General features: G+C 37.0%; 1 non-coding gene across 1 annotated transcript; it reads right to left on the reverse strand.

Moving 5' to 3' along the window:
• Window positions 1-34,545: 34,545 nt before the first annotated feature.
• LOC111526555 lies at window positions 34,546-34,676 on the reverse strand. The gene has a single exon (XR_002726422.1). It is a non-coding gene; the product is annotated as a U8 small nucleolar RNA (small nucleolar RNA).
• Between the last annotated feature and the right edge of the window lie 37,413 nt (window positions 34,677-72,089).

Genomic DNA, 72,089 nt, shown 5'->3' on the forward strand with positions numbered 1-72,089 from the left:
AGATCACAAAACTAAAATAGGGTTAGGATTCATATCCAATTCTATTTCACTCCAGAGATTGGGCTATCAGTTGCTGCAATCTATAACTTTGCAAATATCCACTGTAACTGTAAATTCAGCCATGTTGAATCAGTAGATGAGAGAGTATCTACCTAAGCTTCTGACTAGAAACAGTGTTTTAGAGCATTGAGCATAGATAATCAAATAGCCACAACCATTTTGGTATCAGAACACGGTTCTCTTTTTGCCGTGGTCCATTATCATTTCTCTGTAGTACCTCTTGACCTATCACCATGATGCTCAAATGCCTGGATTGAGAAAGAAGAGTATTTAAGAAACCATCATCCAATCCAACAAGATCCATGGAATGTCTATCTCCAGGGGTTGCAGCTGTCTGGAGTGAGGCCAGGGATTTCCATCTCAATTACTTAAAAGTAATGATTCCTTTTATAGATGATACCTCTGGAAAGGAAGATCAAATACATGTTTGCTTGTTATATTCGCTGAAGCCTTGCCCCAAACAAAATTGTACAAAAGTAAGTTTATTTTTGTCACCTTCATTTTTTCAATGCCACCCTTTCAGTAGTGCTTCCTCCTCTGCTCAGGCTTCATACTCTCATTCTTCTCCTTTTTTCAAACCCTGATCTTATAAACTATCGAGACACATAAATGTGAATGAAAGCAGAAGGTATGAGTGCAGAGACTATCTGTGTTGACATGATTTTGTGTTGACATGATTTAATTAAGAATACAGACCAGCTATGTCAGCGTGAATTCATTATTTGTTCCAAGAAACTTTGCCTAGAAGAGATAAAGCTATAAAACAATGAAAAAAAAACAAAAACAAAAACAAAAACAAAAACACCTCACTGTTTGCTTCAGGAAATTTCTACAGAGTACTTATCAGAGACAAGAGTCTGCTCACCTGAGCAAACATTTTCTTATCATACCAAATTTACCAAGCCTTGTTTCAAGACCCTCACTTCACAGGGTCTACAAATTTTTAACTATCATAAATTTTGCCCAATTCAAATCAGTTCCTCGGTTTGAAAGACATACTTCAAACCATTTGAGTTCAGACCCCAAGGCACTTAAATTAAATCATGTCTGACTTCCTCCTTCTGAGTCACTGTTATGACTATTAAGGTAAGGGTCTTTCTAACTGCAGTGAGCTCTAATAAATTTAGCATTGCTTTATTAATAGGTTGCCTGGTGATTGGGGAGGAGTCCAATAGGCATTATACGTAAAATGTATTACCTACATTTCTCTAGGTCACAGCAGCCTGGGAATACAATGTTCAAGCACATAATAACATTTCTCTGATTAGTTACTGGAAAAGACAAGAGTCAAATATGCCCACTTAGTCATAATTGCAGAATCTCAGCTCCAAAACTACCAACCTATTTCTTTTTCATGTTTTGTTTTAAAAGCAAGGTCCTGCTCTGCAGCCCAGGCTGGAGTGTAGTGGCATCATCATATTTCACTACAGCCTTGACCTTCAGGACTCAAATGATCCTCCCATCTCAGCCTCCTGAGTAACTAGGACCACAGGCACATGCCTCCACATCCAGCTATTTTTTTTTTTTTTTTAAGATAGCGTCTGGCTCTATCACCTAGGCTGGGGTGCAGTGGCACCGTCTAGGTTCACCGCAACCTCCGCCTCCCAGGTTCAAGCAATTCTCATGCTTGAACTACAGGCATATGCCACCATGCCCAGCTAATTTTCTTTGTATTTTCAGTAGAGATAGGGTTTCACCATGTTGCCCAGGCTGGTTTTGAATTCCTGGACTCAAGCAATCCACCCGCCTTGGCCTCCCAAAGTGCTGATATTACAGGCATGAGCCACCACACCCCGCCCTAGCCAACCTTTTTTTAAAAGAATTGTGTAGAGATGAAGTCTAGCTTTGTTGGCCAGGCTAATATTGAACTCCTAGCTTCAAACAATCCTCCCACTTCAACCTCCCAAAGTGCTGAGGTTATAGGCGTGAGTCACATACCTGGCCAAAAACTACCAATGTATTCCTAAAAGACCCAAACTATGTCTCAAATGTACTCCTAACCCAATCTTCTCATTATCCATTCACTACTGAAGCTTCTACTACACTCAGATTTAAATAAAGGAAACAGCACTGTAATTGGAATCCAGTATTAAGCTTCTCCCTTGGCTGTGTAACTAATGGCATCCACTAATGTCACTGACCCTGCTGACCACCACTTATATCATTGCTGGTTTAGCATTCTGAGCTGACCACATATTCAAAGCTAGGCAAAGCCAGTGCTGCTCATGCCACTGCTTCCAGGGCTAAAGATGAGGAGAACTCATAGTGAGGACTGCTCATGAGGTTACCCTGTGTAAGTCATTGCCGGCTCCACATATGTGTAGGGCTAGTGGATGGCCACATATTACCATTATTGATGAGGAGTTAAACAAGGAGGGGAAAACGAGTAGAATATGAAGAATCAAACACATATTTTATTCATTTATTCCTTCTTTCATGCACTCAACAAATATTTTAGTGTCTTCTGGCTGTGACAAGAAGTAATTCATTAATGTTCTCAAAGTGTTAGTATCTATAGAGCGATTTTGGCATCCATTCATCATTCACCCCCATCTATACTGAGCACCTTCTGTGTCACAGACAACGCAACTCTGGGTATGAACAAGACAGACAGTCCTCACCTATCCCAAAAGAAGAGTAGGGAAATTGATAATGAAACAGTTGGAATATAGGATGACAAGTTCAGTGTAGGGGAAGTAGAGGGTGCTAGAAGAGCAAAAAGAAAATGAACCATTCCAGATTTAAAAACCAAGGAAGGCTCTTGGAGTAAGTAGTCTGTGAAGTCTCAGAAGCAAAGGAAAACATCATATATTCAGGGAATGAAAAGTTCAGGATGGCCAGAACGTATAATGTGAAATAGGAGAACAGGGGACATGTGAAGCTGAAGATGGGGAACAGATCATGGAAATTCATGTTGAGGATTTTGCAATTTATTCTCAGAGGGAAAAGAAGGCTACTTATGGCTTTAACCAGGAGTGTAAATTCTATCAAATTTTCAGAGTGGTTACTCTGGAAACATTGTGGGAAATGAGTTAGAAGGCAGCAAATAAGAATTAGGAAGCCCTACTAAGAAGCTATTAAAATAACTCAAGCAAGAAATTATGGTTTCCTGTACTAGTGTGTGGTAGCAGCAATGATGAGGGGAAAAGAACGTGGGACAGATCTGAGAGACAGGGAGGGGGAGGAAATAGAATTGATAGCCCATGATGATTGGCTGAAAGGGTAAAGGAAGTGGGAAGTCTTCACTCTCAACCGATGAGTCAGGTCACATCACTCCTCAGCTAAAAATCCTTCAGTGTCTCCCATCTCACTCAAAATGAAAGCCAAAGTCTTTACAGCGGGCTACAGGGACTGATGAAGCCTTCTCCAAACCCACCACCCCCACTTACCCCTACCCCATTGCCTCCTGCAAGCTCACTCCACCTCACCCACACCAATCTCCTGGTGGTACCCAAGCATTTCCGGCACGATCTTGCCTCAGAGCCTTGCCCTTGCTATTTATTCCATCCAGATAACAGTGTGGTTCATACTCTTGCCTTCTTCAAGTCTTGGTTTAAATATCACCTTTTCGCTGAGGCCTCTTCTGATCATACCACTAAAAATTTCAACCTCCATGACAATACTCCAAGTTTTCTTTTTAATGCTTATCACTCTTTGAATTATGATGTACAGTTTATTTATTTTGGTTATTAACTATCTCACACTACTTGGATGTAAGCTCTTGAATTGAGGCAGAGTTGTGTCTTGTTTTGTTCACTGTTGTATCCTCAGTTCTCAGCACAGTGGCTAGGATGTGGTAAGCATTCAATGTTTATTAAATGAATTAATGGGCCATCCCCATGTCTGTAGCCTGACCAACTAGTCAGATGGTGGTTCCAATCACTGAGATAGGAAAGATGAGTGGTAGGTAAGTTTCAAGTTCAGTTTAGGATCATTTGAGGAGTTCCCTTGCCAGTACCAAAACTAGTATTATCAGCATGACACTGGTATAAGTCTGTTTACACTCTGCTGATAAAGACATACTTAAGAGTGGGCAATTTACAAACAATAGAGGTTTAATTGGACTTACAGTTCCACATGGCTGAGGAGGCCTCACCGTCATGGCAGAAGGCAAGGAGGAGCAAGTCACATTTTACATGGATGGTGGCAGGCAAAAAGAGAGCTTGTGCAGGCAAACTCCCATTTTTAAAATCATCAGATCTTGTGAGACTCATTCACTACCACAAAAACAGCATAGAAAAGACCACCCCCATAATTCAACCATCTCCCACTGGGTTTCTCCCATGACACATGGGAATTGTGGGAGTTACAATTCAAGATGAGAATTGGGTGGGGACACAGCCAAACCATGTCAGTCTGCCTCTGACCCCTCCCAAATCTCATCATTTTCGTATTTCAAAACCAATCATGCCTTCCCAACAGTCTCCCAAAGGCCTTCCCAACAGTCTCCCAAAGTCTCAGCTCATTTCAGCATTAACCCAAAAGTCACTAAAAGACAATTTTTCAGGGTTGCAAAGCATGAGTCTCTTGACTGAAATGGCTCATTCAGTGCTCCACGCATGATATAAGGCTCACAGCAAGGCACATTAGTGTGAAAGTTCAGAACACCTGGTAAAACAGATGATCCTCAAAGCTTGATAGGAAAGTCAGAAAGTCACATAAAAAGGAAAAAGAAAGTCAAAATGGCATCTGAATTCTCACTAGCAACACTGCAAGTTAGAAAACAATAGAGCAAAGCCTTTAAAAATTGAAGTGAAAATAAATTTTAGTCTAAAATACAATACTCAGCTAATCAAGAATGTAGAATTTTTCAGGCATGCAATGATTCACAATATTTATCTCACTTGTGTGTCTCCTTTCCTATGATGCAACCAGAGTGTGTGCTTCAACAAGTTAAAGGGTAAATCAAGGACTAGGGAGACATGGCACTAGGAAGTAGTGGATCCAACACAGAAAAAGTGACAATGGTAGTTCTGGGATGACAATTGTGCAGCACGCCCAGAAAACTACCTGTCAGATTGTTGGGGCAGGAGGATGGATTGAGGTCTCTAGGAAAAAAAAAAAATTGAAATAGTTGATCATCCCATGTTTGATTATTTGGAAAATATTATCAACAAGCAGTTGAAATGTCTATCACATAGGTCATAGGTAATAAAAACTAAGCAAACTAAAAAAAACAATTATTAACTTTAGGAGAAAACAAAAAGTTATGTAAAAGAGGAAACATCATACACATAGTATAGTGTATCGTTCAGCAATGAACAATATTTATCTTAGCATACAAACATGAATGTTCACTTTCATTTAAATCAAAATTGCAAAAAAAGAATAGCTGACAGATTATATTGTGTATGAAAAATTTGAGAAATAAACCACATTAAATAAAGGAAAGTTTAAAAAATAATTGGATAGGGAAATTTTACATCATTTGGTGGTTCTGTATTTAAATATTCAATTGTAGTGTTTATTTGATAATTTCCTCTGTGTCTCTGTGAAAATCCTATTAAGTAGATCCTGGAAGTCATGTATTAATAATTTAAATTTGTTATCTAGTCTTTCCTTCCCACCTGTTTTTTTCTTTGTACTACTTTCTGCAACTTTATCTTCATACTCTTTATTAAATTTTTATTTTAAATTTTATTTAGTTAATTTAATAATCTTCATTGCATATTTTGTATACTAATATTTCCATTTTCAGGAGCTCTTTCTTCTTCTCTTTCACAGCATTTTTGAATATTTTTGAGATCATGAATTATAGTTCCTTGGATGTTCTCTACTCTTCTGTGTATTGTTTCTATTTCAGGTAATTTTATTTTTCATAATTTGGTTTCTCTTTTTCATTTGGAAATGTCAGCAAATTTCAAACATTAGCCTGCTTCACAATCCCCCGAAAGGCTTATTAAAACACAGATTACATAGTTGCATCCCCAGAGTTTCTGATTCAGTAGGTTGGGGTTGGCCAGAGAATTTGCATTTCTCACAAGTTCCCAGGGGATGCTGATGCTGCTCACCTAGACACTAAACTTTGAGGACTTAACTGTTTTAGGCACCATGGGGTTGTATACTTTGACAAGTAAAGGTGACTCATGCGTGCAAAGAGTAAAGACCTGTTTTGGGTTCTCTGTCCAGGCCCTTCCTCAGAAGAATCCCTAGACTATGGTTTTACCAGAATTTAGAGTTCTGTGGATTGGGCTCAGGATGGACTCAGTATGGACGGTAGCAATTTAAAAATTCTAAACATGTTGCACATCTTGGTAGAAAATTGTTGTGCAAATAAAACATATAATGTATACAATAATATAACATTCTTATAATTCCAAAATCTGTGCTTGCAAAATAGGTAGTTTTCATATAAAAGAGCAGAGAATAAATTACAAAGATGTTTCCAGTAAAAGCTTAGGATGTAGGATGTCACTGTGACTTTAGCTATGGTAATATAAAAGAATGGGAAAATTGCATAATACATCCTGATTATTCTTTATTAGCTATTGAAATCTTCCTGCTGATGAGTGGAAATTTGAGAATTGAGTTGCAGCCTCCCAAGTGACAATGACACTGAACAACCTGTAAATTATGTATTTTCAGCAGTAAAAGGGCAATAAGTATATTCTTTAAGAGTGTCCATCTCATAAAAGATATTATCATTTATGCTTTTCCCTTTTCATTGGTTCTAATTTGTCTTGCAAATCCTAGTCTGCAATGGTTAAAAATAAGACAAACAGCTCTGTCTAGTGGCAAATTTGATCACTGCAACCAAAGTCCAGAAGAGTTCTCAAATCAAATTCTTTTTAAAAATCTGTCTAAAACTTGGCAAGCAAACATGACAGGAGGTAGCTGTTTTAATCCCTGCTCAGGAGACACAATGAATAAACACTTAAAGCCATCAGTCATGTCATCTCCATTTGGGACTTGTCTCAGCAGTTAAGAGAGACAAGTGCAAAACCCAACTCAGTAATTTAATTTAAAGGGAAATACTTTGTGAAATTATGCTTTTCAGATAACTTTGTAAAATATAGGTGCAAATCTTAGCCTGTTCTTATCTTTACCCTCCTGTATTTTTCCCTTTCCTCCCTCCTGCCTTTAAGAGAAATCTGGAATTAAAGTTTAAGTCAGAATCTGTCATTTTTCATGTAGCAGAGATAAGCCACCGCATGGCAGCTGGGGTTCCCTGCCTTTGACAATTGTGTCCACAAAGCACTCCAGTATGTGAATAAAACACTGTGTGGAGAAAATGAAGTACAGCAGCTATTACCTCCCAATTCCACTATGAAGCACTCAGAAAATGGCAGTCTTTTTCTTGTGAGCACTGGTACATCAGGGCAAAAACTTACATTTTTCCATGCCTTTCCACTTTTATAAAATAATGTGAAACATCTTATAATAAATTTTAAAAAGGACAACTAAAATCAAGTTTTAAAAAAACCGGAGATGAGGAATCCAACTGGTCTAAAATCGGGTCCTGTGGTATTTCCAGATATATGGAATAGACAGGAGATTTGCTGAAGTGAATTATAACTGATTGGACAGGGAGAATAAAAATTTAGTTGCTTTTTTATACATGATAGTTACAAGATAATAGGCCTATGGTTATGCTCCAAAGTGAAATAATCAAAGGGTCAAAATATTACATGTGTTTGCTATTATAGTTGAGAGACGCCAATTAAAAATTATTATTGAATTAATATTGAAGACGCCAATTAAAAATTAACATATATTCAAGAAACATTTTGGTGTTAAATTATTTAGTTTCTGAAAATAAGTGCAACGACATGCTTGTTAGTTAAAAAAAAAAGTAGCAAAAAATATAAAGACGTTTTTAAAAAATCCCATAATGCAAGATCTATATATAGGTAAGCACGGCTAACATTGAGAGTATGTCCTTTAAGATTGTATTCCTATGGAGAAAGAAGCTATGTGCATTCTTAAGACATCAATTATTCTTTTTTATACATTAATATTACGCATATGTGTGAAGACTCATGGTGAACATAGAAAAAAAGCTGATTCAATATGAAATGCAGATAAGTTTTTAAAACAAAATTTAAAACAGATCATTCATTAAATGTTTCAAAAGGATGAATTTGCATAGACAATCCACATTGTGAGATCAAAAAGGTAAATTTAGAGACCTGAAAGATGTGAATGATACCAATGCTGTCAATTTCATGGTTATAATGAGGCACGAAGGGAAACAGATGTGTTCTCTCAAACTTTCCCTCAATGGCAACATTCTCCCTAAGTTTTTAAGTTATGTAATGATCACAATATAATATAAGCAACCAACTAAGAAATCTAAGAATCCTGAGTATGATTTAGTGTTATAATCATATAAAACCCACCACAAGACTAATGTGACACATATTTAATGATATGCATAATCACTGTAATATTACACGGCAATTTAGTATAAATGGCAAATGATTACTTAAATGACTGAAATTAGCATTACTTTCACACAGCCAAATTAAGCATTTCTAGGGTCCGCTGAGGAGAGAGATAACAAGACAGACTAAAAAGCAGCCACAAGACCCCGCCAAAGAAAACCAGGCAGCTGGGCTCCCCTGATGCTTGGGCGACAGCACAGTGCTGAGAAGCGGAAAGGAAAAAAATGTGGTAAGACTCCCACAAAGGTGCCAGGGGGGTACAGTTTGTGCCTCTCAATTCCTTTCTTTTGTTTTGTTCCATCTGGGGGTTTCTAGAATTCAAGACAATTTGATCTTCCCTACCTACCAGATAAGTGGTAGGACCCTACTACCACTAAACTCCTGGAGTTAAAGACAAGGAAGTCTTTGAAGTCACACAGAGAGGTTTGTCTGGTTTCAATCTCTGCCCACTACTGATCTCCACTCTCTAGGTTAGCCTCAACGAGAACAGATTTGACTACATACGTGACTTAAGGGAAACTCTTGCACTTACTGCTACTGTCACCTCCATCACCACCACCATGTAGAACCACTGTACAAGGTCTGAAATATCAGCCATTTCTTCCAGTTAATAAATAAGCAGCCCTGCAATTCTTGGCAGATGGATGTTAATATCTGATCAGAGAAAGAGCACAGGGTGTTTTTATTTCTGGGAAGAGGGGTTGCACAAGGAGGGAATAAAGATAGTATAAAAATTAAAGAAAGAAAAGACGAAAGTTCATCTTTCTCAAAAATTTACCCAGAGCTAACCCTGCCTATTAATTCATCAGAAAATAAAAAGAACATAATATTTGAAGGCTTTGAAAAGTTCGTATAGTTTTTGTACCACAGCTGTGTGAGCTTAGATAAGCTACTTAACCTCTCTGAGCCTTGGTTTCTTTATCTAAAAAAGCAAGTAAATGAATATACCTACTTAGTTCACAGAAATGTAAACTGATTAATTTACATCATGCTTCTTACATGCTTCCACCAAAGATCCCCACAGTGATTGAGAGGGCATCCATGCCTATGCAGATTCTGGGAGAAGGGCCAGTCATAAGAAATCCAACTCATGCAAAATATATTTGTACTTTCATACTTTAACTTCAATATTAACACATACATTATATTCTACTCTGTATATATGTGATTTAAAGAAAAACAAGTATTTCAGAATTCTTACCATCAAGTAAAATTGATGCTGTATGTTTACCTTCTGGTTTAGTGCAACTCTGGCCCACTCTCCAGTTTAAGAAGCCCAAATTTATGTAAAAGCACAAATGGAGTGCATTCTAGTGCACAACAGATGCTAGTAAGTATTCGTTTTCTCTTTCGTTTCCCTCATGTTGCCTCAGAAGCCAAAAGCAGATTTCATGTCACCTACAGGTTTCTCTCTCCCTCTTCCTGCCTGAAATGCACACTGGAGAGCAGAAAATAAACTAGCTGTTGGGAAGTCCTCAATCAGGGACAATTTTGATCCCCAGGGCACAGTTGGCAACGTTGAGACATTTTTCATTGTCACAACTAGGGAAGTGTGGCACAGGATACTGGCATCTACTGGATAGATGCCAGGGATGCTGCTAAATCTCCTATAACACACAGGCTAGGCTCCCACAACAAAGAATTATCCAGCCTGAAATGTCTATCATGCTGAAATTATGAAACCTTGAGCTATAAGTAACTGGCCCCAATGTGACCCTCTGCAGCAGAGACCCAAGCTAACTGATCTGTGCAGGAGTGCTTTATTCTTTGCCAGGCTGTAGGCACTCCCACGCTTCATGGACCTAAATTTAAACTTGAGCTAGTTGAAAACTAGTTCAAAGTCTTTACTAGATTCTGATTTTGTTCAGAAATGAAAAGCTTACTTTTCCAGGGAGTTCAAAACAGAATTCTGCCAAATAGTCAGTGGTATTCGTTTCTTTATACTATATTCCATATTCCCCTGCAGAATACTAAAAAAAAAAAAAAAAAACCATAAACTAACTTATTTACATTCTAAGGGCTAATTGTGACTTGTATTCTAACCTTATGCTTTCTGCAAAAGGTGTGAAAGATCAAAATACTCCATTTGATGCCGATGCTTGATCCAAGAAGATACACACACACACACACACACACACACAGACTCTTCAAGGGATTTAAATAATGCTCTTCACCCTCAGCCAGGAAGTGGGATGTGTCATTTCACAATGTGGTTGCTGAAGAATAAACTCCTAAATGTATCTGCCCTGCTCACTCTTCTCTTTCCTCAACCTGACATTCATGGCCTGCTTGTTGACATATATTTCATGCCAAATGGTGCTCAGAAGTCATAGCACCAGTGGGGACTGAGTTGAGAAGTGTTTCAGAAATAAGAATATCCTTGAGAGGGAAAGATGTGAAACTTAATAGGAGTTAGACAAGTTGTAATGGAAATTTAGCAAATAGATATTTACCTGTGAAAATGACAAAATGTATGTTAAATCACATAAATTATATCTTTATATACCAAAGAGCGCCGCCACCCAGATTCCATATGTGCCACAGTACAGATAGTTTTTTTAAAGCCTGGTCAACTTTTCCATATTTGGTTTCTTCTCATCTCTGAGCACAATAAACACTGAACTTAATGGTCACTACATGGAAACTAAGAAGGAAAACTCTTGGAACCTGATACAAGCCAAAAATGGCCAGAAAGCTTGAGAGTCAACCAGTGAAGTACTTGTGCTTTCCAAAGAGCTTTGTTCTGCTAGAAACTCTCAGTGACAAGAATGCCTAGTTTCATTTGACAGGGTTCAGAATCAAGCACTACCCTTAGACGTGGACAGGAGGCTGTCCTGCCCTAATGCCATGCTCTTGAGTGATCCCCCTCCAAGGGATGAGGAGCCAACAACACCAGAACTGCCCAGCTGCCCAAAGGCCACACTCTGGAGGCTCAGGACCTGTAATTCCTGTTCAAACAGCCCCAAACTTCCTCTGAGAGCTACATAAGCCTTTCCCAGGTTTGTTCTTTCTTTCCAACAGAGCACCTGGGCTTGAGGAGTGAGCAAAAGGCATTTGTACATGGTGTTTTTGAAAATGTATGGGGAATGGAGCTTGGGAATACACGCTAGGTAGGGTATACACTTTGTAAGTCAGGCCCTCATGGTGCAGCAAGGGATGGAAGAGAGGGCTGGGGGCAAGGTGAGAAGAACAGAGGTCAAGGCCCCAGGACCATGAATACTCAATTCTCTGAATACTGCCACAATCTGGCTAACTTCAAAAAGTTTAAGAGCCTGGACAAGGTGGCTCATCCCTGTAATACTAGCACTTTAGGAGGCCAGTGTGGGAGGATCCCCTAAGCCAAGGAGTTTGAGAACAGCCCTGGCAACATGGGGGGACCCCATCTCTCCAAAAATAAAAATTAGCTGGGCATAGTGGCACACACCTGTAGTCCCAGCTACTCAGGAGGCTGATGTGGGAGAATCACTTGAGCCAGGGAGGTGAAAGCTACAGTAAGCTATGATTGTGCCACTGCACTCCAGCCTTGGTGACAGAGGAAGACCGTGTGTCAAAAAGAAAAAATAAATAAGAATTCTAAATGTGAATCTGATTTTTTATGTCTTTAAGAAGGTGTTTTATCAAGACAGGTAAATAGAACATTTTATTTAACAGTCTGGTAGCTTAATTTATAACTTTTAAATATTTAACCATGAGAAATGTGGGCTTGCATTTGTTCTCTTACCCCATTTCTGAAAATAAAATAATGTGAGAATTGCTCCTCACCAAAGTCCTGCCTCCCATAATAGCTTTTGCCATATCGAGTTCACTGGAGGTGGTTTTGCTCTTAACTTCACTGTATCTTAACTATGTTTCCCCTGCCTCATGGAGTTTGGATGGCACCATGTATTCCAATTTGTTGGGCATTTTTTATCCACAATCTGCTCGCTGACAATCTGCTAACTAGACCTTTGTTTCTAGGTAGCTTATTGAACTGGATTTAACCTTGTATTTTTTATCCTTTCCTTATCCTTCTCACCCTCCTCTGTCCCAGGCAGGCACCCACATTCATGCTTTATTGCTCCCTCCCCTATAACTCCTTTTACAAAGTCTGACTCATTTCAGGCCCTTTATGTGTTCCTTCTGGCTTCATCTATCATGACTGCCTGCCAATTTCTCACAGTCTCTGCTCCTCCGCTCCGCATACTTTCTGGCTGCTTCTCAGTTCTCATTCTTCAGCAATTTCAATTGCTTAAACCCAATAAGCATTTGCCTTCTTCCTTTGCTTCTTGTATCTTTATGGGAGATAGGAAATTAATTGTTTATTCCCAATTTTGGTATTCTTCCTCTCAATTCCTCCCAGACATTGAGTCTCCACCCCACTGGGGGGTAAGAATAATAATAATTTTAAAAATTGCTTTTGTAAGAATGGAAAGGAAGCGATCCCATTCCTCCCCATCATAAAGGTCACGGCTGGCATTACTCTAACAAAGACAAGTTCAGAAGAGAAAAGCATGACAAACTTATGTGATCATAGTTTGATGTAACACAGGATTTATGCTTAGGTTGAATGGAGTAATGGCAGCCATGTAAAAATATGAGAGGACAAAACAGTTATAATCTAATGCCAAGAGACTTGAGTGCGGAAACTTAGCAAGTCCTGTCCAAAATTTTATTTGGACTCTCTGTGCAGCATTTTTTCCTCTTGGATATGGGGTAGGACCCCTTTGAAATGGGGTCTTAATTTCTTCAAAACCAGCTGTTACACAGAAAGGCAGTTTGCTGGGAGCTGAGAGTAATATTTTTAGGTTTTATGGTTGGCTTTGGGGAAAAAATGGCTCTGGTTTCTCTGACCTGCCTAGGGGAAGAGAGATTCTCATTTCTATGCCTTGCCTCCAGGGAGAATGAGGGCGAAGAGATGAGAAGACAGGAGAAGGTCAGAGACTTTGCTTCTAAGGCTGTTCCTTAGGCCTTTTGTTGGGGTGTTGTTTTCTGAGCCCCAGCACTTCTACTCCAACACTGACTAGATTGCAGCTGGCTTTTGAAGCTGGGAGAGTGCCATATCCACCAGTGACTTTCCAATCATTGCTTCGCTTTCATTTCTTCTCAATTTCTTTTTTCTCTTTTAATAAAATTTGCCAAGAAACTTTACAAAGTGACTAGAAATATACCAGAGTTAAAATCCTTTACCAAGACCACTTTATATATCTAAATATGAGTTACTAAGGTGGCTGAGAGGCTGTCTTGTGTTTATGTGTTTATGTGGCTTTGAGATTATGTATTTTATTTTATAAAATTAGTGATTATTTAGGTTGATAAAATGACATGAGACTTTTTGAAAATTTATCCTGGAGGCCAGGCATGGTGGCTCATGCCTATAATCCCAGCACTTTGGGAGTCTGAGGCAGGCAGATCACCTGGGGTCAGGAGTTCAAGACCAGCCTGGCTAACATGGTGAAACCCTGTCTCTACTAAAAATGCAAGAATTAGCTGGGCCTGGTGGCAGGCGCCTGTAATCCCACCTACTTGGGAGGCTGAGGTGGGAGAATCGCTTGAACCTGGGAGGCAGAGTTTGCAGTGAACAGAAATCACACCACTGAACTCCAGCCTGGGCGACAAGAGCGAAACTCCATCTCAACAAAAGAAAAAAGAAAAAAAAAAGAAAAGAAAAATTACCCTGGAATTGCAAGACTCACTATGCTGGAAAGAACCTTAGAGATTATCCAGCCCCAATCCCTTGTTTACTAGTAGAAAGACTTGGAACAGAAATTTAAGCAGTTCGCCAAATAATAAATTATAGCTATTATGTATAGCTTATGTGCTGAGGATCTCATCTAATACTTAAAGCAAGTAATTCCTATAGCAAATATACTATTTTATGGTAAAATTTTAGAAGTATTCCTATTAAAACCAGGAACAAGGCATGATGACTTTTATTACTGCCACTCTTTGACATTGTTCTAGAGGGCCAGGCCTAATAAAATAAGAAAAAGAGTATTTTATATATAAGGAACACTTAGAAATGTTTAGATAGCCACAAAGTAAAAGACTCACAGTATGAATCACATGAAAAAATATAACTTTTATGTTTAAAAAAGTGACAATGTAAACAAAGTTAAGAAACAAATGAAAAATGGGGAAAATATTTGGAGTCTACATGGAGAAACAAGATTAATATGTGCAGTATGTAAATCAGTTAAAAAGAAATAAATACCAAGAGAAAAATGAGACAAAATATATAAATAGAAGATGAAATTCAAAGGGTCAATAAATGTGAAGCATCACACTAGCATCAGATCGGAGGTAAATGAGAAAAAAAAATGTTAGTTGTATAAAGCCACCAAAATCGTACTGTAGTAAGTTTTGTATTAAATCTCCTGACAAGTCATCATCATGGCAGATGGGAGGCAGGAACAGATTGTAGCTCCGACTCAGACAGACACAGCAGCATGCAGAGGCTCACATCGTGAATTTTAGCTACAGATAAACTGCAAGCACAAACCAGCAATCCTAAGAGGACCTACAGACCCTCTGAAGGAAGCAGACTGCTCCTTCAGGACCCAGGAGACACCCCAAATACTGTGAGTGCCCCAACTGCAGAAGTGGGAAAGGGAGAGCCTCCTCTCCTGAACACACACCCCACTGGAGAAACTGAAAGTCTTTTTGCAGGGGAAGTTTCTGACCTTGCCTGGAGCTGAGTCAATTTAGAGAACCAAGCAAAATCCAGGGGTAGAGAAAGCAGCAGAAAGGCCCTGGGAGCTCACTGGGTCCCCAGGCAGGCCATTCCTGCCTGGCACCACAGGGTTCCAACCGGAGGGTGGCCAGAGGAGCCAGAAGGCAGGGGTGAACACCACAGGGAGAAGGAAATCTCCAGCTAACTTGGGAACAATTTGAACTGGGTGAGAAACCTCCTGGCCAGAACTCAGAGGAGGGCACAAATCCAGTGTGCAGACTCCACAGGCAGGGGAAGAACTAAGCCCTTTTCTTTTGCAGCTGGAAGGTGAGTAACCTGGGGTAAGTTCTCAAGCCCAGCTTGCCCAACACCTGGAAACAGACTTGGAGCTGTTAAGTGGGGCATAGTGGGAGTGAGACCAAACCAGCCCTTTGGTTTGCATGGGAGCTGGGTGAGGCCTGTGACTGCTGGCTTTCCCCCACTTCCCTGACAACCTGCATGACTCAGCAGAGGCAGCCATAATCCTCCTAGGTACACAACTTCATTGACCAGGAACCTCACCCCATCCCCCATAGCAGCCGCAGCAAGACCTGCCCAATCAAAGTCTGAGCTCAGACATCCCAGCCCTGCCTCCACCTGATAGTCCTTCCCTACCCACCCTGGTAGCTGGGACAAAGGACATAAAATCTTGGGCGTTCTAGGGCCCCGGCCACTGCTGGTTCCTCTTTATATACCAAAGCTGATGCTCTCTGGAAAGCACCATGGCACCATGTCCCAGCAGGAAGCCAACCAGAACAAAAATAGAGCATTAAACCACTAAAGTTAAGAACCCTCACAGAGTCCACTGCAACTCCCTGCCACTTCCACCAGAACAGGTGCTGGTATCCACAGCTAAGAGACCCATAGACAGTTCACATCACAGGACTCTGCACAGACAACCCCCAGTACCAGCCCAGAGCCTGGCAGACTTGCTGGGCAGCTAGACCCAGAAGAGAGACAACAATTGCTGCAGTTTGCTCACAGGAAGCCACATTGATAGGAAAAGGGGGAGAGTACTACATCAAGGGAACACCCCATGGGACAAAATAATCTGAACAATAGACTTCATCCCTAGACCTTCCCTCTGACAGAGCCTACCCATATGAGAAGGAACCAGGAAACCAACTCTGGTGATATGACAAAATAAGGCTCTTTAACACCCCCAAAAAATCACACTAGTTCACCAGCAATGGATCCAAACCAAGAAGAAAACACTTATTTACCCAAAAAAGAATTCAGGAGGTTAGTTATTAAGCTAATAAGGGAGGCACCAGAGAATGGCAAAGTCCAATGCAAGGAAATCTAAAATAACAATACAAGAAGTAAAGGGAGAAATATTCAAGCAAATAGTTTAAAGAAAAAATAATCAAAAATTCAGGAAACACTGGACACACTTATAGCAAGGCAAAAATGCTCTGGAAAGTCTCAGCAACAGAACCGAACAAGTAGAAGAAAGAAATTCAGAGCTTCAAATTAACCCAATCCAACAAAGACAAAGAAAAAAGAATTAAAAAATATGAACAAAACCTCCAAGAAGTCTGTGTTATGTTAAGCAAACAAACCCAAGAATAATTGGTGTTCCTGAGGAAGAAGAGAATTCTAAAAGCTTGGAAAACATATTTGGGGAATAATCGAGGAAAACTTCCTCAGCCTTGCTAGAGACCTAGACATCCAAATACAAGAGGCACAAAGGACACCTGGGAAATCTGTTGCAAAAAGACCATCGCCTAGACACATTGTCAACAGGTTATTGGAAGTTAAAGCAAAGGAAAGAATCTTAAGAGCTGTGAGACAGAAGCACCGGGTAACCTATAAAGGAAAACCTGTCAATTAACAGCAGATTTCTCAGCAGAAACCCTACAAACTAGCAAGGATTGGGGGCCCCTATCTTCAGCCTCCTCAACAAAACAATTATTTAGCCAAAAATTTTGTATCCAGCAAAACTAAGCATCATATATGAAGGAAAGGTACAGTCTTTTTCAGACAAACACTGAAAGAATTCACCACTACCAAGCCACCAATACAGGAACTGCTAAAAGGAGTTCTAATTTTTGAAACAAATCCTGGAAACACATCGAACCAGAACCTCTTTAAAGCATAAATCACATAGGACCTATAAAACAAAAATACAAGTTAAGTAGTAAAAACAAAAAAACAACCAAAGTACACATGCAACAAATAGCACGATGAATGCGATGGTACCTCACATCTCAGTACTAACATTGAATGTAAATAGCCTTAATGCTCCACTTAAAATGTACAGAACTGCAGAATGGATAAGAACTCATGAACCAACTATCTGCTGCCTTGAGGAGACTCACTTAACACATAAGGACTCACATAAACTTAAAGGGGTGGAAAAAGGCATTTCATGCAAATGGACACCAAAAGGGGGGCAGGAGTAGCTATTCTTATATCAGACAAAATAAATTTTAAAGTAACAGCAGTTAAAAGAGACAAAGAAGGACATTATATAATGATAAAAGGCTTTGCCCAACAGGAAAATATCACAGTCCTAAACAAATATGCACCTAACACTGGAGCTCCCAAATTTATAGAACAATTACTAAAAGACCTAAGAAATGAGATAAACAGCAACACAACAATAGTGGGGGACTTCAATACTGCACTGACAGATAATCAAGACAGAAAGTCTACAAAGAAATAATGAATTTAAACTATACCTTGGAACAAATGGACTTAACAGATGTATACAGAACATTTCATCCAACAACTGCAGCATACACATTTTATTCAGCTGCACATGGAACTTTCTCCAAAATAGACCATATGATAGGCCATAAAACGAGCCTCAATAAACATAAGAAAACTGAAATTATACCAAGCACTCTCTCAGATCACAGTGGAATAAACCTGGAAATCAACTCCAAAGGAACTTTCAAAACCATGCAAATATGTGGAAATCAAATAACCTGCTCCTGAATAAGCATTGGGTCAAAAGTAAAATCAAGATGGAAATTTAAAAATTCTTTGAACTGAACAGCAATAATGACACAACCTGTTAAAAACTCTGGGATGCAGCAAAGTTGGTGCTATGAGGAAGTTCATAGCACTAAATGCCTACATCAAAAAGACTCAAAGAACACAAACTGACATTCAAAGGTCACACTAAAGGAACTGAGAAACAATAACATACCAAACCCAAACCCAGCAGAAGAAAGGAAATAGCCAATATCACAGCAGAACTAAATGAAATTAAAACAAACAAACAAACAAAAAAGATAAATGAAACAAGATAAAGATAAAAAGATAAATGAAACTGGTTCTTTGAAAAGATAAATAAAATTGATAGACCATTAGCAAGATTAACCAAGAAAAGAAGAGAGAAAATCCAAATAACCTCATTAAGAAATGAAACAGGAGACATTACAACTGACACCACTGAAATACAAAAGACTATGAACACCTTTATGCACATAAACTAGAAAACCTAGAGGAGATGGATAAATTCTCAGAAAAATACAACCCTCCTAGCTTAAATCAGGAAGAATTAGATACCCTGAACAGACCAAAAACAAGCAGTAAGATTGAAATGGTAATTTAAAAGTTACCAACAAAAAAAATCCCAGGACAAGATGGATTCACAGCAGAATTCTACCAGACATTCAAAGAAGAATTGGTACCAATTCTATTGACACTATTCCACAAGACAGAGAAAGAAGGAACTCTCCCTGATTCATTCTATGAAGCCAGCATCACCCTAGTATCAAAACCAGGAAATGACATAACCAAAAATGAAAACTACAGACTGATATCCTTGATGAATATAGATGGTAAAATCCTCAACAAAATACTAGCTAACTGAATCCAACAACATATCAAAAAGATAATCCACCAAGATCAAGTTGGTTTCATACCAGGGATGCAGGGATGGTTTAACAAACACAAGTCAATAAATGTGATACACTATATAAACAGAATTAAAAACAAAAATTACAGAATCATCTCAATAAATGCAGAAAAAAAATTTGACAAAATCCACTATCCCATTATGATTAAAACTCTCAGCAAAATCGGCATACAAGGGACATACCTCAACATAATAAAAGTTATCTATGACAAACCCATAACCAACATAATACTGAATGGGGAAGAGTTGAAAGCATTCCTTCTGAGAACTGATCAAGACAAGGATGACCACTCTCACTGCTCCTCTTCAACATAGTACTGGAAGCCTTAGCCAGAGCAGTAGGACAAGAGAAAGAAATAAAGGGCATCCAAATTAGTAAAGAGGAAGTCAAACTGTCACTGTTTGCTGACAATATGATCATTTACCTCGAAAACCCTAAAGACTCCTCCAGAAAGCTTCTGGAAATGATAAAAGAATTCAGCAAAGTTTCTGGATATAAGATTAATTTACACAAATCAGTAGCTCTTCTATACACCAAGAGTGACCAAGCAAAGAATCAAGTCCAGAACTCAACACCTTTTACAATAGCTGTAAAAAATAAAAATACTTAGGAATATATCTAACCAAGGAGTCAAAAGACCTCTACAAGGAAAACTAAAAAACACTGCTGAAAGAAATAGACAACACAAGCAAATGGAAACACATCTCATGCTCATGGATGGGTAAAATCAATATTGTGAAAATGACCATACTGCCAAAAGCAATCTAAAAATTCAATGCAATCGCCATCAAAATACCACCATCATTCTTCACAGAACTAGAAAAAACAATTCTAAAATTCATATGGAACCAGAAAAGAGCCAGCCCACACAGCCAAACCATGACTAAGTGAAAAGAACAAATTTGGAGGCATCACACTACCCTGATTTCAAGCCATATGATAGGCCATCATCACCAAAACAGCACTGGTATAAAATAGGTATATAGACCAATGGAACAGAATAGAGAACCCAGAAATAAACCCAAATACTTACAGCCAACTGATCTTCAACAAAGCAAACAAAAACATAAAGTGGGGAACAGACACCCTTTTCAACAAATGGTGCTGGGATAATTGGCCACATGTAGGAGAATGAAACTGTATCCCCATCACTCATATTATACAAAAATCAACTCAAGATGCATTAAAGACTTAAATCTAAGACTTCAAACTATAAAAATTCTAGAAGATAACATTGGAAAAACCTTTCTAGATGTTGGCTTAGGCAAGGATTCTATGACCAAGAACCCAAAAGCAAATGCAATTTAAAAAAAGGTAAGTAGTTGGGACTTAATTAAACTAAAGGGCTTTTGCAAGACAAAAGGAACAGCCAGCCCCCCAGCCATGTGGAACTGTAAGCCCAATTTTTTTTTTTTTTTTTTTTTTTTTTTTTGAGACGGAGTCTTGCTCTGTAGCCTGGGCTGGAGTGCAGTGGCCGGATCTCGGCTCACTGCAAGCTCCGCCTCCCAGGTTTATGCCATTCTCCTGCCTCAGCCTCCGGTGTAGCTGGGACTAGAGGCGCCCGCCCCTCGCCCAGCTAGTTTTTTGTATTTTTTAGTGGAGACGGGGTTTCACCGTGTTAGCCAGGATGGTCTTGATCTCCTGACCTCGTGATCCACCCATCTTGGCCTCCCAAAGTGCTGGGATTACAGGTTTGAGCCACCGCGCCCGGCCTGTAAGCCCAATTAAACGTAGTTTTCTTCCCAGTCTCAGGTATGTCTTTATCAGCAGCATGAAAATTGACTAATACAGTAAATTGGTAATAGTAGAGTGGGGTGTTGCTGAAAAGATACCCAAAAATGTGGAAGCAAATTTGAAACTGGGTATCAGGCAGAGGTTGGAACCATTTGGGGGGCTCAGAAGACAAGAAAATGTGGGAAAGTTTGGAACCTCCTAGAGACTTGTTGAATGGCTTCGACAAAACTACTAATAGTGATATGAACAATAAGGTCCAAGCTGAGGTGGTCTCAGATGGAGATGAAGAACTTGTTGGGAAATGGAGCAAAGGCAACTCTTGTTATGTTTACCAGAGATCAGTGACATTTTGCCCCTGTCCTAGAGATTTGCAGAACTTTGAACTTGAGAGAGATGATTTAGGGTACCTGGTGGAAGAAATTTCTAAGCAGCAAATCATTCAAAGGTGACCTGGGTGCTGCTAAAAGCATTCCATTTTAAAAGGGAAACAGCATAAAAGTTCAGAAAATTTGCAGTTTGATGATGCAGTAGAAAAGAAAAACCCATTTTTTGAGGAGATATTCAAGCTGGCTGCAGAAATTTACATAAGTAACAAGGAGCCAAATGTCCTCAAGACAATGGGGAAAATGTCTCCAGAGCATGTCACAGGTCTTCCTGGCAGACTCCCCATCACAGACCCAGAGGCCTAGTAGTTAAAAATGGTTTCATAGGCCTGGCCCAGGGTCCCCATGCTGTGTGCAGCCTAGTGACTTGGTGCCCTACATCCCAGCCATTCCAGCCATTGCTTAAAGGGGCCAAGGTACAGATCAACCCATGGTTTCAGAAGGTGCAAGCTCCAAACCTTGGCAGCTTCCACACGGTGTTGGGTCTGTGGGTACACAGAAATCAAGAATTGAGGTTTGGGAACCTCCACCTAGATTTCAGAAGATGTATGGAAATCCCTGGATGCCCAGGCAAAAGTTTGCTACAGGGGTGGGACCCTCATGGAGAACATCTGCTAGGGCAGTACAGAAGAGAAATATGGGGTCAGAGTCCCTACACAGAGTCCCTATAGGGACACTGTCTAGTAAAGCTGTGAGAAGAGGGCCACCATCCTCCCAACCTCAGATCCACTGACAGCTTGCACCATGCAGCTGGAAAAGCCACAGAGGCAGGCTATATTCTGCAAAACCACAAAGGCAGAGCTGCCCAAGATTATGGGAACCTACTTCTTGCAACAGCATGACCTGGATATGAGACATGGAGTCAAAGGAGACTATTTTGGAGCTTTAGAATTTGACTGTTCCATTGGATTTTGGACTTACATGGGCCCCGTAGCCCCTTTGTTTTGGCCAATGTTTCCCATTTGGAATGGCTATATTTACCCAATGCCTGTATCCTCCTTGTATCTAGGAAGTAACTACCTTATTATTGATTTAAGAGGATCGTAGGAGGAAGGGACTTGCCTAGTCTCAAATGAGACTTCGGACTGTGGACTTTTGGGTTAATGCTGAAATGAGCTAAATGCTTTGTGGGGGACTGTTGGGAAGGCATGATTGGTTTTGAAATGTAAGGACATGAGATTTGGAAGGGCCAGGGGCATAATGATAGGATTTGGCTCTGTGTTCCCACCCAAATCTCATCTTGAATTGTACTCCCATAATTCTCATGTGTTGTGGGAGGCACCTGGTGGAAGATACTTTGAATCATGGGGACAGCTCCCCCATACTGTTCTTGTGGTAGTGAATAAGTCTCACGAGATCCAACGTTTTTATCAGGGGGTTCCATTTTTGCATCTTCCTCATTTTTTCTCTTGCCACCACCATGTAAGGAGTGACTTTCACCTCCTGCCATGATTCTAAGGCCGCCCCAGCCATGTGGAACTGTAAGTCCAATTAAACCTCTTTTTCTTCCCAGTCTCGGGTATGTCTTTATCGGTGGCATGAAAACAGACTAATACAGCCAACAAACATATGCAAAAATGCTCAGCATCACTAATGATCAGGGAAATGCAAATTAAAACCACAATGCAATACCACCTTATGCCTGCAAGACTGGCCATAATCGAAAAATAAATAAACAGTAGATGCTGGCATGGATATGGTGATCAGGGAACACTTCTATACTGCTGGTGGGAATGTAAACTAGTACAGCCACTATGGAAAACAGTGTGGAGATTCCTTAAAGAACTAAAAGTAGAACTACCATTTGATCTAGCAATCCCACTACTGGGTATCTACCCAGAGGAAAAGAAGTCATTTTATGAAAAAATAATTGCACACGCATGTTCATAGCAGCACAATTCACAATTGCAATGGAACCATTTCAAATGCCCATCAATCAATGAGTGGCTAAAGAAACCATGGTGTGTGTGTGTGTGTGTGTGTGTGTGTGTGTGTGTGTGTGTATGATGGAATACTACTCAGTCATAAAAAGGAATGAATTAACAGCGTTTGCAGTGACCTGGATAAGATTGGAGACTATTATTTTAAGTGAAGTAACTCAGGAATGGAAAATCAAACATCGTATGTTCTCACTGATATGTGGGAGCACAGGCACATGCAAAGGCATAAGAATGATACAATGGACTGTGGGGATTCGGGGGGAAGAGGGGGAGAGGGACAAGGGATAAAAGACTACAAATATGGTGCAGAGTACACTGCTCGGCTGATGGGTACACCAAAATTTCACAAATCACTGCTAAAGAACTTACTCATGTAACCAAATACCACCTGTACACCAATAACTTAGGGGAAAAAAATAAATTGACTTAAAACAAACATAAAAATTAAAATAAATAAATCTCCAATAGTCACAGCTTTTTAATACCAGACTCATGTCTCATTATCTATCTGCTTCTTTTGAGAACAATATTCCAGAAACTACAACTTCGGGTCTTTTTGTGATGTCATTAATCTGTACTTATTTTCTCTCTTACCCATGTGAGGTTTTTGGTGGGTTTTTGTTTGTTTGCCTTTTGTTTGTATATTTGTTTGTTTTTAACTTGGTGGCTGCTACCTTGAAGTTGCTGGGCTACTATGGGGAGACCAAATTCTCTATCTAATCTTTTCCCTGAAATTTTTTAGGTATCTGAGAGATTTTCAGGGTGTTGATTTCTGAAGGCTTTCTTAAATCTCTCTCTCGTCTATGATCTCAAAGCAGTTGGCTTCTCCATCACTGAAAGGTCCTGAACTCCCTCTATTCACTAAAATGCATTACTCATTTCACCTCTTTTCTTATATCTTGCTGAAAGTCACTCATAGCACCCAGTACACATAATGTTTTCTTTTCCAACTAATTCCTTATACTTGCTAGTCTTCTTTATTACCAAAAGTAGTAGTGTTAATATATATTTTACTCTGTATAACATAGATCACCATTTTCCTAGACTCCAGTAAAGTCTACCTGACACTGCAGCCAACAAAATATATTTCAGCTTTTGTTATGATAGCATCCCTCTTCCTATGCCAAATTTTGTATAATCAGAGTAGCAGTAAGTTTTGCTATCTTAAAAAATCAACCTTGTGACAAAATGTCCAATATGAATTGGACACTTTGTCCAATTTATAAAAAGTGAGAAAAGTGTTTTTCTCACTCACACAATGTCCAATATGAATTTTTTCAATCCTTAAGAGCAGCTGTCTCAGACCTAGCTCCTTGTGCTCCACCATCTGAATGCAGGACCTTGCTAATTGCTGTCACAGGTAAAAAGATGCCACTAGAAGTTATATTCTGATTCATCTATAGCTCAGACTAGAAATAACATAAGCATTTCTGCTCACAGCCAGGGGTAATATTGGTTTTATGGCTCCAGCAAGCTGCTTGGAGGCTGGAGAATATGGGAGAGCATGTGGCTATTCGTGAGTACTCCATGACTTTCCCAAACCTCATTTGTAACAAATGTTTTGTGATACCCTCTTAACTTGCTTGAAAGCGATAAGCACAGACAATTTCACCTGCCTACAGATATAATACCTGTATTAGTTTGCTAGGCCTGCCATAACAAAATACCACAGAGGTTGGCTTAAACAGCAGAAATTTATTTTCCCACAGTTCTGAAGAGGGGAAGTCCAAGATCAAGGTATCCGTTCACTTGGTTTCTCCTGAGGCCTTTCTTCTTGGCTTGCAGAAGGTCTCCCTCTCACTGTGTCTTCACATGGTCTTTTCTCTGTGTGCACATCCCTAGTGAGTCTTCCTCTTCTTAAGAGCCCATCAGTCATATTGGATTAGGGTTCTGCCCTGATGATGTCACCTAACCCCTCAGTTACCTCTTTAAAGGCCCTATCATATTGGGGGTTGTACTAGAGTTAGAACTTTAACATATGAATTTGAGGGGAAAACAAAATTCAGTCCACAAAAACATCAAAATAATCAGTATAATGTCCTAACTATAATATAAAAGGAAAATTTTTAAAAGTAAATTTATGATAAAATCACATATATCCCAATATATAATTTCTCAGACATCACTACACTGGAAGATATTTTGAAGCAGTCAGGTGATTGCATCTACTTATAATGAAAATGTTTAGATTCAAGAAAAGAAAGATGATCAGAAGCCAACCATTCAAAGTAGTTGGAAGAAGAAAAGAACAGCAACATGAATAGCACTAGAATAAAACCTGGTAAGATACATATTAATACACCAAAATTGTTTGTGTAAGATAAAGGAAAGAGGAAGATAACATTGAATAAAGTAAGGATAAAAGCCAAGATTAGTTATATGCTTTCAAAGTGGAAGAAATGAGTGAAAGTAGGATACCCTCACAAATAAGTTGGGCTGTACTTACAAGAGTAGTGTTAAAAGCTTCCTTTTGTTATGACATGAGATAGCACAAAAATATTATCATCTCTCCTGAAATCTCCCTACATGCTGAAGCAAGCATTTAGTCTCAAAATTTACAAAGACTCTAGAAATCATAGCTTTTAATAGATGAAAATAAAAGGTCAATTTAGAAAAAGGAATTTCAGTACAAAAGACTAAAGAGAACTAGTGTGCTAGGTCTTTGAAGACAGCATCAGAGTAATGTTGAAAAGTAACAGGATCCCAAAAGCAATAACTAATTTCATTATGCAATTTCCTATATATATATATATATATATATCATTGTGTCACTAAAAAAGATAAAAAATATTTGTGATGACTATAATGTGATATTTCATATTATTGATCAACACTATCTCCTCAAACGGAAGTCCTCATCCACCAGTTTCATAATAAGAAACTCTCTTAAGAAACAATAAAATTTAGCAAAATTCTCATTCTTCATATGATTTCGTTAAATAATATTCAATTTTAGGTTTATTCAAAAGAATCTCTTATTTTCTCCATTGTGAATAAACATCACAGATAACAAAATAGTCCAGATTTGTTATTATGGTAATTTAATACCATAATCACTGTTGCTGCCAGTGCAATGATTCTCTGAAATGGTGAATAATTCATGGTGAAGTTCCAAACAAAAAAAGTATAATCTTCACTGAATTAATATTGTAGTTTTCCTGGAAAATTCAGTATATAATAAAATCTTGTGAAAACTACATAGTATTAACTTGTAAAATAGGTTTGCCCTAAAATGATTTTAAATAGGTGCTTAACCCATATGAGTGTCTGCCTGGGACATTTGAAAGTCATTCAGGACATACAAGACTGTTGAACAGGACTGTCCTGCACATTCCTGGAAATTAACCATGCCTGGACCTTACCTGCTAAATATCAGAAGCTTCCCACCATAACCGTGACAACCCAAAATACTACCATCAATTTCCAAAACACCCCCTGGGGGGCAGTGTAGCCCTGTTGAGAACCACTGTTCATCTCTAATTGGATACTGTTTTTGAAATCTCTGGAATTTATCTCTTTCTCCTCCATTATTCTTGTCACAGAACACTCCTTTTCAGGAAAAAGTCCTGAAATCTCTCAGAAAGGAACTCACGTCTCAAGCCTCAATGCCTTCTAGCCTACTATATACTTATTTCAGACTTACTTTTCTAAAATATAAATCTAAACTTCTGGTCAAGATGGTATACGATTTCACATAGAAGACCACTTTTCCTCCTCTTGCCTTCACTCCAAAATAGCAAAGATGTAATACAAGAAAATATGCAAACATGTATTTATTCTCACACAAATGACTCCAGAGGGAGAAAATTAAAAAAAAAAAAAAAAAACCAGAGAAAAAAATACAGGGATACAAGCAGGATATAAGCAGTAGCTCTGAAATCCAAAACAGGCAGACAATTTTCACCTCTACTGTGATAACAAGGATTAAAGTCCCCAGTCATTCTGGGGAAAGAGAGCAGAGAGGCCCACTGAGTCAGGCCAGATTGTCCTGCCATGAGGGCTTCCCCAACCCATTAACCAAATTCAGTGCATCACCACTATTGGAGGCCTTCACAGAGTCATTGCCTAGAGTGGCCAAGAAAGAACAATAGGAACTGGACCAAATTTCTTATTACTGATCAGCACTAGCTCCTCAAACAAAAGTCCTGATTCACCAGTATAAAATTGTTTCTTAATGCGGAACCCTGATGAAACCCATGGAAGCAACAGACACCAAGAGTCAGGAAGATGACAGAAAGGTGGGGAAGGCGGGGAAGAAACTTCTGCATAAGATGAACTTGCAAACTAAAATTCCAGAACATAGTCAAGCATGGTGGCTGACATGTGTAATCCCAAAACTTGGGGAGGCCAAGGTGGGCAGATAGCTTGAGGCCAGGAGTTTGGGAGCAGCCTGGCCACAAGGTGAAAACCTGTCTCTTCTAAAAATACAAAAATTAGCTGAGTGTGGTGTTGTATACCTGTAATTCCAGCTACTCGGGTGGGTAAGTCATTAGAATCGCTTGAACTCAGGAGGCAGAGGTTGCAGTAAGCCAAGATCACACCATTTCACTCCAGCCTGGGCAACAGAGTGAGACTTTTCTCAAAAACGAACAAACAAAAAAAAATCAGAACACATAATAGAATAAGATGAAAGATGGCCAAAATAACTGTAAAACAGTCAAAAAATGGGAAGACCCAATTCCAAGCAGATAAACAATAATCTAAAAGTCTTCTAGAAAAATAAATGTCCTTAAAATTCTCGAAAGTTTTAAAAATTGAGTAACATCCCAAAAAGTCAAAATAAAAACTACATACAACTTAAGTAGCTATGCATCAACGACAGGAGAGATTTTGAAAAAGCCATGAGAAACAAGAAAAGGAAAAAGAGAGGATATGAATGGGAGGAGAAGCAGCCCTTAGTAATCCTAGGAATTAAAATTTTAATCATTATTACTAAAAAATTATAGATTATATAAATCCTAACCAAGGAGTATTAATGAATTGGAGGAGAATATAGAAAAATTAAATCAAAGCCAGCATAAAAATATGAAGTTTTTTAAATATGAAAAGGATTTAAAAGTCCTGGAAGATAGACTAAAACGTTCCAACATGATGCTAATCAGCATTCCAGACATGGACATCAGTGAGAATGAATAAGAAGTGACAGTTGAAAATACATTGCTGGTGATTTTCCTGAATTGCAGAAAAAGGTAATCCTCACATAAAGAACATACTAATTACTGAATAGTATAGTTAAAAGTAAATACACACCTGGACATGCCTGGTATCAGTACAGACAAGTAGAGCAGTGAAACAGATAGAAAGGGTTCCCAAGCAACCCCATTCCTACATGGGCACTCAGTATGTGATACAGGGAATGGTACAGATTTAGCCAATTGTTTTCAGCTTCAATAGTTTAGTGACAGTTGTATGAAAAGAAGAACTCTCACTTCATATTTCAATGCATTTATATTTAGGGATTTTTTGACAATTAAAAGAAAAGTGAAAATAAATTGCACTATTACTCCCCTAGAGTTTTCGTGTAATCCTCACTATGTGAGTCTCTAAAATGCCTTATGAAATAGCCATTCTAAAATTGTTCACACCAATATACCCTTTGGGCCATGTGAGGAAAACCATCCCATTTTTAAAGTAGTGATAAAATAGAGAGCATGATGCCTGGATACAACTGAGAGACTAACAGAAGAATATTTTATGGCGAACATGGTGAAACCCTGTCTCTACTCAAAAAAAAAAAAATCAGTCGGGCGTGGTGGCACGCACCTGTAATCCCAGCTACTGGGGGCGCTGAGGCAGAAGAATCGCTTGAACTCGAGAGGCGGATGCTGCAGTGAGCCAAGATCCCGCCATTGCACTCCAGCCTGGGCAGTGAAACTCTGTTGCAAAAAACAACAAAACAACAACAACAACAACAAAAAAAACAAAAACAGAAGATAAAATCCACGCTATGTTTTGTGGAAAGTTATTATAATTACTAAAAAAGACATAAAAAAGATAAAGGACAATCTACATGAGAAAACTTAAGTCCCAACTCAAATAGTGTGCTAAAAAAAAAATCAGGAGACCAATTTATGACGTTAAAGAGAAAAAAGTCACTATTATTGATTTTTTTTTTTTTTTTTTTTACAAACTGTAAATGAAATAGAACTGAAATGTTTCCGGCAACTCTAACAAAACTGGTTTTGAGTCTCTTATTTTTCTGCATTTTTAAACTTAAAATCAACTTTAAACATTATTATACAATGAAATACAGCATCAGCATAGTCATGGCGTATCTGTGGGCTAATGAAAGAAATTTCAAGCAGACCCTGTCTTAGGAGAAATTTCCCTACCTGGAGATGGGTGCTTGGTTTAGGTACTAGAACATAGGGTATCAGACTTTCCACAGACCAAGACATTTGAAAGAAACCAAATATTTCAGCCTAAAATATTTTTTGATGTATTTCAAGATGACTATTGAGAGGGCTGGAAATACAAGAATAGCTGAAAAGCTGTCTTTTGTGGGAGATTTGCATCTCTAGAGAAAGTCTGCATCGCTGCAGCCAGGCTCTACCTAAAGACCTTCCCTGTTTTGATCTGGGAAAGAGTAACTGAGGTCTGAAAGAAACATTTATTTTGTTTCAGGGCTGCTTCCTGTGAGATTTTGTCTGCATAACAAGACCACATTTGCTAGCCAGGCCTCCTTTCCTCTCCCTTCCACAACCTTTTTTTGCCATGACCCCAAACCCTATTTTTTTCTATAATCTTAAGGTGATGTAAAGGTGTCAACAATCTTCATTTTCTCTGAGATCTTATACTGAGATTTCATAAAGTCCTCCTGTACATGTTAATAAGTTTGTATGCCTTTTCCCCTATTAAACTTTCTTTTATGAGTTGATTTTCAGTGAACCTTTACAGAGTAAAGGAAAAGTTTTTCCCTGGTCCTGACACATTTTACAGGGAAGAGGAGAAATTAGACAAGCTTCTAGAAGATAGTGTGGGCCAGCCAAACAGGAAGAAACCTGGAAGAAATGCAATCACACTCACACAAAAAACATATTTGTTTCCAAAATTTACCTTCTTTCCCACAATCATAGCAGCAGTGGAGAGGAGTCTGGAACCACAGTTCTACATACTCTCACAGTGATTAGATTACTGGAACATAGTTGGAGTGAATATAACGACAAAGTTTAAAAATCAAAAACTGCAGCTCGGCCCCTTCCCAGCTCAAACATAGCTAAGATTTAAAAAAAGACAGCTGTACTAGATATTGGAAGTTGGGCTAGTCACAGATGAACTCAATCTAGTTAAAGCTGTGGCCCAATCTGGAACAACTCAACTATAAAAGGAATCTGAGCAATCACCTTGTCTGAGAGATGAAACGCCTCTATTGCTCTTCTCATCACAGTGTCTGGAACACAAACAGCCAATGGAAGCAGAACTACAGAAGACCGCATTACCGAGAACTTTAAAACAACTATTGTTAATATATTAAATAATAATATAGTAGGTAAAGAGTATTTAAAGAGAGAAGAATCACATAGACTTCTACAACCAAAAAAAAAAAAAAAATACTGCATTTTACATTTCAAAATATACTAGATAAGATTAACAGCAAATTGCACACACATAGTAGATAAAAAACTAAGTGAACTTGAAGACAGGCCAATCGAAATTACATAAACTGAAGAAAAAAATAAAATAGTTTATAAGGACAGAGTCATCTGCATTCTGTAAGATACATTTAAATAGTCTAACATGTATAATTAAAGTCACTGAAGAGAAAGGGAATAAAACAAAAATATTTGGAAGAAATTGTAGTATTTTGCACATTTGATGGGCAAGACCTCAAGTCACAGATGCAAGCCCAACAAATCCCAAACAAAATAAATAGTTTAACAGAAACCACATCTACAAGCATCATAGTCAAATTGCTAAATATGAAAGATAGAAGCACAGCTACAGAAGAAAGTCAGTGCATACACAAAACAATGGTAAGAATAATCGATGACTTTTCATAAGAAACAATGACAGAAGACAATAAAATGACATCTATAAAGTACTGGGGGAAAAACTATTTGCCTAAAATTCCATATCCATCAAAAATATATGTTAAAAATCAGGGTGAAATAAAAGTATTTGCAGATAAAGGAAAGCTAAAGTAATGTTTGCCAATACTTTCATTTTACAAGTACTTTAAAAAGTTATTTAATTTGAAGGGAAATTATGCTATATGAAAACTTGGAATTACAGGGGGAAGTGAAAAACAGCAGAAATAGTAAATATGAAGGCAAATTAAAAATACTCTAATTTTTTCAAAAATAATTGTTTTACTTTAAACGTAAAAACTACAAGACTGCATTGTGAGGTTCATAATATAGATGGAAGAGTTATATATAATAAAACAAAGGAGAGGAGGCGAAAATGCAGGTTCTTTGTGTGTGAAGTGATATAATATGAATTCAAGGTAAACTGTGTTAAAGCTATATATTGTAATACATCTTTATTGTAATGTAACCATTTATTATGGGTTCCTAGAGCAAGCATTAATACATTTAAAAGAAGTATAGCTAAAAAGCTAATAAAGGAAATAAAATGGAACTTTTAAAAGCATTAGACTACAAGTACTTTAAAAAGTATTTAAAAGTACTTTTATAGTGAGAGGTGACAGACGCTGGCAGCCCTCGCAGCCCTCGCTGGCTCTCTGCGCCTCCTCGGCCTGGGCGGCCAGAACCATTCTGGTGGCACTTGAGGAGTCCTTCAGCCCGCCGCTGCACTATGGAAGACCCTCTCTGAGCTGGCTGAGGCCAGAGCCTGGCCCCTCCGCTTGATGGGAGGTGTGGAAACGCCGGCGGGAACCGGGCCAGCGCGAGTTCCGGGTGGGCGTGGGCTCGGTGGGCCCCGCCCTCGGGGCCGGCCTGCGCCCACTGCCGGGCAGTGAGGGGCTTAGCACCTGGGCCAGCAGCTGCAGAGGGTGCACCGGGTCCCCCAGCAGTGCCTGCCCGCAGGCACTGCGCTCCAATTCTCGCCGGGCCTCAGCTGCTTCCCCGTGGGGTAGGGCGGGACCTGCAGCTTCCTGCGCGGGAGCCTCCCTAAGCGCCGCCCCCGGCGCCCCTGTGCCAGATCCCATCACTGGCCCAAGGGCTGAGGAGTGTGGTGGGGTGGAGTGGTACTGGTGGGCAGCTCCGCCTGCAGCCTGGGAGTGAGATCCACTAGGTAAGCCAACTGGGCTCCTGAGTCTAGTAGGTACTGGGAGAACCTTTATGTCTAGCTAGGGAGTGTAAATACACCAATCAGCACCCTGTGTCTAGCTCAAGGTTTGTAAATACACCAATCAGTACCGTATCTAGCTAACCTAGTGGGGACTTGTATAACTTTTCTGTCTAGCACTCTGTCTAGATAAAAGATTGTAAATGCACCAATCAGCACTCTTTGTGTCTAGCTCAGGGTTTGTAAATACACCAATCAGTACTCTGTATCTAGCTCAATGTTTGTAAATACACCAATCAGTACTCTGTATCTAGCTAACCTACTGGGAACTTGGAGAGCTTTTCTGTCTGGCACTCTGTGTCTTGCTAAAGGATTGTAAATGCACCCATCAGCATTCTGTGTCTAGCTCAGGGATTGTAAATGCACCAATCAGCACGCTGTCAAAATAGACCAACTGGCTCTCTGTAAAATAGACCAATCAGCTCTCTGCAAAATAGACCAATCAGCAGGATGTGGGTGGGGTCAGATAAGGGAATAAAAGCAGTCTGCCTCAGCCAGCTAGGGGCAACCTGCTAAGGTCATGTTCCATAACGTGGAAGCTTTGTTCTTTTGCTCTTTACAATAAACGTTGTTGTTGCTCACTCTTTGGGTCCACGCAGCCTTTAAGAGCTGTAACACTCACCAGGAAGGTCTGCAGCTTCACTCCTGAAGTCAGCAAGACCATGAACCCACCAGAAGGAAGAAACTGCGGACACATCTGAACATCTGAAGGGAACAAACTCCAGACACACCATCTTCAATAACTGTAACACTCAGCGCGAGGGTCCACGGCTTCATTCTTGAAGCCAGTGAGACCAAGAACCCGCCAATTCTGGACACAATAGTATTGAAAGTACTTTTAAAAGAAGTACACCTAACTTACTGAGGATAGCATTTATAATTTGTTTATAAAACTAATTATTATCAGTCTTCCATCACTGCTGTAACAAATTACCTCAAAAACATAAGTGTATTATTTTATAATTCTGTATGTTGACACAATTCTCACTGGGCTAAAATTAAGATGTTGGCAGGACTGCATTCCTCTCTGAAGTTTATGGGAGAATTTGTTTTATTTTTCCAGCTCCTAGAAACCACACATCATTTCTTGGCTCTTGAGCACCTTCCTTCATTTTCAAAGACAGCAACTCTCTGACCATTTTTCTGGTCATCACATTTATCTCTGACTGACTACAGCTAGAAAAGTTTCTCTGGTTTTAAGTGTTTATGTGACTAGATTGGACCGCCTTGATAATCTCCCCATATCAAGTCCTTAACCTTAATCACATCTACAAAAGTCTCTTTTCCTCATAAGGTAGCATATTCCTAGGTTCTAAGGATTAGGATTAGGATCTGCACATCTTTGGGAGCCATTATTCTGCCTACCACAATTGTCAAGGTAGTAGGACACAAATACAGCCTCAAGTCTAGAAATAGAACTAAGCCAATAGCTGGCTTGGTGATTGGATCTGCAATATGACCAAAATTATATCAGTGTAGAGGCACAAAAATACATTAAAACACTTGGTTCTCACTGGGAACGTGGAGGCTATGTGGAAACAAAAAAACACTTTAATTAGAGAGGAGCAAGCAGAGAAGGAGATAAAAGGGGGAAAGAAACTACCATTCAAAACGAGGCTAAAAATCAAAATACTAGGACCACAGCTAACGCTCAGAAAGACAACCAGAAAAAATACATAATCAGAATGTCAATTTACTGGAGATAAAATTAATTTTATTAAAAAAACTGACAAAGAATTTGTAATCAATATTTAGAGTATTTAAATTGACAAGTGAATCATGTCCATGAAAAAAGAATTAAAATCTAAGAAATTCAACTTGCAAAAATAAAAACATGTATTACTTAAAATAAGTAATTACATTTTTAAGAGACACAGAGGTGAAAGTGCGTCTAATGTAAATCTCATTGGAATATAAGAAAAGCGTGAAAGAAACAATACAGAAGTAATATTTAAAGAGATAATTATTCAAAAGAACAAAATCATAATAAAACTGTAATTGTCAAGGATGAAGAGTCCTAAAAGCTAAAATAAATAACCAATTACCTTTGAAATGAACACAAATTAAACTCACAATGAGCACTGAAATTGCATTACTAAACTAGATAAGGGCAATATAAGAAAAGAAAATTATAGAATAATTACACTCACGAACACAGATGCAAAAATTCTTTTAAAATATAGCAAACAATAAAATTTAGCACTGTGCTTTTATTTATTTATTTTTTTAAGAAGTGCCAGGTAAGAGCATTCGGAATATTGCAAGTCCTGATTACACAGAAACTTTAATCACTTATTATTTGAACCCCCATCATCATGTTCTGCCCTGTAAAAGGAGGAACATGTAAGGATTCTCCCACCTGATGATCAGCACAAAATGTTCTTAAAAGGACATCATAAACACAGGGTTCACCCAAGGAGTGCAAAAATGACGTGTCTTTAGGAAGTCTATTAAATTTAATATACCACATTAACAGAATAAAAGGGAAATAATATGTACAATTCTCAGTTATTCACATATAGCAACTCAATAACAAAAACTATTTGGTAAAATGTGATCTCACTATATTAAAACAAAAAACAAAGCAAACAAACAAAACTACTAGCAAACAAAGAAGGGACTGAAACTTTTCTAATCTGATGTATTATTGGGGCCCAGTCAATAAAATAGATCCCATACCAAGTTGTCCTGTTTCAGGAGTTTAACATAGGGAACTAGTTACAGAGGTGTAGAGAGAGCGCAAAGTCCTAAAAGGTGACAGACATTAATGAAGCAGGAAGCTATAACATTCCTAATGTGAGGTACAAAAGGAGGAGGTAATGTAGGTAGATGCCAAGACCTAAGGCTACCAGTCAAGGGCTGGATGTATATAAAGACTCTGGTGTGAATGAGCACCATGGAAAAAGGAACTGTCTCTAGGAGGAGATGGAACTACTGTCAGATACTACCTGAAGAAGCATCAAGAGTAGGAGAGAAACTTCCCGACTTCACTTTTTCTTCCACTCCAGTCTCCTAACAGTGCATTCTATTGGCCAAACGTAGCCTAACCCCAGTTGGGAGTGTCTGGGAGATGTAGTTTGCAAGAAAAAGGCAGAGATCTAAGAACAAAGAGAGTAATGAGCAACATAACTTGATAAAGGATATCTATTAACAAGCCAAACAAACTTTGAAGACATTTCTTTCACATTAGAAACAAGACAAGAATATATTCATCACGACTTCTATTCAACAGCCTATTGGAAGACCTAGAAAAACAAACGAAAAGATAGTAATAAGAGGAAAGGAATATAAAAAAACAACCCTTATATCCTGACAATGTAATTGTCCACACAGAAAATCTAGGATAATTCTTAATCCTACTATTCAAATTAATGACAGAGTTCAGAATATATAATAAAGTCAATGAATGAAATAAATTGCTGAATATATAACAAAGTCAATAAACAAAAATAGGCCTTCTGGGGGTATGGCTAATGGGTACCAAAATAATAGAAAGAGTAAATAAGACCTAGAATTCGCTAGCACAACAGGATGACTATACTAAATTGAATTGCTTTTCTTAAAATAACTAAAAGGACATTAATATAAATGCTTGAGGTGATGGATACCCATTTACCCTGATGTGATTATTACACATTGCATGCCTGCATCAAAATATCTCATGTAACCCATAAATATATATACCTATTATATACCCATTATATACCCACAAAAGATAAAATGTAAAAAAAAGCCATTCTATTACCATTAATAAGCAATTACAAAATGTAAAAGAAAAAGATACCATTCTCTATAGCAATACATCAAAGGGTACTTAAAAATAAAATTAACACAAACCATGCAAGAGTTTTATAGAGAACTTTAGAAGACATTATTGAAGATATGGTTAAAGGAATAGAGATACTGTATTTATGAATCTCAGGAATCAAGACCTTAAAAATGTCAAAAGTCCCCAAGTTAATATAAAAGTTTAATGTAATTCCAATCAAAATCCTAACAAGGTCTTCCATGCAATTTGATAAGTTTATCCTACAAAAATATGAAAGATCAAATGGGCAAAATTAATGAAGAAGAAATTAATGAATAAGGACTAAAGACCACATATGAAAACATTTATTTTAAGGTTTTGTCATTTAAGCTAGGAGAGCATTGGCAGAGATAAACTAGCAGACCAGGAACAGAATGGAATCCAGCAAATAGACACAAGAATATGTAGACTAGATATGTGATAGAAGTGGTATTGCCAATAATTCAGTAAATGGGGCTATGATAATTGGTTATCCAAAGGTAAAACATTAAATAATATGCCTATCCTATGCCGTACTCCAAAATAAATCCCAAGGAATTAAAGCCAAAATGTTAAAAACAATTTTTTAATGTTTAAAAGAGAATATAGAACATGTTTATAACCTTGTTATAAAACAGAATTTCTTAAACAATACAAATTACATAAACCACAAAAGAAAATATTAATAAAGTAGACTTTAATACAGCAAAGGTTAAAGTCTGAAAGAAGGTATTTGCAACATGTCACTGAAAAAGAACTAGTACCTAGAATAAATGCAAGAATTCCTGAAAATTAATAAGAATAATGTTAACAGCCAAATTTTAAAATAGGTATGGAATTGGAACATATTCAAGTCACAGAATAGGAAATCTAAATGGCTAACAAACATATGAGAAGGTAATCAAACTGACCAACAACCAGAAAAACACAAAAGAGTAACTTACCATTTCCCACCCATAAAATTAACGAAAACGTGGCAACCTGCCAATACCAAGGTTTGGCAAGTATGTTGAGAAGCAATCACAGAATTATAAAATTGATGCAAATATCTTGAGAAGCAACTTGTCAATATCTAATAAAGTTGATTTACATACCTTGCATAACAAACTACTCCAATAGCCAGTGATGTAAAGCAGTAATTATGCTCACAGCTCGGTTAGAAAATGGATGAATGTTACCATATATTCATATAAAGGCCTACTATGTGATACTTTAAATGAATGAGCTAAAGCCATATGTATCAACATAAACAAATATCTAACATGTATTTGAAGGGAAATAAGTTGCTAAAGAATGACATTTAATATAATACCATTTATATAAATTATAAAACCATGAAAAACAATGTTCCAGGTTGCTTAAGATAAAATACTTAACATGGTAAAAAGTCATGCACAAGAGAAATAAACACTAAATTCAGGATAAAAGTTACCTTTGAATAAGTAACAAAAACAATAAAAATAAAACTAAAGAAGGCCATACAGGGTATAGGGAATCTTAACTCTACAATGTTTAATTTCTTTCTTTATGATGTTTTTGAAGAAAAGATAGCTGAAGAAAACATGCCAATATCTTAAGATGTGTTAAAGCTTAGTTATATATGTATATCAGCTCATAATATTATTTTGTAAATTTGAAATATTTCTTAATTTTAAAAAAGAACTAAGGTATATAATTATACCCTACAACTAAAATGCTAAAAACTTATACATACTCAGGTAACAAGAACTTTACGCGAATATGAGAAGATGTAAGCAGAGCTATTGAGAGAATATTTTGCCGTTTTAATTTTCATTGCCGTTGTTACAATACATTTTTACGATAAATAGTTACATAAAAGATCTACAGAATTTATATGGGTAAACAGAAAAAAGTTAAAAGATCATTGGGGTTCACGGTTGTTTTGGTTTTTATCCTCCCCTAAAAATATTTAATCAAAATATAATACATTGTAGTAGATTTAGCTCAATCTTAGATAATACTTTATCTGATCAATTAATTTAAGTAACCAACATAGATTAGTCTAAGTAGAAGATAATCTTTTTAAAAAATATCTACAATATATTATATCCTTTTTTATTGGACTACCCATACTCTTTAGTCTATAATCTACAGATGCAGTCTTTTGTCCATAGAATATTAAATAAAATGCTAAATTTGAACCAAACATGGCAAGAGCATTTTCATGGCCCTGTGTGTTTATTATAATAGCCTGTCAGACAAGCAGATTAGCTGACACAAAAACACCACTTCCAGAAAAGTTATTTTGGGAAAGCCCATGGATATTCCAACGGTTTCAAATTCCACAGTAGTCCCTCTAGACAGTTAATCGGCACCATATTTTATGTCACCCCTTCAGGCATCTGTGCTAGAACCTGTATCAGCCAAAAGTCTATTTGCTTATATAAAAACCTAAGTAATAGTTTGAGGTCATGCTGGGAAAACTCAGAGCCAATAAATTCAGCCCCACTGTACTTATGTCATGGCCTGCAGATGATGGTGCTGGCCCGAGGTGCCCATTTACAGTCCAACTGTACAACAGACATATGAGAAAACACCGCAAAAGTTAAAAATACCCATTCTGTTACGTGTTTTCTTATGACCCAGTCACCGCACTTGGAAGCATCAACCATATTGTCAAGAGGAGACTGGCTTGGCTTGAGACAAGAACTGGGTGTGCCCAGCAGTGCAAGGATGCCACAAGATGGGAAGCCGTAGTTGACTTCAGAAAAATATGTGTCAGGAGTCAAGTAGAACCCCAGTCACAGAGTGAGGTTCAAGGGCACAGCTTAAAGCCCTAGTGAGACAGTAGACTGAGAAGAAAAAAGCCAGAACACAGAAGAAAAATAAATTTAGCACCAACCAGTTTGTAAGGCAGGACCTGGGGCACAGGGATCAAGTCATTCAGGTGTCAATTGTCAAATAGATCTTTACTGAGGACCACTCTGCGCCAGGGGCTCTGTTCTGGGTGCTGGGCACAAGGACCTACTTTTTTTTTTTTTTTAACCAGGGCCTAAGAATTACTATACTTTTATATGCAGGTAAGGTTATTGAAAGTCTACAAGGTACTGGCAACAGAGATTGTTACTGGTGAATTAAAGATAAGAATTAGGCATTAGTGAAAAAAATCAAGTATATTTTACCTTTGCAATCTTCAGTAATACTTCACTTTATTACTATGAGCTTATATTAGCTTAAGCGTAATTTATAAGTACGTCATTTCTTTAAAATAAATAAAGTGATTGCTACACAATCACATGTTCAGATGTGTGAACTAGGCCTAGAGACATGACATATATATAAATTTATATGTCAAATTAGTGCTAGAGCCAGTGGTAGAACTTGGACTCCGTTGTTCCAAGCAGTGTTTTGTTTTATGTTTTTGTGTTTGTTCTGTTTATCTTTACACCTTTTGATCAAGATATATACTGTAAATATAAATATATTCAACTGGATGTGGGCAGATTCCAGGAAACATTTTCTTAAATTTTGAGAATTAGGAGAGGAAACTATGTGATCTGTTATAAATTGCTTTTTAGGCATATTTTCGTAATGTTCTATTTTAAAGACCAAACACCTCTGTTGGTTTTAATAATCACATTTATGTCTGAATTCTATAAATAACTGCAAAATAATGGGAATAGCATTTAGCCAATATTGCAGAAACATATTATTTAAGATTTGGTAGAGCGCTTCCATTTTATAAGAACACAAACAACAACATCAAAGCCTCGCTCAAGAAAAATTTATTGAAACTTCTTCAAAACTTGTCTCTAAAATGTCAGAAACAAGTCTAATTTACCAAGTCCTGCTGTCCAGCTGGGACTTTGCACCATTTTTTCTTGTCATATTGTTCCTGGGCTACATCAGCCTTCACACTCTCCCTCTGTGTTTGCCACTAGATTTCCTCAGCTGATTTCAGTCAATAATGATTGCATGGAAGGAGCCCTGCCCACGTTCAGCTTTCAGGAATACTTATTGATTTGAGATTCTCATTTTTGCTTTTGCATTAAGTCCTCAGCCTTAATGTGTCTATGTTTTTATCTTCCATCTAATCTTATTTCTTGATGATTACATTTAGTCAGATAAAATTGTAATTTGATAGGCTGTATTTAAGATTCACAAATGTCATGACATTTTTCTTTCTGTTTTTCTTTTACTTAAGTTAGTCAAAATTAAGTGGGGGCAGTGTGCGGTGGCTCACACCTGTAATCCCAGCACTTTGGGAGGCCGAGTCGGGCAGATCACCTGAGGTCAGGAGTTCAAGAGCAGCCTGGCCAACATGGTGAAACCGTCTCTACTAAAAATACAAAAATTAGCTGAGTGTGGTAGCGCATACCTGTAATCCCAGCTATTCGGGAGGCTGAGGCACGAGAATCACTTGAACCTGGGAGGGGGAGGTTGCAGTGAGCGGAAATCACACCACTGCACTCCAGCCTGGGAGACAAAGCAAGACTCCGTCCACCCCACCCCACCACAAAAAAATAAATAAAGTGGGAATACTGGAAATGACTAAAATGTATGGAGTCCTAGATTCAATGCAGGCAATCAGGGGAACTCCTAGCAAGGGCATGAGATGACATCAAGTGAGCATGGCAAGAGGCCACAAGTGGGAAATCCAGCAAGTGGATAAGATTCAGTATTCAGAAGCAGGAAATAGAATAAGCAATGATCAAGAAAGGAAGACTATCAGAGAGGTCCAGTAGCAATCACACTAAAGATATAAAAGTACCATATAGGAAATAATGATTATGAATGTTCACTGCCTACCCGATGTCTATTTCCACTCCCTTTCTTTGCAAAAAGAAAAAAGAAAGAGAGAGAAGAAGGAAAAAAAGGAGGAGGGGAAGGAAGAAGAGAATTAGAAGGAGAAAGAAGGAAGAAAAAAGAAGAAAGGTAGGAAATAAATAAATGTTGTTTCAATAGTGATGTCCCACGTAAATGTTTTTATTTTTCAGCCTTTCTTATAGCATGACATGGTTGTGTGGCACTGACTGCCTGGAAAATTGCATTAAAGGCCCAAATTCTGCACTCTTCCTGCGGCTGTGTGGTTTGTCATGGAAATTTGCTGTGCTCTCCAACTCTGACTCTGAGTTCATCCATGTAATTTGTTTTGGCCAACAGAATGATCCTTGCCAATTCTAAGCCTTGACTTTCAAGAGGTTTCAAGAGGCTTTGCTTATGTATATTTGCTTAATCTTGCACCTCTGCTCTGCTGGGATAGTCTCCCAGTTCCAGGAAGAGGAAAAGAAAACGATGATGCAGAGCTGACACTTGAATAAAAGTGCCTCAACCAAACCCAGCTTCATCCAGCCTACAGCACAGTTTGCAGCTAATGTGCAAATGTTTAAGGGAGCTCAGCAGAACTCAGCAGACCCACTCCCATTAGCATGGCCCTGATTAGCTGAATCCCAGATCATGATGTATAAGTGTTTATTGTTGTATGTTACTGAAGTTTTGTAGTTGTTTGTTATGCATCAAACACTAACTAATATACTGATAAATAAGATGCATAGAAATCCGATAGCAGAGGAAGGAGAGATATTAAGAAAACCTTTGTTCACCAAAACACGAGTACTCCATTTACTCTTTCCCCATCTCTCTGCCTTAAATCAGACTTAATATCTGAAGATGCAACAGTCGTCTTGTGATCAAGTGTATATATATAAAGATGCTAAAGATGGTGAGGTAAAAAGACAGAAAAGCTCTGATCTCTGATGGCATTGTGATGCAATGTACAAGTCCTGGTTTATCTAATTCTGGATTAGGTATGAGAAATGGAATCTAAAACTCTGATTTGTTAAGCCACTGTATTCAAATTTCTGTTATAGATAGCAAAAAACATTCTTAACACAAGAATCAAAGCATGATTCCATTTCTGGATGGGGCATATAGTGGAAACAAATAGAAATATACCAGCAAGTGGAAACAAATAGCAAAGGATAGAACAGGGAGCAGAGGAGACCTGACACCAGACCGCAGTTCCTACTGTTTTAGAATTCATTCTTTCCAGTTCGTAGTGATGGGACTGAGCCCAGAGAAAGGGAAGAGTGAAGCACAACTGTAGAATCCTACAGAAATAGGGACACAAACAAATCATTATATTAACATTATCAGGTTTAATTTGATCAATTGGCCACACGTTTTACGACCTTAGGCTATTTGGGGCCTCAACCTTTTTCATTTCTTCTTTTAAAAACGTTTCATTACTCTTTTTTTTTTTTTAATACTTTTTCTTTCCCTTGTTCTTTTGATATCTGTATCCCTTTGAATTAGCATTGTTTTCATGGCATTTTTTTAATCTCTCAGTCCCATTATCCATTAAATACAACCCTTTGTGCAATGAAATATGTACTTTTACAAATAGAATTTAATTCTTTAAAGTAGCACAGAAATGGCATAGCATGTTTTCATGACAAATTGTAAAAACTGAATAATAACTTATAGTAACCAAAGAAAAGACAAATTCTTCCTAAAACCAGCTGAAATTTCACATAAAATCTTTCTGCAATTTATAGCACAAAAGAATTGTTATGAGTTTCTTAAAGCAATTTTAAGAAACTAATGTGGTATATATGTGTAAAAATACAAGTCAAATGTGGGCAAATATTTGAGAAATGACACAAGGTAATGCCTTTCCTGTCCCTTTTGCCAACATACTTTCCTGTAACTGGCCTGTCCTCAGGCTACTGGACAAGTAGCCCCAACTTTCAAAAAATATACTAATTCTTCAACCTGCCAGATGATTTAATAATGTTCTCTCCAAACATGGTAAATGTAAAAAAGACAAAGAGTTGATATTCAGATCCTTTTGTTGTTGTTGTTATTCAAACATAATGGTTGGTATTTCATTAACACAGAAGAATTTATTGAATATGCTCTGTGTGTTCACATTTGAGTCGCAGCAGGAAAGAAAAACAGCAATGTCCATGTGATTTCTTCTTGCTGCCTTGGGACATTGGGGCCTTTGAGGATAATAACACGATAAATATAGGATAACTCTAATGGGTATAGAATTGAATTTCTACACAGTTAAATGGATGTATTAATTAGGTTTCTTTGGCTGCAGGCAACAGAAAGTAATTCTTGGTAACTTGGTGGTTAGATAACTGGGAGATGGCCGGGCGCGGTGGCTCAAGCCTGTAATCCCAGCACTTTGGGAGGCCGAGATGGGCGGATCACGAGGTCAGGAGATCGAGACCATCCTGGCTAACCCGGTGAAACCTCGTCTCTACTAAAAAATAAAAAAATACAAAAACTAGCCGGGCGAGGTGGCGGGCGCCTGTAGTCCCAGCTACTCAGGAGGCTGAGGCAGGAGAATGGCGTAAACCCGGGAGGCAGAGCTTGCAGTGAGCAGAGATCCGGCCACTGCACTCCAGCCTGGGCGACAAAGCGAGACTCCGTCTCAAAAAAAAAAAAAAAAAAAAAAAAGATAACTGGGAGATAACTTGGTAACTGGGAGAAAGATACTAACAATCTATGAGGATAGGCTGGGCGTGGTGGCTCAGGCCTCAGTTCACAACCTGCCTGGCCAACATTGTGAAACCTTGTCTCTACTTAAAATACAGTATTAGACGAGCGCGGTGGTGTATGCCTGTAATCCCAGCTACTCAGGAGGCTGAGGCAGGAAAATCGCTTGAACCTGGGAGGTGGAGGTTGTAGTGAGCTGAGATCACACCACTGCACTCCTGCCTGGGAGACAAACTGAGTGAGACTGCGTCTCAAAAAAAAAAGAAAGTCTATAAGGAGAGTTCAAAAAAATTGAACAAGAAGCTATATAGAACAAGGCTTCAGGAAGGGCAGGAGTTCAGGAAGCTCCAGGAATCTTAGTAACAGTAATTAATACGCTATTTCTTGAGGGTATAAGTACTAAGAATAAATCAATTCCAACTGGTTGTTCAGGAAAACAGCATCCAATGCCTAGGGGAAGACTAAGGTACTACTGGCAAAAGGGATTGAGGGTGTTCCCCCAAAGGAAAGTTAAGGGCTATTTTAAAAATAACAACCCAAGAATGTTGAGCAAAATCAAGAATGTCACCGTAATGATAAAATGACAAAGGCCCAGATTTCCCCAGGTGCAGGTTAGGAGAATAGAATGTTACAGAGAGATCTAAGATCAAAACAGAGTTTGCATTCTTTTTTTTTTTTTTTTTTGAGTCTCACTGTGTTGTCCAGGCTGGAGTGCAGTGGGCAATCTGGGGCTCACTGAAACCTATGGCTCTCTGGTTCAAGCAATTCTCCTTCCTCAGCCTCCCGAGTAGCTGGGATTACTGGGCATGCGCCACCACACCCAGTTAATTTTTGTATTTTTAGTAGAGACGGGGTTTCACCATGTTGGCCAAGCTGGTCTCAAACTCCTCATCTCAAATGATCCACCCACCTCAGCCTCCCAAAGTGCTGTGATTACAGATGTGAGCCACTGTGCCTGGTCGGGAGTTTGCATTCTATTCAAGGGATTCACCTAGTTTATTCCTCCTGATATAAAGGACAGGAAGTAATATGTGTAAAAGAATTTCCAATTTCAAAATTAGCATAAATCATCTCTAGAGAGCAAAGGGATACAGTTAAGCTTCTGCAATTGTTCTTCCTTGGAAATACTAGTTTTTAAAACTTTTCTCCTTTGAGGACAGAATAGTCATGTAACTTTCACATTGGAAATGGATAGTTTTATTATATCATCTATATAAGACAATTTCTAAACCTTTATTTTTATAAGTATAAGCTAAAATGCAAAATGGGCTACACTTTATAAAAGCAAAGTTATTATTTCATTAAACTGGTGGGAGATAATTAAATGCAGAGATTAGCACAATTAGAATAAATTAATAATTGTTTTAATATTCTTCTGGATCCAAATCAGTATTTCCATATAGTAACAGTGGAATGCACAGTCAGTTATTAAATGCTAAGTCAATTAATCATGTTAAAGGTGCTGATTTAAATGCCAAAATAATTAACGTGACCTTTCATTTATCGAAAACTGCTGGCATTTTGAAAAGATTTAGAAAATACTGTTTTGGACATACTTCAAGACTCTTAGGAATCATTTGAACTTGTTTCTCTTAAAGATAGTCTCCTCCTCTAATGAAATATTACAAAAAGAGTTAAATGTTTTTCTGGAGGAACATTTAAGCATCCCTCCAAATTGAGAGAATCGTGTTAACAGTCAAAAACTGTTTTGAAGATGGACTGTGTGTGTGTGTGTGTGTGTGTCTAAGTGTCTCAACTACAACATAATTTAAAATTCTGTTACATCTGGAAATAAACTTCAAGGGAGGGAAGAAGTTTCAACAGAAATCTACTTTTTAGGAAATGTTTAAGAGCTAACTCATCATAAAGGTGGCAAAAGTGAAATGAGCAGGGCCATGGCAGGCGTGATTCTAAGGCAGCCCCTGAAGACTATCTGCCCTGATTCTTGGACCTGTGAGTACGATGAGCTAACGTGTCTGGATTATGTTATCTTATTCAGTGAAGGGATTCTGTAGACATAAAGTTACTAATCAGTTCACTTTGAGTTAATCAAATGCAAAGTATTCGAGTGGGCCTAATCTAATCACACAAACCCTTGAGAGGCAAAAAATTTTGTTTGGCTGGTGGCAGAAAGAGAAATCAGGAAGTCAGAGCACAAAAAGAAATCTATACACTATTGCCAGCTGTGAGGATAGAGGGGACCATGGTCAAAAATTGGAGGGAGACCATGAGGAGTGACAGTGACCCCTGGTGGACAGCCAACAAGGGAATGTGGACTTCAGTCCTCCAATCACAAGGATGCTAAATTCTGCCAACAATTTGAATGATCTTAGAAGCAGATTCTTCCTCAAAACTTGCAGATATGAGCCCAGCCTGGCTTATCTTTGTTTTGGCCTTGTAAGACCTATGCAGAGAACCCGGTCCAGGGTGCCTAGATCTATAGAACTGTGAAATAATAAATGAGCATTGTTTAAAGTTGCCAAATTTGTCGTAATTTGTTATGCAACAATTGAAACTTGTACTTGGGCATAAAATGAAAGTGTTCTTTATCAAGAAGGATGGCATGAGACTGTCATTTCAATTTGTCTCCCAGTGCAAATGAGTCTCTGGATTCCTGTTTGAGTCCCATGGAGAAGAGGAGGATATTTGGGGCTAAATAGCTGCTGACACCATTACATGGTATAGATAGGACAAACATAAGCCAAAAAACTGAACTGCTTTGCATACAATGTGCCATAAAATCATCCATGAAAAAAGTTGAAAGAGGGATGAAACAGGTCTGTATGATAACATATGATGTGTTTTCCATATAACATAATATACTTATATAAAGAATATAAATTTGAACATCAAAAAAATTGTAACTATGATAGATAGAAACACATCAAATATATAAAAATTTGTGAGTTCATAATGAAACTCCAAAATCCTATGCCTAACAATTTGTAGAGGTTGTTAGGACACCAATTTTTTTTTTTTTTTTTTTTCAGAAAACTGTGAAATCAGTGAAATAATTAGCATTGATCTGTTCTGTAACAACTATTCAGGGGGACCAAAAAGTTGATAAGGGATGGGTTCTCTTTTGTAGAATAATATCTATTAGAAAAGAAACACTTTTGCACCCCGAATAATTAATATTATAGTATTCATTAATGGCTGCTAATATTACTGATAAGGATCTTTATGATCACTGGATAGGCAGAGAATACCTGAATCCACCAGTGGATCCTAATATCACGAAGACAGAAAGAACTGCCTTTGTATTACAAACCTAGCCCCACTTTTGTATTAATCTTGCAAAAATAAATTGGATCAGAATCCAATTAAGCAGCTAGATCAAAATGTTCATTTATAGAAATTTCAAGTGATAGAAAAACATGTTAAATAATACCAGAAAGATGCAATCAATATAATCTACAGTATAGGAAAGTCTACAGTACAAAAGTATTGTTTATGCAATAAACAAATAGTATTTTAAAAACAAGTGAGGACTGCAATAGAATAAAGGAATTTAAGAGGTAAATCAACCAAATGCAATGTATTGACTTATTTGAACAAATCAACTGATATATATATACTCAAATTGTTCATGAACTAGGTGTTAAATACTATAAAGGAATTATCATTAATTATTTTAAGAGTGATAAGTGTAGTTAAATTTAAAAGAAAAGTCCTTATCTATTAGAAATATTTAAGTAATTATCAATAAAATGATTTATCTGAATTTACTTTAAGAAAACTCCAACCAAAATTATATATATATATATATACACACACACACACATACATTTATATAGTGCATTTATGGGAATAGATAAGTAGATCAATCATGTATTGAAATACATAAAGTGAATAATGATAGTTCTTGAGGTTGGGTAGTGTGTACATGGGTTTTCCTATCCAAAGACACATACGCGCGTGCACACACACACACACACACTCACACAGCTCTAATATTTCACCTAGAGTGTAGCCCCAAAATGCCAAGAAAGAGGATAGATTGAAAAGTTTCAAAAATTTCAAGTTTCAAAGGGACCAAAGAAAATGGAAGGGAAAAATATTTAAGATTTTATTTTCATTTCAGAACAAAAAAGAAGTAAGAATATTTAAAGTTCTCATTAGAAAAAATGAACAAAATCCTTTCTGTGGGCCGGGCACGGTGGCTCAAGCCTGTAATCCCAGCACTTTGGCAGGCCGAGACGGGCGGATCACGCAGTCAGGAGATCGAGACCATCCTGGCTAATACTGTGAAACCCCGTCTCTACTAAAAAAAAAAAAAAACAAAAACAAAAAACTAGCCGGGCGAGGTGGCGGGCTCCTGTAGTCCCAGCTACTCAGGAGGCTGAGGCGGGAGAATGGTGTAAACCCGGGTGGCGGAGCTTGCAGTGAGCTGAGATCCTGCCACTGCACTCCAGCCTTGGCGACAGAGCGGCACTCCGTCTCAAAAAAAAAAAAAAAAATCCTTTCTGTGGATCCATCGTAGTGAAATTTCCAGACATCAGAAAATCTGAAAATTCTACAAAGAGGAAAAAAGACCCATTAAGGAGCAATAATTGGGGTAACAGAGAACTTCTCATAGGTAAGAATGAATGCAAACTAATGGAGAAATATCTTCGATAGTTTAAAAGAGAAATAATTTTTGTTAGAATTTCAAATCATGAAAAAGCAAAATAAAGACATTTTCAGATACTAAAATGTAATTTTCAAAAACTCTATAAGACTAGCTAGAGAATTTAAGGAAAAAAATAATTACAAAAACCATGAGAACTAATAACAATAATAATGTGTAACTAAAATTCTAGATAATCTTAATATGGGCAGGAAGGAGAAGAAGAAAAAAATTGCACTTGGGCCCAATGGATAAGATTAACCCAACGTAATTTGTAAAATTATGTTTCGACATGAGTTAAAGTTTTCATATTTAAAATATTACTGCTAAAAAGAAAAGAACACATGTTACCAAGTGTTGGTGAAGATGTGGAACAATCAGAACTCTCATACACTGCTGGTGAGATTTCAGATTGGTACCATCACTTTGGGAAAGTGACCATGTCTACCAGTATTGGATATACACATACCATATGACCCAATACCTTTATTTGTAGAAATATACCCAACATAAGCTAGTACTAATACATATCAAAAGACTTGTACTGGAATATTCATGGCTGCATTATTTGTAATTGCCAAAAACTGAAAATTACCTGAAGCCCATCAACAGTGGAATCCATAAATAAATTATGGCATAGTCATACAACAAAGTATTATATAATAATGACAATGAATAAACTACAACTTGGTGTAACAATACAGATGAATCTCACCAACATAATGTCAACAAGAAAAAATGAGCCAAACAAAAATAAATACCACATGATTCCATGTACATAACATTCAAGAACAGGAGAAACTAATCTCTTATGCTAGAAGCCAGGATAATGGCTATCTTGTGGAAAGTAGTTAGAACTGGAAGAGGGCCAAAGGAGGCCTCCAGGATGCTACTAATATTCTGTTTTTTGTTTTGGGTGTGAAAAATCATGAAACTATATGTTTATGATTTCTTGCCTTGAAATCAAGAAAAATGTCAAGTATTAAGGGAACTCCTGAAAATTAAAACTTACAAAACATGTAGAACTTCCATATGGATAGGGATGAAAATAGAATGATTGGCCAACTCAATAAGAAGTAGAAAAGAAAACACCAAGGAATGGAAAGGTTGGTAAATTGAGCACACAAAAAAAAGAAATGACAAATTAAGTCCAAACTTACCAGTAATTTCCCCCAAAAGTGAATGGTTTAAATTTACCTCATAAAACACAGAAATTCTCAGATACCGTACTGTTTATATGATAAGACTCATTTAAACAAAATAACACAAAAGATTTAAGATTCCAAGTGGAAAAAAACCAACAAGGAAATATCAGTTAAAAAAAAAAAATCTGATGTACTAGTATTTTTAGTAGCAAAAAAAAAGTAGATTTCAAGATATTGAAAAGGACAAAAAGGAGTATTTCAAATTTATGAAGGGAATAATTTACCAAGAAGGAGCAACAGTCAAGTAGAGCTTCAGTATATATAAATAGAGAAATTGACAAATACAAAATCATGTGAGGAAAATTCCTATGAGAACTCTCAAACAGAAAATATACAAACAGAAAAAAAAAAAGACAGGAGCTTGCTCTGTTGCCCAGGCTGGAGTACAGTGACATAATCATAGCTCACTGCAGCCGTAAACTCCTGGCATCAAGCAATCCTCCCACCTAAGCCTCCTGAGTAGCTGCAACTATAGGCATGCACCACCATGCCCAGCTAAATTTTTTTATTTTTATTTTGGTAGAGATGAGGTCTTACCATGCTGTCCAGGCTGGTGTCAAACCCCTGGCCTAAAGCAATCCTCCCATCTCAGCTTCCCAAAGTGCTGGGATTACAGGCATAAGCCACTGTGCCTGGCTAAAAATATACATTTTATTCAAATATGAGTGGAACATTTACAAAATATAATTATATACCACATAATTTTATTTTAAATCATTAAAAAATAAAATTTAAAACTCTTTATTGAAGATAAGCCAAATCATCATATAATTATAAGTGTCTGTCTCAATCATGAGTGAATAATTCATTACCATAATAAGATGTTTTTTCTGTCATAACTGCAATCTTGTTTATTAAAGAGTAAAATTATATAAGACAATGATAACTCTCTAATTATTGCTAAAAGCTGTCTGTGTGAAAAATTATGTGCATGAAAAGAGATATGACCTAGGTCTCACAAATTTTCTGAATAAGTAGCCTTGTAAGAGAATCTTGGACTACATTGGTTTGCATGTCAATCTTAGAAATCTCTAAATTCAATAACTTTTGACATGTAAACTCTGGGGCAGAAGACAGAAATTTCAGTATTATATTTTGAAAGCTATTTAGGCATAATGGATGCTAATGTTAACTAATTCAGACACATAACTACTCAGGCAGCATATATGTGCAATTCACAGCTCCACCACCAATATTGACCCTACTTTTCCTGTGTGCCTGTGTGTATTGAGTACAATAAAGGCTCTTGTAACTGGTAACAATATAAGTAACAGTATTTGGAGCAGCATGCCTTGGGGCTAATTCCATACTGATAGAACACCATAGTTCTCTTCCTTTGCCAAGAAGCATTGCCTAACATTAAACAGAACTTGAGTCTAAGTTTGGGCTCCTTATTTTTTGAGGCAAGAAGAAGAATCTTGTAAAAAAAATTCCCCTAAAAAAAAGATAGTTGCTCAGTTGTAAATGGAGTCCTTATATATTAAAATTAAAAAAGTATTCATTTTCACTGACATGTTTTTGATTGTCAAGAAAATCTAGAACTGTATGTTCTGAAACCAGTTCATGCATTTTCTACAAGGCATTCATCTTTGATCCAAATTTCATTTTTTTCTCCCAAGAATATAATACATTCAATTCACAACTTCACAAAAAAAATTTGTGATAGGCAATTTGATATTAATCATTGAATTTCTTCCTCCTAATCATACAAACTTTATTAGCAAGAGAGAGAGAGGAGAAAGAGAGGAGAGAAAGAGAGAGAGAGAGAGACTTTGTGTACATAGGTAGTAGTGTACTGGTTAATGTTTAACATCTGACCTCTCCCTGGAGGGGGAAAAAAAAAGTGCTGGTTTGTAACATTTGCTGGTTTCCACGGTGTAAATACTCCTTCTATGACTGATTTCAAGCTGCCAACATGATTCCTAAAAATCTAACAATCAGCTGTTATAAGCCAGTGCAGGCCAGTTTCAGCACACCAGTGGGGGGAAATGCTTTTAAACCATCAAAATTGAATTCACGAAAGTGTCTGCATTTTGCTACTCTGATTATGCAGTTTAGGGTATGTAATTTATGATAAATGTAATCTTTTATAGGCAGTTATGTTTTTACTTAGGTAAAATATTTGGCAACATAAATATCAGCCTTTTATATCATCAGATCTCAGAGAGAGAAGGTTGAATATAATTACACATGCACAAATCAACAATATAAAAATTAATAACTGCAGAATAAAAGCTATAAAAATATCCCTTTCAGCCAGAACCACCATCTTCCAGTAAGTCACCAAAATGATGGACACAAAGGGAAACAGGAGAGTCACCTGATAATTGTTCTCTTGGCCTTTTAGAAAATATAGAATTGTTCCTTTGGCCACATACATGGGGAATCTACAAGAAAGGTGATATTGTAGACATCAAGGGAATGGATACTGTTCAAAAAGGGATACCCCACAAGTGCTACCATGGCAAACCTGGAAGAGTCTACAGTGTTACCCAGCATGCTGTTGGCATTGTTCTAAACAAGCAAGGGCAGGATTCTTGCCAAGAGAATTAATGTGCATATTGAGCACATTAAGCACTCTAAGACCTGAAATAGCTTCCTGAAACGCGTGAAGGAAAATGATCAGAAAAAAAGGAAGCCAAAGACAAAGGTACTGGGTGTCAGCCAGCTCCACCCAGAGAAGCACACTTTGGAGAACAATGGAGAGGAGCCTGAGCTGCTGGAACTTATTCCCTATGAATTCATGCCACAATAGGTATATAAAGATAAAAGACCTCTGGACTATAAAAAAATATATAATATATTTAAAACATATATATATAATATATGTATGTACACACATAAAGGGAACTTTTTAAACTCTTTATTTACTTATTATACTTTAAGTTCTGGGATACATGTGCAGAACATGCAGGTTTGTTACATAGGTATACACATGCCATGGTGGTTTGCTGCACCCATTAGCCTGTTATTTACATTAGGTATTTCTCCTAATGCTATCCTTCCCCTAGCGCCCCTCCCCGCCACAAACAGGCCCAGTATGTGATGTTCCCCTCCCTGTGTCCATGTTTTCTCATTATTCAGCTCCCACTCATGAGTGAGAACATGTAGCATTTGATTTTCTGTTCTTGTTTGCTGAGAATGATGATTTCCAGCTTCATCCATGTCCCTGCAAAGGACATGAATTCATCCTTTTTTATAACTGCATAGTATTCCATGGTGTATATGTGCCACATTTTCTTTATCCAGTCTATCATTGATGGGCATTTGGGTTGCTTCCAAGTCTTTGCTATTGTGAACAGTGCTGCAATAAACATATGTGTGCATGTGTCTTTATAACAGAATGATTTATAATCCTTTGGGTATATACCCAGTAATGAGATTGCTGGGTCAAATAGTATTTCTGATTCTAGGTCCTAGAGGAATCGCCACACTGTCTTCCACAATGGTTGAACTAATTTACACATCCACCAACAGTGTAAAAGCATAAAGGGCACTTTTCAAAGTAGGGTCTAAAGACAGTAAGTAGTTTTCTGTGGTTTCTTTCATTTCTTTCATTTCGTTTCTTTTTTCTTTTCTTTTCTTTTCTTTTCTTTCCTTTTCTTTCTTTCTTTCTTATCTCTCTCTCTCTTTCTTTTTCTTTTTGTGAGTAGATAATAACCATTACCTTCATGCTCTGTTCAACCCTGAGAAGAGCTTTTCAAGCTGTATTCCAGAAATGCAACATTAAAGTCATGCCGAGAGCTTTTCCTTTTAAAGCAGGTAACAGCTTATTATATAGATGTGGGGAGATATCATTTAGCTACACTCCTGGCCTGAGTTACTCTGACAAGTTTTGTATGATTTTCAAATAGGAGAAATGATCTTACTGACATTTTCTTTCAACCTAGAATGATTTAATTAGGAAACTGGAACATATGAAACCTCATTTTTCCCCTTACTTGTGGTACCATGTATCTGCTATTGACATTTTTGAAAAAAGACATCATTTTCCACATGTTGGGAAATTTTGTTATATTCGATTTTATAAGTTATACAGCTTAATTATCCCTTATCCAAAATGCTTGGAACCACAAGTGTTTCAGATTTCAGTTTGATTCAGATTTTGGAATATTTGCATTCTACATTTTACACTGGTTAAATATCCCAAATCCAAAAATCCAAAATCTGAAATGCTCCAATGAGCACTTCCTTTGAACGTCATATCAGCACTCAAAAGAGTTGAATTTTAGAAACATTTCAGATTTCAAATTTTCAGATTTGAGATGCTCAGCCTGTACCAAACAAAACACATACACATAAAATGTTAGAAATTTTTCTATTCATATTAACTTTCTAAAAACTGCATTTTTTTTAAATAAAATTTTAAGAATGAAAGGAATTCAGATGCTGCCTCAAACATTAAATGACACTGTCTGTTCAACTGACACTGCCAAGGGCATAAAAAATACTCGGGTTTGGTATCATGAAATGTTTATATCCTTTTCTCCCAATGTAAGACTTAAAAGAGAGTGTTGGATATTGCAGCAAATTAGTAATTTTAAAGCATAACTTAGTGTATTAACTTAGGAGCAAAACAAATGATGTACATTGATTACTCAGTTGAGTTTGATACATTAACTAGAAATACATAAATGTATGATTACATTTGAAATGGACCATAAGAGTTAAAGTGCTCTAGTTATGTTGAAATACGTTTAACTAAATGTCAATTACACCATTAATATCATTAAAATATCATAGTTTCCAAATAAATGATCACCATTGACCTTTTTTTCTTATTTCTGAGCTTATTCATTTAATGTATTTTATTTCTGCTGTAATCAAAATGCTATTCATAAGTAAATAACAACAGAAAAATATGTAAGTATGTAGATAGCAAGAAGGTTTGCATCTGCAGTTTTCCAACTGAGATATAATCCTGAGGCTGCCTAACACTTTCCATGGGATATAAAGACGAAGATAGTTTTATGGAAATAAATTGAGTTAAAACGATTCCCTTTAACAATTTCCCTTCTTCTGCTTCACAAAAGAAAGAAAACTACCTTAGGGGCATAAAAAAATCTCTGGGGCATTACAGAGGCTATTTGAAATGTTAGTGGAGGTATTAAAAGAATTAAGATCATGTCCAGGAAATGCAGTACCTAAAAAAAGAAAAGAAAATTAAGATTAGGTAACAAATCATTTTTTTTTTTCAATTGAGGGGTATTCAATTATTTTTCTTAAAAAAAAATGTAAAGAGTCTAATTCAATTGTCAATGATAGGTCACTAAAAGTGCTTTTGATATGAGACTACTGGTTAGGATTCTTCAGATAAACAGAACCAATAGGAGATAGAGATAAAGATATAGATAGAGACAGAAATAGAGACAGAGATAGAGGGGGAGGGATAGAGATAGAGATAAAGATAGAGGGAGGACAGAGATAGAGATGGAAACAGAGAGAGAGAGACGGAGATACATAGAGAACTATCTTTTTTTTTTTTTTTTTGAGACAGAGTCTCACTCTGTCACCCAGGCTGGAGTGCAGTGGCGCGATCTCAGCTCACTGCAAGCTCCGCCTCCCGAGTTCAGGCCATTCTCCTGCCTCAGCCTCCCGGGTAACTGGGACTACAGGCGCCGCCACGTCGCCCGGCTAGTTTTTTGTAGTTTTTAGTAGAGACGGGGTTTCACCGTGTTAGCCAGGATGGTCTCGATCTCCTGACCTCGTGATCCGCCCATCTCGGCCTCCCAAAGTGCTGGGATTACAGGCTTGAGCCACCGCGCCCGGCCATTGTTACACACTCCTTAGAGAACTATCTTAAGGAACTGGCTCTTGCAGTGGGGTTAACAAGTCTGAAGTTTGTAAGACTGGCTGGCAGGCTGGAAATTCAGGTAAGAATTGATATTGCAGTCTTGAAACCAAAATCTACAGAGCAGTCAGCAGGCTGTAAACTCAGGCAAGGTTTCTATGCTGGCTGCAGTCTTAAGGTAGAATTGCTTCTTTTTTGGGAAACCTCAGTCTTTTCTCTTAAGACATCCAATAGAATAAACGAGTCTTAGCCACATTATTGTAGGCAATTTGCTTTACTCAAAGTGTATTGGTTGTAAATGTTCATCACCTCTACAAATACCTTCATGGCAAAATCTAGACTAGTGTTTGACCAAATAAATGGGCACCATAGCCTTGCCAAGGTGACACATAAAGTTAACCATGACAGAGATATATGTGTTTTTTGCATATGACTTGAGTCAATAAAACTGACTGACATTACTGTAACAAAACTTTCATTCTCATCTACTTATTCAAGTGAATATAAGCTTTTCATCTCTAAGGAAGAGAAATAAAGCAAAGTTGATGCTCAACCCTGCCTATCAATTAGTAATATTCATCCATGTCTACAATAAGCTAATTATTTTTAAAAATTATATCTATCCCCTAAGAAATGCATTTGCTTAATAATTATGTATCAAAATGTGTAATATATTCATGCCATTTAGTCCTATTTTGTACTAATAACTCTAATGAATACTCAATCCAAAAGAAACATTTGAACAGTTAGAACCTACGGACATGAATTTTTAAAATTAGTTCCCAAATGAGTACTCATGTATTTGTTGCTGAGTAATATGATTAATAAGGAATTTTTAAGCATAAAAATCAATTAGGTTATAATTCAGATGCAGAAATACAAGTACGAAGAAAACTACAAGTGAAAAAATGGAAGATTTTAAAGCATAAAAATATATTGAATTAAGAAACAATTCTGAGGGGGGATGGAATGGAAATAAAAGAACAAAGAAAACTACAAATGAAATTTCTGGTTTGAAAAGCATGGTCATCTAGTTTTGAATGGGTTATAGCTAGTAACATATTGCTATGGTTTTTGTTATATTGAGTGCTTTTAAAATGGCTTTATTCTAAAAGGTCAATATTTATATTATACTGAAAATTACACCCCTTATCATTGTTTTTAGTGATGAAAAGAAATTTTAATGTCCATTTAAATGTGCAGAAGGGTATATAGCTTTTTAGAATTCTTTTAGCAGGTGTGTAAGAAAAAAATTAGGAGACTACTGTCATACACGATATGCCTTAAGAATACAAAAACATTTCTGTCTAGAAATAACTGTGCTAAGTAGAGGAAATTTTTCAAGTTCTCAAGTCTACATAATATACTGCTACAACACAACCGAACCTTAGAGATCATCTTATGCAGGTTCGTTATGAGAAAATCGGGCCCAGAAAAGGTAATAAGAGAGTCTCTTCATCCACTCTAATATCTTTGCCAACATTGTGATGTAGAGACCTCTTGCTGAGATGATCTGGCACAGCATCCTGCTATACAGACAAGGATGTAAGGGCAAATATACAGTATCAGAATGGTACATGTGAACATTGTACTGGAATTTTGTTAAGAAATTTTATTTACTTAGCACCTCCAAGTTTATCATTTTTTGCTAAGGATAGATTAAAAGTTTGTCCCTGAACTTTCAGAATTTAACAGATATTAATATGGACCTATTTGACAGTCTGATCCTGGCATATAAACTCCTGAAGTATAAAAAAATGGCTACCGAAGGTCATGCCCTTCAGATCCCAAATGCTAGAATCGAAGGGGAAGCTGAGTGCTTTACCTGAGGCAAAGTGCTTAATATAATCATGACGGGCTTTCTAAAAGAAAATACGGAGAGAAAATACCAAAGCAGTATTGTATTCATTTGTATCAGTTTATATTAGGGTAATAATGTTGTAGGTGATTTTTTTCTTTTCTTTCTTTTCTTTTCTTTCTTTCTTTTTTTTTTTTTTTTAACAAATTTTGTTTAATGGGATCATATTACTTTTACAACAGAAGATTGTTTTCAGAAATATTCAGAATTTCTACGTTTCTTCACATTCACAAAACTAGGGGAGTAATAGACTGAAAAGCAGTATCAGGGAGGAGAAGATACATAATTTTAGAGCTTTAAATAGAGATCTACTAAGGAATATAAGGACTGATAAGAAATAAATATCAAGGCATTTATGCCTTTACATTTTCTATTTAATACAATTATTTCATGTAATCAATTGAAAAAGAGATAAAGCCCCACCCTGCTGGGTTGTGACACATCAGACTTAGCCCCAGAGTAGTATCACTGTCAAAGAGGCACAATCCAAACAGGCAAAAAAAGTTTCAGTGGAATTTCATTCCTTAGTTAAACCTCTGTAAAGACAGTAAGGGGATCTATTTCTAGGCACTCAGCAAAATGTCGCAGTTAGCACATCTTGTTTTCCCTTCTCTTCTCCAGTGCTTTCAAATTCCACATCCACTAGAGCCTTTCATTTGCCAAACCCAAGGTAAGAGGCAAAAAAGAAAAGAAAAAATCAATCAATCAATCAATCAATAAAAACTTTCTCTTCAATCCCCAGTCTGAAACTGTCTCTCTTTCCCAACTCATTGATTTGCTGAGATTCAACCACTTTGCTGGGTCCTCCTCACCTTTCCCCTTCTCAAGTTGGTGATGGATATGGGTTGGATTGGGAGAGTGGGAGTAGGCTGGGAGTTACAGGATTGCTGAATCATCTTGCTTCGTCTTTACCTTTATAAAATTTTACTCACAAAATCATAACAGATACACTGTATCATTTCCTGCAACATCAACAAAAACAAAAAAAAAATCAAAATTTGTAGGGAACATCCACCTTCTTTTAAAAATGAAAGACAAAAACTCTTGGAGTCATTGAAACCCTGTGAAGTGTGTACTTCAGGGAAATCTATGTAGATATGCATGTGTGCCATGTCAGAATCACTCACTACAGGAGTACAGATGCAATGTCTGCAGAAGCATACAGAAGCCACATAGCACTGCTTGGAAAGATCCATCAGCACCAGCCATTTGCTTTTTCTCATCTTTGCTTAGAAAATTTCTCTTCCAGCCACCACAACTGGGATATCTCCTGCTCAGTGGTAAATCACTTTTATTTCATAAAATGGCCTCTTAGAGCAGTTTTTAATCTATTTTACTACCATGATAATCTGCCTGATCACGCTGATGTCTTCAAGGTGACAGCACCCACTGCACAATTCTAAGCCTCCTGGATCACATCACAGCCCCTTCACTGCCTTCACTGCTGCAATGTAGCAAATAGCAAATCATTCTTGAATTGCTGAAAAAAAAGATGAATACATTTTTAAAAACATTCAAAACAATTCCAAAAAAGGCATGAATAAATTTTAAAATACTTTCAAAACAATTTCATTGTTTGATATTTATTTTCTGGATAAATGATCTGCATAATTTAGCCATTGTTTCCTCCACCCAAATAAAACAGAGAAAGAAGAAAAGATATGAAAGAGGTAACTGGAGAAAGATACACAGTCAAGACATTCTATAGATTGGCCCCTAGAAAGTATATTCTTTCACTCTGCCTGAATTGTCACATTGAATTAGCCAGACTACATAAAACTCCACTGTTGGAGATACTTTGGGTTAACACATATCTTCCTTTAAAGCACAAACAATCTTGTTTAAATCAGCTGATTTTCATACTAAAAGGTGATTAGGAAGAGTTCATAAAAGATGGATTTTATTTGAGAGGTATGAAGGGTTTTTGTAGGGGAGAAATAGGTAATATTGGATCAAGGAGGCCTTCCAGGAGAAGGGAAGGGTCAAATATTATACTTATAAACCTAGGAGAGCACTGAAGAGAGAGTCTAAAGAGGTTGGAAAGTATGAGCGGAGAGTTATGATACAAAAGATACTCTGTGAGCATTATAATTTTACCCAGGGCAGTGTTTTGCCCTGGAAAAGAGGAGGAAATGTCTTCTAGCACTGAATACTACCCACACACCCTCTTCATGGGTGAGCCCTCCTCCCTGTCTAGCTTCTATTCAGTTACTCACTTATGCAACATTTATTAATAGTCATCTGTTTATAAATTACAAGAAGAGTTAGATGGGGATTTGGGGACTGGTTGATAAGCTAGCTATCATCTACAGCTCAACTTCATGGGGAAATGTGCACCAAGTACCCTAATATATGAACTCAACTTATTGTGAGAAATGCATATAAGAAATGTCAGTATATTTTTAGAAAGCAAACAGAAAGTGGAAAAAATTTAGCTACTTATAAGTAGCTAAATAGAATGTGTACATTTTATTGTCCTATTGAAACAATATGTATATTTTTAGTCATTTATACAGTAATATAAATTAGTTTAATCTGATTGATATTTTTCCTAATTCTTAAGCTAATACTATTGCCAGGAAGGGGAAATTTATTTTGGTTTGAGATCTAGGCAGAAAACATCATTTTTTAATATGGATCACGTTTGGAGGTTTTACAGGCCGAGATACAGAGATGCAGAAAAACAAACAAACAAACAAAAACTTAGGGCAGTTTAAATATAAAGGTCTGCTGAAAACCCAGTAGGAACTCAAAAATGTTTTTGGACAAATGGGCTATATATGATCAACTCAGGAGTGAAACATTAAGTAGAGAGATATTCCATCTCATTTGTATTTATTAGGGACTACTCTATGGAAAAAGAATGGAAGACTGCTGGTTGGTGAGTTTGAGGAGAAGGTGCCACAATCTAGCATATCCTACCTGAGGTATTAACTCAGCCAGAACAAAAGAAGCAGAGGGGAGAGGGTTCTTACGGAATTATAAAAAGTAACTCAATGCTAGCATTAAGTCTTTAAAGGAGTTTGTTGTTAAAAGGAATGAGACACTGAGGCTTCGAATGACTTAAAATACATTTCACACCCTGAACTAGGCCTTCTATTTTAGACCAGTTGTATATCTCTCAGTTTGTCTCCATTTATAAACAGAAGAATACACTGAATTAGGTCATTAATAAGACACACACAATGCACTGCCTTCTCAGTATAAGCAACCATGAAAATTCGTTCTGGGGAAAAGTAAACCTGTCCTTCAACATTTCAGTTGCTGAAGGTTGCGCTGAATTAGATTGCAAAGATTACATAATGTCTCTGGGGGTTGCAGGCCTTTCATCCTCTCAGCTGGCATGAAAACTGCTAGGTGCTCTCAAACAGCGCTAGAATTAATACATGCGCGCGTCCTATCAGTTCGTTTATACAACACATCCTTGGCTTTTAAGAAATGAACTTGATTAGCCTTCCTCCCAGTAACATTCTGTCATTGTCCAAGACTAGGGGAAGTAGGTTCTCACTTTAAGAGATTTTAATCCCTGTAAAGAAGAGTTCTTAAAAGGATCAGAATTGTAGAATATCAGAGTTCAGTCGATCTTAGAGTATTTTTTAGACTAAACCCCTCTTTTTATAGATGAAGCCACTGAAGATCAGAAAATTATTTGTCCAGAATCACACACCTAGCTAATGGAAGGAGAGATGCCAGGTCTTAGCCTATTGAGATTCAGGTTTACATACTTACATACTAAAACTATGTTGTACAGTCTCCAGGGAACTTCTTAAAAGTGAAATTCCCATATGCCACTCCAGACAATTCATCAAAATCTCTGGGTGAGGAAACTTGGCTTCTGTATTTTTTTTAACTTTCCCAGGCAATTCTAATGTGGAACCAGTTTGGAAATCACTAGTCTAGAAAAAGAGTCTATCATCTTTGGCAAAGACAAACAAATATCTCCCTTTCTCTAGCATGTTCTTGGTTCTTGGTGTTCTTGGGCCTATTGTCCGGGGTCTAACTGTTGATAGAAATCCCTTTCACACTCAGAAGTGCCCCAGTATGCATGTCCCAAGCTACATCCTATCTTTAATCTATTTGACTTTTAGGCATTGAAATGACATCTCCCATGGCAAATGCAAAAGTCCCCCTAAAGAGTTAAAAAGTTATAGCTATGAGTCATGGTGCCAAAAAAGAATACAATTTATCAGCTACTCTGGAATTCTCCCCTTAAGGAAGAGATATTTCTATGTCTGTATTGAATGTTGGCTTCCTAAGCCTAAGGTGACAATGTAGCCAGGTTTTGAAAGACTTTGGGAAAGCTTTCTGGGATCTCCCTAAATTTAATATTACAGGAGTTCCCTACTTCCCTTAACAACAAATAGCAATTTATTAATGATAGATGCAAGAGGAATAAAGGAATCCTGGCACAAAACCAAGTTATTAACGAAAATGCCTACATATGTGACATATCCGGAGAACTCATTCGTACCATTGAAGGAATTGTTAACTTCCTGCATGTTTTTTTTTAATCTCCATTTCTATTTGTTGTTATTGTTTATTTTAGTCAGGATATTTTCAGTTTGAAATAACAGAAATGCAATTCAACTAGCGTGTGGTAAAAATTAATTTATTGACTATATAGAAGGGAAGAAAGTGAATGGTCCCAGCATCAAACATTTTGCACTAACCTAATAGATTCAGGACTAGATCACCTTGAAACATCACAATGTACTCCATATATATGTACAACTATTACATGACAATTAACAACAAAATTTTAAAAATTAGCCTTTTCCTCACATTTCAGTTCTGCATCTTTCTAGGTGTGGACCTCATTCTCTCATATTGTTGGCAGGCTGTAGCCACATGATGCGTAGGATAGTTCTAGGGGTCTTAGGTTTCTATCCTTCCAGTAAGGGGACCACAGAGGTAAGAAACAATTTTCCAACCTCGTCCCAATAGGAATATCCCAAGGAGTCTGATTGATTGATCGATGTCATTAAGTTACCTCTCAGCCAATGTATGCAGCCAGGAGAATGAGTGTTTCTGTTTGCCACGACTGTTACTCCCATCCACTACCGGGGTATATAAGGAAGGGGCCTATTATATAAGTAGGAAGGCGCATATGGGAAAACTTGTTGTGCAGTTTAAAACAATAACTACCACAAAATAATACCACCATCCTCATAGAGCCTCAAAAAATAAACACTTCAATTCAATAGATTAGTAGAGAAAATATCAAAACATATTTAGGGGTAGACCTGCTTGCTTCTAAATTAAAGGTAAGAGGTATGCTGGATGAAAAAATATAAAGCTTATTCTTCTAAATGCACTGTTCCAAATTCATTGAAATGGAGTGAGAATATCCTTTCTTCACATAAGCACCTGAACCTCTATTGGGAAGTTGCCATTAGAAATGCAGTTACATACGAGTGAAAAAGCAGCTGAAATCTCTCTTTTATTCTAATAGGATTCTGAGTGCAGATGGAGGAGCATTAAATTACACAGGAAGTCTAGAAAAGAATGAAATCCAGACCCAGGATGTCCTAACCCTTCCCTGACCCTTAAAAACAAAAACTGTGCAATTGGCACTTTAATGCTTTATATTCACTTATCAGGTGGTAGCAAGAATTTGTGGATTACTGAAATGGAGCGTAAAGAAAACAGGTAAAAAAAGGGGGGGGCATATGAATATGGATTTAATTCTTTCTCTGATAAATTTTAGAATATATTTCTTAGACCTTTGTCTCTGAGTTGGAGCTACATTCAAATGTGAACAGAAATATTGATTGAACACAGCTGGTGAGCATTTTAATCTCACAGTCCAAGAGGATGAAGCAGGAGCCTGTGAACTCCTCTCCAGTATAATCTCTGTTTATTATCAGATGTTTTCATACATTCAGTTCTGCTCCAGGAATGCACTTTCAACACTTTGTAAATAAGAAATAGTAAATGTGAATGAGTCTGTAATTAATTTACAAAGAATAAAACTGAGGCATGAGGAAGTTGGTCTCCTTCTGAGAATTCCCGTAAATTATCATGGAGTCAAAAAATCAATTCCTGAAGGAGGATATGGTCAGTGCATTTGCAATGTTAGAGAAGGAAATGTTTTTCCAAGCTCAGCTACTAACTACTGTACTCATTTCTATGCTTCAGGGAGCAACTTGTGATTCTTTAGATCAATATTTCTCCAAGTTTCAAATGTTAGTATAAATGCACATTATTGGCTATCACCCCATCTTTGCTGATTTAGTATCCATGAAGAAAGGGCCTGTCCTAGAACCTTCATTTTAATAAGCATCCTCACATATTTCTTAAGCAAGCTAAACTTTAAGAACTACTGCTTTACTATTTATTAATTACCAGTGCACTATTTTCCACCTCTAGTATATGATTTATTTTTCTCTTTATATTTAACTTTTAATAAAAACAACATGTGACCAGTATTGCCTTTTGTTCCTTAAGGAACTTAGGAAAGCATTCCTTAAGCACAATTCAAGGTATATCTAGCCTACATGAGACATATAAACAAAAATTCTCTATTATCCATTCAACAATTATTTACTGAATAATTATTTTGTGACAAGCTCCACTCACTGTACTGGAGACAGAACAATGATCAAATAGACAAAAATCACTGCCTACATGGAATTTATTTCTAGGTGAAAGAGAGGTTTCTAATAAGACTTAAAAGATGAAAATATACAATATGTTAGATAATAATACTTTCTAAGGAAAAAATAAAACAGAATATAGCAATAGGTAGCACATAGGTGCTATGGTTTGAATGTATCCCCTCCAAAATTTACGTGTTAGAAACTTGTTCCTCAGTGCAGCAGTGTTGAGGGAGCAGGCCTAATGAGAGCCATTTAGATCATGAAGCTTCTTCCATGCCCCTATAAAAAGTACTCATGGGAGTGGGTTCTCTCTCTCTTGCTTTTCTGCCACGTGAGGACACAACATTCCTTCTCTCTGGAGGAAGCAGTGCATGAGGTGCCATCTTGGAACCAGAGAGACCAGGCTCTAATCTGACAGCACCTTAATCTTGAACTTCCCAGTATACAGAACTGTGAAAGAATAAATTTCCATTCCTTATAAGTTACCCAGTCTGTATAATTCTGTTATAGCAACACTAAACAAACCAAGACAATAGGTGAGAGGAAAACAGTATTTGAAATTTTAGACAGGGAAGTCAGGGAAGTTTCCACTAAAGAAGGTAACATTTAATTTCAGGCCTTAGAAGGTAAAGAAGTGTGGATATTTGGGAAAGGAGAATTTCTGGCAGAGACCAGCAAATGCAAAGATCCTAAAGGAGCAAAAAGCATGCCTGGTATGTTAGATGAAGACGAAAGAGATCAGTGTGCGGGGAGCAAAGTGAATGAGAGAGCAGTGGCAAATAAGGTCAGAGAGCTGGAGAAGGGCAGATCAAACAGTATCTTACAGGTTCTTCTAAAGACTTTGGTTACATTATAGATGAGATGGGAAGCAATTTGGACTAAAGATTCTGAACACTGTTCTTTCTATTTAGAAGGCAAAAGTAAGAGAGGGAGTATAATAGCATGGCTTAGAATGCAAACCCCTGACTGTGGAGGATTTTTACTTCTGGCAATACCTAGTTCAGTGATTTGGGCCAAACCTGCTAAACATAATAAAAAATACTAGCTAATATTTTTTAACCTCCTAAATGCATTAAATAACTAACAATGCAATTAGGAATTATCAAATTTAGGAGAAATTTGGAAGAAAACAGGAATCTAAAGAGATGAGCCTAACATTCAAAACCACCCCACCAGTGGGCATTTGTAAATCCAAAAAGAGATGATTAAAAGGTTGTGCAACACTTTTTACAATGTCACTTGAATAGGAATATATAAGTAGTGGTCAAAGTTGGTGAAACTAGAAAAGAACTCCCCATTTAATTTGGGGCTCAGAAGGGCTGCAAACTGCATTCCATGAATAAATGAACAGGAAATAATGAAAGAACTATATGGACTGCAGCATCTCTCTACCATCAAATTTTCTGGGTAACACAGAATATCTCAAATCCTAAAATTAGATTTTGGAGATACTAGATTAGTACTGCCACCAGGCACATAAAAGACAAGAAGTAAATCTTCCCTGGAGGAATTAACATCATCTTAGGCCTCAAATTATTTCTGTAAATAATTTTTCTCAAATACACTATGCAGCACCTAATCAAAGATAACGAGAAACATGAGGAAACAAGATAAAATGAATAAGATCTGGTACAAATAACAGTCAGCAGAAACATGCATAACTTCTTCAGTTAGTAAAGTTGTCGGAAACAGAACATAAAACAATTACCATGTCCATGAAGTGAAGCTAAAAGGCCAACTTTTAAGTTTCCAAAATGAGCTGGAAACTGTAAAAAGTAAACACTGCTTATTTTAAAAAAGAATTAATTTGATATTGAACATTCCCAGCACAAAGAAATGATAAATATTTGAGATGATGGAAATGCTAATTACCCTAATCTGATCACTGTACATTATGTGTATGGAAACATCACTAGTACCCCCACGAATATGTACAGTTATTACCTATGGATTAATCAAAGAAAATAAGACAAAAAGGAAATTCTAAAGCTAAAAATACAAATAAGCTAAATTAATAACTCAGTGGATGAGTTTAAGAACAGATTAGGCCAGGCGCGGTGGCTCAAGCCTGTAATCCCAGCACTTTGGGAGGCCTAGACGGGCGGATCACGAGGTCAGGAGATCGAGACCATGCTGGCTAACACGGTGAAACCCCATCTCTATTAAAAAATACAAAAAAAAAAAAAAAACTAGCCAGGCGAGGTGGCGGGCGTCTGTAGTCCCAGTTACTCGGGAGGCTGAGGCAGGAGAATGGCGTAAACCCGGGAGGCGGAGCTTGCAGTGAGCCGAGATCGCGCCACTGCACTCCAGCCTGGGCGACAGAGCTGGAGACTCCGTCTCAAAAAAAAAAAAAAGAACAGATTAAAGAAAGATGGAAGATAGGTCAGGAAGAACTACTCACAATGATACACAGAGAGACAAAAATTTGAAAAATACAGTAAGGAGGGTTTGAGTCATAGAGAAAACAATGAAAGATCTAGCGTACCTTTAATTGGAGTTGTAATAAAAGATAAGAGAGTGGGACAAAAATATTTACATAATATTGGCTGACAATTTTCCAAAATTGATAAAAGAAGCAAGCCACAGCTTCAAGAGACTGCAGGGCAGATTAAAGAAAATTTACACAGAGATACATCATAGCAAAACATAAAATCAAATAAAAAAAAGAACAACCTTAAAAGCATCCAAGGGAAAAATAAAATATAAATTCTTTTCCAAGGAGCAACAGACTAACAGATGAGTTTCCAAGAGCACCAATGAATGAAAACTTAAAGAGTAAAATATCTTTAAATATCCCTAACATACCAGTAGAAACACAACTTTCTACTTAGATATTTATACTCAGCAATATCATTCTTCAAAAACGAAAGTGAAATATATACATTTTCAGATAATGAAAAATTGATATTCAAAGTTAATTCAAAATCAACTTCCAGTAATAGTAGGAAATAAGTGGCTCTGCAAACCTGCGGGAGATAGCAATTATAAAACATTAAAGACATTAAAATTGCCCAAAGTTACTGAGAGGTATCTAAAAGCATAAATAAAAATACAAAAACTGAGTGGAAGAGCTAAGAATTGTGAGCTCACAACATAAAAATCACAGAGACCCAAATGCAGAATCTGAACTACTTAAATGCCTGACTGATAACTATTCGTATATTTTGAGACTCCAGGAGACACAACAGACAAGTAGGCAGAGGGAAGAAAATGTGTATTCTTGAAAAATATAGTGATATAGAGCAGAATCTATGAATTGGATGCTTTTCTTAAAAAAGCATATTACCAATTATGAAAAGTTCAAGTAATAGAGAACCTAAACGTCAGAATACAGATCCCAAAGCAAACAAACCTGCAGGAAACTACTTGTGTCGTAGAACCATTCCATGCACTTTTTGCCCTGTTCTGTCTTTGCACTGCTTTTAAAACCTGGTTCTCTGTGGATTTTCCCTATGCTGAAAAACTTGGTAGTTAGTTAAGTATTTTGGCCCATGTGGCACTCACTTCAGAGACAGTTATAATGTCTATAAAAATATTCAAAGAATTGGCCAGGCACAGTGGCTCACGCCTGTAATCCCAGCACTTTGGGAGGCCGGGGCAGGTGGATGACCTGAGCTCAGGAGTTTGAGACCAGCCTGGCCAACATGGTGCAACCCCATCTCTACTAAAAATACAAAAATTATCCAGGCATGGTGGTGCATGCCTGTAATCCCAGCTACTAGGGGGCTGAAGCAGGAGAATCACTTGAACCTGGAAGGTGGAGGTTGCAGTGAGCCAAGATGGTGCCACTGCACTCCAGCCTAAGCAACAGAGTAAGACTCCGTCTCAAATTTAAAAAAAAAAAAAAATCAAAGGATTGAAGAAAAATATGGTGTCAATCAATAAATAGGCATTTTATAGTTTTAACATTTGTACTTCTTTGGCTTTAGAATTATTACTTAACAATTTTTATTTCTGACAAGAAATAATATTTCTTAATATAATATTTATTCTAATAAAATATAATATAATAATAGTCATATAATAAAATTATTGTGGTAATATTTGTATTATTATAAATATAATATTTATTTCAACCAAGAAATAAATATTATTGTTAAATAATAATTATAAAGCTGAAGAAATGCAAATGATAAAACTATAAAATCTCCTAGATGTGCAAAACAACACGTCAGAGATGCCAAAAACCACAGAGAATTAGTCAACCGAATTGGTTGAACTAGTCAGTTAAATAAGAAAAAAAGGAAAGAATAAATTGATGAATTGAACTACATTAAAATGAAGAATTTCCATTAATCAAAAACACTATTACTGAATATTCTCACTTATAAACAACTCTAAACAACAAGAACACATGGACACAAAGGGGGAAAACAGACGCTGGGGCCTTCTTGAGAGTGGAGGTGGGGAGGAGGGAGAGGATCAAAAAGCTGCCTGTGGAGTATGATGCCTATCACCTGAGTGATGAAATAATCTGTACACCAAACCTCGGTGACACACAGTTTACCTATATATAACAAATCTGCATGTGTGCCCCTACACCTAAAATAAAAATTAAATTAACAAAAAGAAAAAACAAATCTGTTGAGGATGTGGAGAAATTGGAACTCCTCTGTACTGTTGGTGGGAAAAAAAAAAAAATGATGCAGCCACTATGAAAAATTGTGGAGATTTGTCAAAAGTTAAAAATGAGAATTATTATCCAGCAATCTCATTTCTGAGGACGTAAAGTATGCAGTGTAGACCCCGGAAGAGATAGTTGCACACCCATGTTTATTGTTGCATTATTCATAAAAGCCACAAGGCAGAAGCAACCAAAATGTCCCTTGACATGAACAGTTAAAGAAAATGTGGCACATACATAGAATGGAATATTATGCGACCTTAAAAAAGAAACCTTGTCACATTCTGTGATAAAGATAAACCTTGAGAATATTATATTAAGTGAAATAAGCCAATAACAAAGTAATAAACACTGTAGGATTTTACTTATATGAAATAATCTTAAGTAGCCAGTCTCATAGAAACAGAAAGTAGAATGATGCTTGTCAAGGGCTAGGGACTGGGTAAAATGGGCAATTGTTACTTAAAGGATATTGAGTTTTCATTTGGCAAGACATAAAAGTTCTAGAGGTCTTTTGCATAACAATGTGAATATAGTTAACACTACTGAACTGTACACTTTAAAAGATTTAAAATGGTAAATTTTATGTTGTGTGTGTTTACCAAAATTAAACACAAAAACATGTAACTAAAAAAAAACTATAAAAGAGTAAAAATGCAAGTTGTAGAATGAGAGAAAACATATAAATCTAACTGAGATCTCATATCAGGACTACATTAAAAACTTCTGCAAACTAATATGAAGGAGAGATGACTATGGTAAAAAGCATATTGTAAAAAGAATGGACAGGAAACCTGAAAAGGGAATTCAAAGAGAGGCATCCAAATGACTTGTGAACAGAAAAAGATTCTCAACTTCATTAGTAATTAAGAAAACACAAATTAAAGACAAAATATGTTCTCACTACATATTTGTCAGAATGACTAAAATTAAAACAACGAAAATTCTCACACTCTGCTGGTGGGAATATAAATTGGTCAAGAATTTGGAAAATTATTTGACATTAACTGCCAGAGTTGAACATACACATATCCTATCCTCAGCAATTCAGCTTCTAAGTATGTCCCCTGCGTGTGCAACAGGAGACATGTCCCAAGTGTTCATAGTAACATATTTATAATAACCAAATACTGAAAATAACCTAGAGGGTCATTAAAAATAGAAGAATAGGTTGTAATATCTTCATTCAGTTGAACACCAAAAAACAATGAAAAGGAACAACTATAGAAACAGGAGTAAATGAACTAAAATTCCAGAGACAGAATCGTCCTTCCTAGATGAGATGTTGATCATGATCTCCAGCTGTTTTCTTCTCTGGGGGTATTTGCTGGTTTCTCTTCTGCTGGTTTCTTTCTGCTTACATTTTTGGCATTAAAATCTCTAGTTGAGACTTTGTTCTCAGCTCATACCAGGAATTGGCAGAGTTTTGGTGGCTCTGAGGAGCTCCTACAATAGATTAAAAAATACAAGAGCCCATTTTTTTGTAATTTTCTTTTCTTTTTTCTTTAAGAGACAAGGTTTCCCTCTGTCACTCTGGCTGAAGCACAGTGGCACTGTCACAGCTCACTGCGGCGTCCTCAAATTCCTGGGCTGAAGTAATCCTTCCACCTCAACCTTTTGAGTAGCTAGCACTATAGGCATGACACCATACCCAGCTAAGCTTTTTTTTTATTTTTTGTAGAGACAGGGTATCACTGTATTGCCCAGGATTATCTCAAACTCCTGGCTTCCAGTGATCCTTCCACCTTGGTCTCCCAATGTGCTGGAGTCACAGGTGTGAGCCGCTGTGCCTAGCAATTTTCTTTTACTATAACATCCTGCTCTGATTTTAGTTTTAGAGTTTACTAGCCTGTTAAGACGAGTTGAAGAGTATTCATTCTTTTTATATTCTACAGAAAAGTTTTAAAGCATTGAAATTAACTCCTTTGTGAAGGCTTGATAGAACTTACTAGTAAAACTGTTGGTGTCTAGTGTTTTCTTCCTGAGGGTATTTTTACTCCTTTAATTTCTTTAGTAGTTGTGTGAGTACTAAAAATTATTATTCTAGATTGAGCTTTGCTAAGTGATGCTTTTCTAGCAAATTGTTCGTTTTGTCTATGTTTTTTATTCATTGGCATAAATTTGCTCACAGAGATCTCTCGCTCTCTTCTAAATATCTGTTAATTCTCCAGTGATATCATTTTTCTTTGATTTATCATTTTTTATAATGGATATTTTCAAACATACTCATAAGCAGAGAGATTAGAGCAAACCAGGACAGTAAGTCACTTTATAACTATTTTCTATCTTTCCGTTTTGACTTTTTGGATCATTTTGCACCTGAGATTTTTCTTGGAGATTACATACTAGACTTTTGGTTTGTAATCCAACCTATCTCTGTCTTGTTAGTGGAGAACTCAGATTCTTTTTACCACTTCCTTTTTTCATAAGTTTAAGCTTCTAATTCCATTTTTTTCTATAGTTCTGAAGATTACAAACTGTATTCATTTATTGGTTAACTTTAAGATTTTAACATGCAAACTTCTAAAATTTTTTCTACAGTTTTCAACATTTTCAACATCTAAAATTTTTCAACATTTCAAACTTTCTCCAAATACAAATATTTTACATTTAACTCTTTTCATACCCCCTCATCATACATATTAATTTTTCTAAATATTTATGTTCTATCACAATTTAATTACCCAAATCAAATATGGCATTTATACCATCTAATTTTTCTTCAGATTTACCTACATATTTCCCAGATATCTTTCTCACCAGTCCTTCTTACATGTCTGAATTCCAACTTACTTTCTTCTTAGAGAACATCATACAAATGTTGAAATACAATTTACATATTATATTAGTTTCCTAGGGCTACTATAACAGATTACCATAAACTTAGTGACTTCAAACAGTAGAAATTTACTCTCTCACAGTTGCAGAGTCCAGAAGTTCAAAATCAAGTTGCTGTTAGGGCCAGCCTCCCTCCAAAGGCTCTATGGGAGAATCCTTGCTTGCCTCTTGTAGCTTCTGATGGTTTCTGGTATTCTTTGGCTTGTGGCAGCATAATTCCAAACTCTCCCTCCAGGTTCACAATGGTCTTTTCTCTGTGTCTCTCTGTGTCTTTTCATTTTATAAGGATAGCAATCACTGAATTTGAGGTGCTAAATCCGGAATAATTTCTTGAGATCTTTATCTAATTACATCTGCAATGACGCTATTTCCACATAAGGTCCGTTTCTGGGATTCTAGGTGGGCATGAATTTTGCGGGGACTCTATTCAACCTCTACATGTACCCAACAATTCACCAATTTGTACAGAATAAAATGTAAAATTCACTTTTTTTGTATATTTAGAATTCTGTAGCCATCTCCCCAATCAATTTCAGAACATTTTCATTGTCCCTAATAGGAACCCTGTACTGTTAAATACATCTTTTAAATTTTTCTTTAGTGAGAAACTTAGTGGTTGCAAATTTTTTCAGTTTTCCAAATCTGAAAATATCTTTATTTTGTATTCATTCTTAAAAGTCAAGCAAAAGTTATAATTCTAGGTTGACATTTATTTTCTCTTAGCAGTTTAAATAAAGTTCCACTATTTTCTGGATCTGTTATTGCTATTGAGAAGTCTGCCGTTAGTCTAACTGTCATTTGTTTGTAGCATCTGTCCTCTTCCTTTGTTTTTAAAATCTTCCCTTTATTTTCAGACTTCTGCAGTTTCACTATGATATGTTCAAGTATGATTAGAATTTGTCATAATTATCAAATCTTTAGATTTGTATATTTCATCATATTTTAAAAATTAGCCATTATATTTTCACAAATTCCTTCTTTTTATTTATTTATTTTTT

The sequence above is a fragment of the Piliocolobus tephrosceles genome, chromosome 2 (assembly GCF_002776525.5).
Source record: "Piliocolobus tephrosceles isolate RC106 chromosome 2, ASM277652v3, whole genome shotgun sequence".
NCBI lineage: Eukaryota > Metazoa > Chordata > Mammalia > Primates > Cercopithecidae > Piliocolobus > Piliocolobus tephrosceles.